At 43.5% G+C, this 60948-nt stretch overlaps 1 protein-coding gene and 1 non-coding gene across 2 annotated transcripts; both read right to left on the bottom strand.

Annotated features, from left to right (window-relative positions):
• Positions 1-1763: 1763 nt before the first annotated feature.
• LOC140583145 (uncharacterized) lies at positions 1764-16751 on the bottom strand. Its single transcript, XM_072707783.1, has 14 exons — positions 14956-16751; positions 14377-14531; positions 6920-6993; positions 5012-5233; positions 4728-4913; positions 4473-4620; positions 4222-4334; positions 3932-4075; positions 3598-3811; positions 3395-3514; positions 3130-3290; positions 2846-3022; positions 2506-2753; positions 1764-2392 (listed from the first exon to the last, which is right to left on the bottom strand). The coding sequence occupies exons 3-14, from the start codon at positions 6931-6933 to the stop codon at positions 1764-1766; spliced, it is 2376 nt and encodes a 791-aa protein (XP_072563884.1). The 5' UTR covers positions 6934-6993; positions 14377-14531; positions 14956-16751.
• Positions 16752-57788: 41037 nt separating this feature from the next.
• Positions 57789-57871, bottom strand: trnal-uaa (transfer RNA leucine (anticodon UAA)). Its single transcript has one exon. It is a non-coding gene; the product is annotated as a tRNA-Leu (tRNA).
• Between the last annotated feature and the right edge of the window lie 3077 nt (positions 57872-60948).

The raw sequence follows: 60948 nt of genomic DNA, 5'->3' as shown, positions 1-60948 counted from the left end.
TATTTTCTCTGATGGCGTTGCTTTGACCTCTGTGATACGGCTATGTTTTATTTTTTTTGCTAATTTCAATAAAATGAAAGCACACTTCCTTGAGCAGACAGGTTTTGTGATTAAGCTAAAATAAAGGGAACAGCATATGTGACCTGTGTGGCCTGTTGTAGTGGTCCAAACTCAATGCTTACAGACTGTAAGAGCCTTCCCAAGTGTAGGTGCTTTCAGCACACATGGAGATCTTCTCAGCTTAAGGAAGTGACCTGAGTATCTGAGCTGTAATACTTCAGACTAGTTTTCTTATATGTTTGTGTTCTTATATGTGTAGGCACGTGTGTAGGCATGTGTTGACACAGACAGAGACATATGAATTTAACAGTACGACTTAGAAGGGTGTAACTTTGAGAAGACAGGAATCTCACTGGTAAAAAAAAAAGTATAGGCACATTTTATAGCAAAAATGCAATAAAGACCTTTATTACATTTATCTGACTCACTCTATTTGTTTATGCGACCTGCAGGTCAGCCATGGCTGTGTTCCCAGTGTGTTGGGGGACGGGTACCTCTGTGTGTGCATCAGAGAGAGGTGTGAAACAGCCATCAAGGAAACAAAAGCCCTAGCAGCAGCAGGAGGACAGACTCTTTCTACAATGTGCCTAACATTTTGATGTGTTGCTCTAAAACTAGTTGGATGAAGAACAACTACATGTTAAGAAGCATTAACATTAAGAGTCTTTGCTGTATGTGAGCATATATTATACAGGTCTACAAAAAAAAATCAGGTGCCATGGTTTTTTGAATGGATTTAGGGTATTTTGAGGGTGCTGAAATAAAAAAAATTGCTGAATTGGTTCTAGTTTTTGAGATAATGGAAATCCACGAAAATAATGCATTCCCCCAATGTGACATGTGTGTGATAACAAATGCAATAGCTTTTGGTCTGTCTTTTGACTCGTTAACAGTGTCTTAGGTAATGAAATGAATGATTAGATATTTTGTGTGATGTTAGACTGTTTACTTACTAGTTGTAACTAAAATAAAAACATTCTTGCAATTCTGAATGCTTTTCAAACATGTTGCGTTAATTAAATAACTATTAAATGTCTCATGGGGTGGCATGGTGGTGCAGTGGCTAGCACTGTTGCCTCATACCTCTGGGACCCAGGTTTGAGTCTCCCCCTGGGTTACATGCGTGTGGAGTTTGTATGTTCGCCCCATGTCGTTGTGGGGTTTCCTCTAGGTACTCTGGTTTCCCCCCACAGAACAAAGACATGCTGAGGCTAATTGGAGTTACTGAATTGCCCATAGGTTTGCATGTGAGTGTCAGTGTGCCCTGCGATGGGTTGGCCCCCCATCCTGGGTTGTTTCTCACCTCGTGCCTGTAGCTTCTGGGATAAGCTCCAGACACTGAAGCTTACCTTTCATATGAGAAAATGCTTTTTACATATTGATTCTCTACAACATAAAAGTCTCACCCATAGGATTCGGACTCTGCTGTAGGACTGATAGCGGTTTTATTCTCTCCATCATGGTTGGTTTCAGTTGGCATTGGTGTCAGCGGTATGTAAACTGTGTAACATGAATAACTGCAGCATCTTTAACGTACCCTATTAGAGCTGGACTCACTTGGCTTCACAATCTCTAGTTTAATGTGGAAGATCATATTTTTACATTATGTCACACAAATTCATACATTATCTAACTATATATTGAGGTCAGTGGAGAACTTCTTGTACATGAACCCACACATGTACAGAGCCCCATGCAGGTTTTCACAACCAGCATAGGTCTAAACCCTGTCCTCTGAATGACTTTCGCTCTACACCAAAATCAAAACGAAGTTCTTCACCAAGATCAATTTTCCCCTGAGCTAAGAAAAGGATGACGTCCTGCTCTTTCCCGTCCATCTCCATGGTGTAGAGCCTGGGCCGAATGTTGGCTTTCTTCCTGGAATGATTAATTAGCCGTCCAAAAGTTTGCTTCTTGGGGTGGCACTCACATTGAGGTGCGTGTGCATCAATGCACATGTGATTATTTTTACTGTTCTTGAAGAAAAACATATACCCAGTCTGCTCCTCAGTTGTAGCCTGGTGGATCTGCCAGCCCTCTGTGGCTGTGACTACCCGCCCATGATAGTCACAGACCACCTCACCAGCCTGGAAATGCCGGGTCGTGCAGACGCTCTTGCCCTTCCCCACAATGTCCACCACCACCAGTCCCTTCCACTTTTGTGTGGTGATGAGCTTCTGGATGCGCCTCGAGTCCATCGCTGTCTTGACAGATCCGGTGGGCTTCCAGTCTTTTAGGATCCTGGCAGCGCTGGGGACGTTGCTCTTCCAACCTTGCTTCTTTATCCAAGCGCTGACCCTCGACTCTGTGGGTTCCCGTCTGCCAAAGTGTGCTGTCAAAAGCAAATGAAATTGGTTGGTTAGTCAAGAAGACCATGTGAATCGTGTACATAGGATAGTTTCTCAGTAAAAAGGTCATTAATTAGTGTCAATAACAATACTCAACAGAGGACATGCTTCACGCGCAGTTTCATCTGGGCCTTCAGCCAGCGCTCGTAAAGCTGCCTCTGGAACTGGCCTGACGTCTGTGAACGAACGGTCCTGTCTGGCACGTCTCCATCCAGGGTCACCGGATGAGTCTGCAGAAGCCGGTCATATGCTGCCTGGACGTCGGTCCGTTGATTTGATCCGGGGGCAGCACTCCGCACAGCGCCACGGGTAGCACGGATGGTTCCCTCTTCTGCAGAGGAGGCACTGAAATACAAACAGTTTAAGATTAGTGTTCAGTTATGAGGGCTTTGATTGTGTGTGTTGAAAGTCCGACAGCAAACATAAATCATGCTTACCTTAAGTCACCTGCCAGCTTGCTCAGCAGCTTACTGGCTGCCACCACATCTTGAGCCGTCGCAGCAGAATGACTGAGATAATCAGCCACCAAAGTCTTTTCAGAGTCGGTCATGTTCTTGCTGGCTGTCCCAAACACTTGCCGGGCAGTCTGGCTGGTCACTGGGTCCAGCTGGTATCTAAAGTTCAAAATTAACATGGCCTTTATTAAAACTTCTCACATGACGCCTGATAACTAGTATTCAGCACATATTGTGGGGGAAATGCATCACGATGGTTAGCTTACCTTTGGTGCAGCCGGTGGAGGTCGTTTGATGCATTGTATATCGGCCTCCCTGAGGTGGAGACAAAGAACCTCTCATCTCCCCCCTGCTGATTGGTGGTTCTTTTGGTCCAATTGGAGGCCAGGAGCTGCGGACGCACGTGACTGAAGTAGGTCTCAAACCACTGTCGACGGAGGAAAAACATGAACAAGGATTTAATTTTGAAAAGGTGCTGTTTGGTTCGGGCAGGAAATATGAAATAAATCTGGACCAGTTTGAATAACTTACCTTCTCCTCCTCAGAGGATAGGGCAAACGCAGCCACTCGTCGTGTGGACGATCTGTGCTCCTTTACCCCAATGACCGTGTAGCCCGACTCCTCTCTGGTCCTCTTCATCCACTCTTGGACCTGAACAAAACAAGGACGTCACACGATTAATAAAGGTAACGGCAAAAGTGTCAGTGACAGACAAAAAAGAGTACAATACTTACAGTCATGTGCTCCACCACGCCTCGTTGCTGGAGATGCTTCAGGATGACAATGGCCTCCAGGTAGTAGAGCAGGAGGCAGCACTCTTTCAGCTCCAGGGGTGTTTCTTCTGGATAAACCTTACCGACGATCACCAAGAAGTCGTGCTTGGCAGCCCTCAGCACGGCCCAGCAATCTTCTGGATTCAGAAGGTTCTTCTCTGTCAGAATGGCATGCCTATAGAAAAATCAATTATTCTCAATCCTGATTTATACAGTCCACACGGAGGGGACTATGGGCAGAATTTATAAGCAAATCACGATGTCAAATGAAATAGGTTATAACAATTGAACTTACCTCCTTTGGCTGATCTCCTTAGTCACCAGCTTAGCACAGCTCAGCTGTAGTGAGTTCAGTTCCTCCATGAAGAACTTGGCGTTGTTCCACAGTCCTCTGCTGTCGTGCCGGAGGTCGGTGATGACAGTGTGGTACTTCAGGAATCTGTCAGAGGAAGTACGGGTATCTAAGTATTCATATGTACGATATACACACATGTTCATATGCACATATATACATATACACCTAAACACATATATAAAATACGCATTAAAATACTATAAAAAAAATATACAAAACATGCTACCAACCTCTTCAAGCTCTTCAGGTAGTTCACCTGGGTCTGCCCGGACAGCCCGGCCTCACTCAGCTCCCGGAAGAAGAGCCTGGCCTTCTCCCTCTCCCTGACAAATTCCAGGGAAGGCTTCAGAGGGTTCATATAAAACATGAACCTGCTGACATTTTCCACCTAAAAAGAAAAAAACAGAATGAGAATGAATGAATATATGAATATATTACTTATTAAAGCTAAAAGAAGAGTGCATTCTAAGGGAATCCTCACCTCCTGCTTAAAATTTTCATTCAGGAGATCCTTCTCCAAGTATGTGGCGAAGCCCTTCAGGAGGGGATGGTCCAGAGAATGTTTCCTGTACAGTCCCTTCTCCTGCATCATGCGCCTGGAGGTCTGTGGCCACTGCACCTCCCGGGTACTGCCATGTGGAAAATATATTTTGTCATAAAATTGCACATTAAACTGGCTAACAAACAAAAGCATAGAGTATCAATGGAGCTGTAAAGCCGAGATACTCATACTCACACTTGAATGGTCTCGCCACTGCTGACACCGACAATGTCTTCCAACTGCTCACTCTCAGTGCTCTCCGGTCGCTGCCCGGCTGTGACTGTACCAGCCACCAAAGGAACACTGCTGGTCTGCGCCACCACTGCTGGGGAGGGGGTGTCTGTCACCACCATGTGGCGACGCTCCAGCTCCTGGATCAGCCTTTCAGATAAATAAGTAAATAAAAAACTGTTAGTAAATGTCATACAGAAGAAACGACGTGAGATGTGTAAAAAAGACTGAAGGGTTTTCCCACCAACCTGCTCATAGGATTAGCATCATCCAAAATGTCTTGCAGGTGCCTGTAGCTGAACACCCTGCCCCATTGCAGAACTTCAAGCGAATCCTGCTTCGCCTTCTCCACTACTTCACGGATGTCCTTCTTTGAAGACCTTTTCATGCACACCCTAGTCAGATGCACTGGAAGGCGTGTCTGTGTCTTCTTGCACATGGGGCAGAGCAGGAAATGCCTGTTGGAAGCACTTGGGATAAAAAAAAAACAAACATTTATTTATTTACAGTTAGCTCATGGAAGTGTTACTTAAGATTAGATTAGATTGATGATTTTTAGTTGAATAAGTAAACATTCCAGTCATACTCTCCATTGTTCATTCCTCTCTGGTTTGGTTAAATAACATTTGCATATTTATTCTCATCCTGATGAGTCCCAGTCTGGGAAAAGTAATTAGTTAACTACATCTATCACAACTACTGAAACAAGTACAGGTAGACCGCAGTCAGTTCGGATTGGGGGCCGCTCCTCTGCTGTACAAATTCTCAACACAGGGACTCCTCAAGGTTGCGTGTTTAGTCCCCTGCTTTATACCCTCTTTACTTCTGACTGTACTGCATCACAGAACAACACCAGTACCATCAAATATGCTGATGATACAATGGTCACTGGAGTGATTACTGGTAGTGATGAGACAGCATATAGGAGAGAGGTGGTGAGTTTAGTGGAGTGGTGTCAGGACAATAATCTCCCCCTAAATGCTGACAAAACCAAGGAGATGATTGTAGACCCACGGAAGAAAGAAAAACAACACACACCACTGCATATTGAAGAGAAGGAGGTGGAGAGAGTGAAATATCTTGGTGTTCACTTGAGTGATGACCTCACTTGGTCTCACAACATCAATCAGCTGGTCTCAACAGCGTTTGTATTTCCTAAGAAGGCTGAGGAAATTTGGAATGGCAACCAGAATTTTTAAAAACTTCTACAGAAGTACTATTGAGAGTATTCTCACCAGCAACATCACAGTTTGGTTTGGGAACTCAACTGCAAAGGACCGGAAAGCCTTGGAACGGGTGGTGAGAATTGCCCAAACCATTATTGGAGCCGCTCTACCATCACTGGAGGACAACTATCACCCCAGAGTCATCAGGAAAGCCCGTAACATCATTAGAGACAATAGCCACCCTCAGCATAGACTGTTCACACTTCTGCCTTCAGGCAGATGCTACAGAAGTGTGAAATCAAGAACCACCAGATTAAAGAACAGTTTTTATTCACAGGCCATCAGGCTGGTGAATGATTCACACCCACTATCCCTTCCCCCCATAACACTGACTTAATTGTCAGGACAATTACCCTGTGAACAAGGAGAACCATAACCACTCTCCACCCATGCACACACATACATACACACACACAGAACAATTTCTGCAGACTATGTACAACACATGGACCAGTCAGTGAACTTTATATTCACTTCAGGTCTCATTTAATTGCTCTTTTGCACAATATTGTAAATTATTTCTGAATGTTTATGTGTTTGCACAATAGCCTTTGTCTAAATATTATTTATTTTTGTAATGCACATTGTATTGTCACTCTGTGTTTACTGTTCTATGTTTAGGGCGATGCGACGGAACATGTGGGAGTAAGATTTTCATTGTACGGTGTAACTGACTGTTTTTACCATGCATTTGACAATAAATTTCTTAATCATAATCATGTTGACTATTTAGTCAAATGAAAAAATAGTATTCTACCCTTAAATTGCTTCGAAAAATTGTTTTAGTTTTGTAATGGATGCAGTTTAAGTTTTAACAATCAATAAATAGTCAGACTTTTACACAGTGTCAGTAAAGTACATACAAGGAAGAACAAATTTATCCACAGTTTTTACAGATTCAAATGCAATAATAAATTGATCATAACTTACAATTTGGAAGCCATTCTTGATAAATTCTTCAACAATAGATGAAATCTTCTACAGAGTCTTTAGCTCTTGTCTCGCTGGAAGCAGAGGTAGAGTAACAGTACATGTGGAGGTCTCCTCTTAATATACCATTCTGACCGCCCCCCCCCCCCCCCACGTAGCCCCGCCCACCCCACCCCCAGTGGCATTGTGAGGGACACTTTGAAAGACGATTTCAAATGTGAAACAAAGTAACTTTTAAGAAGGATAAGAAACGAATTTATATTTCTAAATAGAGTAAAGTTCTAAAACTTCTGCACGAATTCGCCACCACACCACATATGTATATAGTATACTATAATATAATTTACCCAAACAACAGATCCCTTATGTTGCTGCTCATATACATTTGATTTGTGTCTGTCTTTGCCATTTCAAAACCATGTTGTGGGGTGATTTTAATATAAGCTATCGGAGTTGTAATTATGTCAGTTTTACCTCTTGATTAATGTGGAAGATCGCAATTTAACATAAATAGAATGTAATAATGAATGTTTGTTTTCTTATGTGTCGGTCACTGCAACGCCCCGCATACCATCGGAAAGCTACAGCGATTCTGAGCAACATTGCCAGTATGATCCAATTTCGATTTCCCCGTTTTTACCCTGAAATTTCTGCCTGAAATTGCCACCCCGCCCCCGTCTTGCTCTAACGCACACTCGCACTCGCTCACTATTTGAAGCGAGCCAGCCTTAAAGGGCCCAGATCGCATTACAGATGGTACCACAGATTGTTCTAATCCGTACTGTTCTGACACAGACAAATTGACATACAGTGACTACTAGTATTAGCAGGAGGATAGGCTCAGTCTAAAATGTTCCTAAAATTTTGGTGTATTGCTCTTCATCCAATGGGGCTATCGGCATTACTGGTTAAAAGAAAAAAACCTTCCAAAATATGTCATTAACGCTAGAAGTACTAAACCTGCACAAATCTGCGTAAATTTTCTAGCACTACTAGGCCTGCCACAGATTCTCGCTGAGCCATTAGCTTCATTGCCCTCCTGCTTTTGTTGTGCAAACACACCAATTACCTGTGAAACCTGAAACATTTGCATTTACTCAGACTGGTAGCCCAAACCTTTGTGTGTGACATGGAAACCTTCACAAAAGCTTGCCATATCTATACAAAATATCCCACACACTGACTGACCTGCAAATATGAAAGACACATATTCACAAAATATATGGAAACACAAGTCTGTTTTATTTATAAAAAATAGAGTGAAAATGAAATGAAAAGTTGCTAATAGAATGAAACGAATAGAGTGAAAACATACTTACCCATAAGTCTCCAATGTATGTTTGTACACAAAAGTCATAAGAACATAAGAAATTTACAAACGAGAGGTGGCCATTCGGCCCATCAAGCTCGTTTGAGGAGAACTTAACTAATAGCTCAGAGTTGTTAAAATCTTATCTAGCTCTGATTTAAAGGAACCCAGGGTTTTAGCTTCCGCTAGACTAGCAGGAAGACTATTCCATACTCTAACTACACGCTGTGTAAATAAGTGCTTCCTCAAATTTGTTTTAAAATGTTCTCCAGCTAATTTCCACTTATGGCCACGAGTTCTAGTTTTTAAACTAATATTGAAATAGCCATTTGGCTGAACAGCATCCAGACCCGTTAAAATCTTATAGACCTGGATTATGTCCCCCCTTAGTTTCCTTTGCTCAAAGCTAAACAGATTCAGCTCAGCTAACCTCTCCTCATAAGACATTCCACTAAGACCAGGAATCATTCTCGTAGCCCTCCGTTGCACCTTTTCTAAGGCAGCAATGTCCTTCTTAAGGTATGGTGACCAAACCTGCACACAATATTCTAGGTGGGGTCTTACCAAGGAATTATATAAATGTAACATCACCTCCCTTGACTTAAACTCCACACACTCCAAATGTCATAAGCTGAGTGAAGTCATGCTCCATGGTTGATAACATGCTCATTCTGTCTTTTGTCTCAGTGGTTACTCTCCCTCACAGTCTGTCTGTCTGTCTGTTTCAAAGTCTGAGCTGATGGCTCTGTGGAAATCTGTGCTGCCTTAGTAGTTCTAGGTATTTTTCACCAGAAAATAAAAAGCTCAATAGTTCTAGTGTTAATACATTTATTTGACTCACTCTGCTTTATTACGTGACCTGCTGTTTACGTGATCTCAGCCTAATTGTTGTGTTCCCAGACTGTTGGGGGATGGATAGCCCTGCATGTGCATCGCAGAGAGGTGCAAAACAGCCATCAATGAAACAATCGCCCTAGGCTGGCAAGCCCATCCCAGGTATGTGTCCCCTCATCCCAGATGTTAATGTGAACGATTGTCCTGTGGGTCACACTGGTAATTCTTGAGGCTTCCTTAAATGGTCCCATTATTCATCATGTTTTTATGCTCCACAAATACTGTAGGTTTTCAGCTTTATTTGCCTGAGTACATTTTATATTGTCTGTGATGCTGCTGCAGATCAGGCCTGATCAATTAGGCTATTTTCACTGATTGCATTGTTTTGACCTCTGTGATTTTGCTATGGTTATCTTGCTAATTCCTTTGCAAACTGTAAAATAAAAGCATGATTCCTTGAGCAGACGGGGTGTGTGTTTGAGTATGTAATGTGCGTTGGTGTATTTCCAATCTATTACAGGTCAGTGTGCCATGCATCAGATTGGTAGTGGCCCAGTGTATAATGCTCCTAATATTTTGAAGGGTTACTCTAAAACTACTGGGGCTATAAGCATGTGTCTGGGCTCTTTGTGGACTACAAATGCTTTACTTTAATCCGTCTCCACCAGGTGAAGAGATTCACAGCTGACACGTGGAGAGGTTGCAGGTCACCAGTTTATTCCTAAATAAAGTAAATATTGGTAATCAAAAAATTCATTCAAAGTAGGTCTAATAGGATTTTTTTAATTTCACGTAATGCTGTCAGTGAAAATTTATTTTATAGAGACGCAGCAGCAGCATCAACAGAAAAAAATGAGGAATTTAAAACGTGGATGCTTAGCCTGTTTATTCTTTATGCTATTAAGCCCACTGATTTATGTTGTCCCCCACAAGAGGCTCTTACTTAAACTCAAAGTGACAGGTATTTTAGGAACTGTAGCGACCTGGATTGATAACTGGTTAACAGATAGGACGCAGCGAGTAGTTATAAGAGGCACAATGTCACAGTGGGCCTGCGTTCATAGTGGGGTGCCGCAGGGTTCAATTTTAGCACCACTATTGTTCCTAATTTACATAAATGATATAGACACCAATATATACAGTAAACTGGTGAAATTTGCAGATGACACCAAGGTGGGTGGTGTAGCAGATACTGAACTAGCGACTCAGCAGCTACAGCGAGATCTTGATTTAATTAGTGACTGGGCCAATACCTGGCAGATGAAATTTAACATAGACAAATGTAAGGTACTCCATGTAGGGAGCAGAAATATAAAGTACAGGTATTTTATGGGACCTACTGAAATAAAGGTAACTGATTATGAGAAAGACCTTGGTATATATGTTGATGCTTCCATGTCTCATTCTCGCCAGTGCGAGGAAGCAATAGAAAAGGCCAATAGGATGTTGGGGTATATCTCCAGGTGTGTGGAGTTTAAGTCAAGGGAGGTAATGCTAAGATTATACAATTCCTTGGTGAGACCTCACCTAGAATATTGTGTGCAGGTTTGGTCACCATATCTTAAAAAGGACATTGCGGCCTTAGAAAAGGTGCAGCGTAGGGCCACAAGAATGATTCCTGGTCTTAGAGGAATGTCATACGAGGAAAGGTTAGTTGAGCTAAATCTGTTCAGCCTCAAGCAAAGGAGACTGAGGGGGGACACGATCCAGGTATATAAGATTCTAACAGGTTTGGATGCTGTTCAACCAAATAATCACTTCAGCATTAGTTCAAATACAAGAACTCGTGGCCATAGGTGGAAATTAGCGGGAGAACATTTCAAACTGGATTTAAGGAAGCACTTCTTTACACAGCGTGTAGTCAGAGTATGGAATAGTCTTCCTGATAATGTAGTGCAAGCTGAATCCTTGGGTTCCTTTAAATCAGAGCTAGATAAGATTTTAACAACTCTGAGCTATTAGTTAAGTTCTCCCCAAGCGAGCTTGATGGGCCGAATGGCCTCCTCTCGTTTGTATAGTTCTTATGTTCTTATGATTCCTTTATTTTTAAGCCTATTTTTGTGTGGAATGCCATTGGCAAACCTGTCCGTTGTTGCTTATGTTGGAAACTTTTTCCTTTGTCGAAGCAGAGACCAGGAGACCTTGGGATATCTTTCAAGCAGAAGTTACTCTTTATTGAGAACTTGCCGTGTGTCGCTGTAGTCATCCAAGTCTGACTAAAACTCAGCTCGGGAGAGTTTATATGTTTGAAGGGCGGAGGGATACACAGAGGTGGAGACAATCTAAACAAAGCATAGTACAACAACAACGACAACAACAAATTTATTTTTGTATAGCGCATTATCACAACATTACATTCTCTCAAAGTATAGTCCAGGCATCAGCCTGGAAGTTCCCCAGCCCTGATCTCATCAGCATAGCAGTGCCTTTCAAATGCATAGGTGCTAATCTAATCAGCCTGACAGTATCACCCAGACCTTCACATTATCATAGCGACAAAGATTAGCATTCACATTTACTTTGTGACCCTACCCAGTGGTCAGGAAGTCCATAAAGACAAAAGGTTAATGTCTCAGACACCTGGGGGGTATTCCAGAAAGCTTGGTTAACTTACCATTTGGTAAATCTTAACCTCTGGGTTGATATACCCCAAACCCGCATACCATGAGTATGTCGGTTCCAAAACACCTGAGAAGAGTAAGTTCAATCAACCTCCTATTGGTTACCCAGAGTTAATGCGCGTGCACCGTGCATACATAAAGACGTTTTCAATTGATCGCCGATTTCACGAGTCAGAATGAAAAATCAAAGTGAAAAAAAGAGAGCGGCATACTTCACAGAGGCGGAGTTGGAAGTTTTAATGCACGCATATGAGGAATTCAAGCCAATAATAATGAAAAAAAGCAATACGGCTGCATCGGCTAAAGAAAGAGTTGGCTTGGCAAAAAATAACGGACAGAGTAAATGCGTGTGTATTAAATTGCAAATTTGACATCGCCTCCCCTTTTATTATAATGCAAAATAATTAAACACCGCTTCCGCATCCTTTTGACTGTTAAATCACTATGAAAGCATTTACTTGTCCTGCCATTCATTTCTTTAGGTTAAAATAACAATGTGTATCGACTAGGAATATATGGTTTCTTATTTAATAAGGTGTAATCCTTCTGGAGCCAGAAGAACTTTGAGCCAAGTCAAAATGAAACACAAAAACATTCTGCAAAAAGGTAATATTTGATTACACGATCACTGAACTATTTATTAAACACGATTTAGTATATTCTTTCTGTCATGTAGCTAATAGAAAAAAGGCTGAAGCCCGTCTAACTGGCGGGGGCCCACCACCACCTCCCCTCACCCCTTCTGAGGGCAACCAGTGGTAACCAGCATTGTACTGTCCTGTAATGATTACCTATAGTTAGTGGAAAAAAGTAATGAGTTTGATGATTGTAACAAGGCAAAAAATTAAGGATACAAAATCAAGTTACCTGCACATTGATACTATGAATAGATTTCCTATTAACATAGTCTCCCTCATTTATTGAAGGAGCTTTAATAGCCTAATAGGAATGTAGGTGTCATCAATGCACCCAATTATGAATGAATGAATGCCTTTTATTGTCACTATACATGTATTACATGTATTCCAAATTACATTTGGAAACCCTGAAACAGAAAGTCATATATGGAAGTATCAAGTGTGTGTGTGTGCAGGATGAATACATGTATAGATATAAATAGTATGACTACATATTAAATATGCATCATAGATTTTACTACAAAGGACAAACCTACCACTCTGTGGAATTCCTCTTTAATAACACGCAGAGCTTTATGGACAGGGAACTGTACAAACGTGTGTAAGAAGCGTTAAGTACCAGACATACTGTGCGAACGGCTCTACACACAGTTGCCTTTCCCACATGCTCTGCGTCGCCCATATTGTACAAAAAATGCCCTGACGCAAAAAACCGAAGTGCTATGTACAGAATGTTTTCTGTGCTAAGCGCAGACAGGCGGTTTGGGTTTGTGACATTTGCAATATGCGGTTTCAAGAGATGTTAAGTAAATTAATGATTCTTTTGAAAACCGATAACGCTTTTTCAAATAATCATTAGGAAATGAAAAGACATCAATACGTGGTCTTATAACTCTCTCCCGGCGAAAAAAACCTTGTATAATTTGTGCCTCCATGTCCACAGGATCGTCATCAAAAGGGCACGCCATGCTCAGTAACCTTCTGCAACAAACCGACCCTGGAACATAACCTGCTCAGTAGCAGGTTATCTTCAGAGAGTAAGCTGCTATGGTTAAGTACAGTACATACCCAGAAAGTTAACCTCCGTTTTTGGAACTGAAAGATGAGGTTATCCACCAACTTACCCTTAAACTTACCCGGGTATGTCACATAACCTGCTTTCTGGAATACCCCCCTGGGCTCCCAGACTTGATATTCTTAAAATGTCACCATCTTTACCTCAAAATGCAAACCCAATGTACCTATCTCTTTCAGTCCCATTTTCTTTTTGGAGGTTAGCAGCTATTGCTCAGAAAATACGATTCCACATACTTACTATGTTGTGAACACGAGTCAAGCCTCAGACTAACCAAGACAACCCAAGTCACATTTTTAAAATTGAACCAAGTGCAAAAATCTTCAAAGCTAAAAAACACACACAGCCATAATGCTTCTTCCTTCTAAATTTGACCTCAGTTGAAGCCTCTTTGGCTCTTGCACGTTCTTTCCGGCCACCTCCAGTCAGATGCCCGGTTAAACCAATGGACGGCGTAAGAATCTCTCTCAGTATCTGCTACACTGTATTTTGAAAGCTTTGGTGTAATGCAGATCAGCTAAGGAAAAAACAGCTATGTCAGTGATTAAAATATTAATTTTAATTGATCAAAATTGGTCACGTGAGGCATAACTTGAGGAATTACTACACATGATGAATTACTACATGCTGTGCCTTTCTGTTTGCAGGGACGGAGTTAGAGGTGTATGGACTTTTTGCATTATATTTTACCTGTTGTGTATAATCTAAATAGAAACTCTCAACCATCAGTCAACTCAAAGACATGCGTGACCTAATGCTGAAATAAAACATAGCTGCCCAAGAAACATTCATAGCCAATTGTCCAATTATTCCTGAGTTCTTGCAATGTTGAAATGTTTAAAAGAAACACAAACTCACATAGTTAAAAAAAAAAAAAACTGATTAAAAAAAAGTAGTATCTTTGCCCTATGTACCATAAAATAAACAGCCCTGCAGGAAAGGTGTCTAATACCCAGCTTCTGTGTATATACCATACTTACTGATCAACAAACTTCTTGTATGCATTTCTTTAAAGCACTTCTTCCCATTAACTCCTTTCCAGTTTATTTTTTTGGCTACTGCATCTGAGAAAAACCTTGAAAGTATGTTCCATGTGACTTAGTGTTTGTCCTTCTGTAGTACCCAGAGCAGAAATCTGAGAAGAGAAAAATATTTCATATAAAAAGGCAAAGATAAGTATACAGTCGAACTTCGTTACAACGTACCTCGGGGGACATTAAGAATTTGTACGTTATAACCATAATACGTTGTAACCAAGTCCCTCAAAATGAATGATAGAACACAAAATGTATATAAAAAAAACTTTTAGAAAACGCCCCTCAAGTTGACACTATGACATACAGCTTGTGTAGTTTGAAGAATATAATAGGAACTATATTCTTCAAACTAGGTTAATATCAGTTACTCATAGACAGCCGACATATGTCACGGCTACGTCACGCGGCCCAAATGCCACACTTAAGGAAATGGGGCAGTTATAAAGCAACCCTGCTTCAACCCAATGGGTAACCTAATCACAAAGCTCCCCCAATAACCCTTGAAAGCCTCGACTACGCCACCTGATGTTGCAATAGGGCACCAGGACCCTCCAATTTGGTTCAGACTGGTTGTGCTGGTATGAGTCGCTCCACACACCCCAACACCTGGCAGTTTGTGTTTTACCACTTTATTTTTACAGGGAGAAAAACACACACTTAAAAAGGATGCCAAGGCTAGCCAATGGCATACAAATACATAATAAAAACTTCATAAAAATCCGTTCAGGATCCACTATCGAATCAGCGGGGCCAGGCGATGTCCGTGCAATAAATGGTCCCCACTAGCCGGGTCCCGTCCGCCCGAGCCTAAAAGGGGCGACACACAAACAGGGCGAGCAAAAGCAGATTCCGCCAAGGCACAACCCACAATACCTTATAGGGATACCGAGTCTCACAGCAAAAAGCACGCTACCACACACTCATAACCCCCACAGGGCACCGCAATAATAATCGTACACGCGAATCGAAACACCCGTACACACCCACTACAAAACACCATATCGCGGTATCCACTACAGGGAGAATTGATATCCTAATCTCTAACACCCCTTAACTACTTAGCCCTAAGACGGAGCCCGGACCAGGCGCCGACCCGATATATGGATCTATCCAGGCAAACAAGGTTTCGGCTTAACTCACTGCGGGGGGAGTGCCCAATGACTCTCCCCCGCTCCGACGTCCAGGCGGCTCCCTCTCCGAAAAGCGCCTTGAGACACGATCGCTGCGTCCCTTCAGTCCCAGCGTTATCTTTCTCACCGGCACCCCTCTCCCCTGTGTCTCCTGGGTGTCTCTTCCGGGTTCTCTCGCTCCCAGTCCTCGGAGTCCGCGATCTCCTTCCGGGGTGCTCCGCTATCCGCCCTCCGATATATGCTGATCCTGGTCTCCCGTCCCGTGTCTCTCTTCCTTTGTTGTCGTCTCCCTTTTTTCTGTCATGCGGTCGTCCTCCTTCACTTTTCAACCAATCCCAATTTCCCACCCATTGTCCAGCGCCGCAATTGCCAAGGCAATTAATTAGTCCAGCGATCCCGGCTCACACACCAAAGGCACGAGGGTAAAAACAAAACCCCACATGCCCATAACGCCCATGTAACACATAAGCTGGCAGTGGATTTTGCGTTATCGTTCAAATCGCCTTACTGTAACCTAATGTCAAACCGAAATTATGCACCTGTAAATGATTCAATTGGCTGAAATAAATTTCGATACATGTGTTAGACATCTGTCTTTTGTTAATTTCTTTCACTATATGTCACACAACTACCCCAATAACCACACAGTTTCAGAACTTAGTTCGCATCGGCAGTATAAGTCTGCCATGTATAATTCTGAATTATTTCCACCTTGTCGGTCAGCGAAATCCGTTTCCTTTTAGCAGGCATCTTGCTTGATATGCGGCAGCATGACACCATGCAAAACCATGAAAAAACGGGGGCTGCATGCAAGGAGTCCGGCTGGCGTGGAATGCTTCGTGAGGATAGGTTCATACAGTTAGGCGTTGCTAAGTGATGTAGATGGCCGGCAACAGCCGATTCTGAATTGTGCGCACGCTCGGAAGATGAGGCTGTACGTTGTAACGAAGGTCAGTTTGCCTATTTTCCTCTGAAAATCATACGTTATATCGAAGTTTACGCTGTAAAGGTATACGTTCTAAGCGATACCGGCAAATGGAATAATGCATTACGCGAATTCGGGACATAGAAATTTGAACGTCGTATTGGTGTAAACGTTATAAACGGGGTACGTTGTAACGAGGTTCGACTGTACATACAAACTGTGAAAACCAACTGTAGGAGCTCCTGATTGTGCATCAAATCATGTCATACAAACAATTCAGGGTTTATCTGAACGTTAAACCTAATTTATTATTCGGTTTTGCTGTTTTCATGAACTATGTTAATGGTAAACGATGAAAGTAGTCAATATTCAGAGATCTGATACAATATAAGCAGTATATTGGCACAGTAATGATGCAGTTTTATTTACATTTTAAATTATTTAAATTAAAAAAGGTTACAATACCATGGTTTGCTTAGCATGCGAGTTTCTTGAATCTTTAAGCCACTCCTCCAACTCCTCAACTTCAGACATGGTGTCTGTCGCCATACGTGCAGCGAGATTACTAATGGCAGCAGCAAGCTGCATCTGCTGTACCTTGATATGTTCCAACAGTGTTAGGATGTGCAGTTGAGCGGCTACAAAGAGTTGGGAAAGTATTTAATTAAAATTGTTGATTTAGGTTTATTACATATATATTCATAATGTGGTCAGAAGGACAATATTATCTACCAAGTTCTTTTAAACATCGTTTAGTCACAGACTCAGTTTTCAAATTGAAAGAATTTTACCAGAGCAAGGAATAGGTCCAGTGCCTGTCCTCCCCAGTCTAAACCTGGGGTTAAATGAATGGTCCTGATGTTCATCAGAAAGAGGTATAGCAGAGACCTGGCTCATAGAGCTTGAGGGCATGTGAGAGATGGGGGTGACAACTGCAGGCACTGGAGCTGGAGAGAGGCAAGTAGAATGCATGCAAGTGATCGCTTTGATGAGCAAAGCTTTATAAAGTAATCATAAAAGTATAGTACCTGTGTAACGACCGTGTTCAGAATGTCTAATGGAGAAGTGGTGCAGAGGACTGGAAGGCATGCCAAATGTCGTAATGGGGGCAGGTGGTGCAGCTGTGAAAAATGACAATGATTAGAAATAAACACAGCCATATAAAAGAATTCACTATCATAGCAGTAAATTAAACAACTTTCAATGACTCATCTGGCTGAGTTCTGCTAAGCACATGTAGTTACAGTAACTGTCAGTCCTTCGGAACTAAGCTGACTGAATAGTTATATTAATGTTTAATAGGTGGATATTAGCATAACCGGTGCTTACAGAATGATTCAACGAAAACAAAGGAACATACTCGTAAAACAAGGATATTCAGTATGCCTCAGGTTTAGCAGAGGTCCAGTAGAGGTCTGGCAAGCTGAATCAGACGGTATGTCAGGAGTAGGTGGAGGAATAGGTGGTGCTGGTGCAGAGGAGATATTGCTGCATCTCCTCTTTTTACCCACTTCTAGTTCATTGTCCGAGTCTGTATCACCAAAAACTTGCCTAACAAACAAAACAAATCACAGTCAAGCGTAGTCAATATTTTGGCATAAGTGTAGTCAATATTTTGTCAAAACCGACAGAGACTCCTTGTATCAGACTTGTTCAGTTTGTTTAAACTACATCAATAAACTGCATTAAAATGAGTAAGAATTGCTTAAATTCAACCAGACACTAAACATTCAATTAGTCTACACTATAGATCTTATCAATGAATCCCTGTGTCATTTGACCTTTGAAGTTGTGCAGGACTAATAGCCACACTACAAACTACCTTTTACTTAATTATTTGATAATTATGGAGTATTACCATAGCAGCACAACACCTAGTATGTGCTCTCTCTTGCCTTTCCATAATCACCTGATCAGAATTCACAAAATATCAATAAATGCAAACTCACACGTAAGAAATGCTTAAATGTATCACTTTACACAAAGTACACAAGCAGTTCCATTTTGTGGCATAATCTGATCCTTTAAGTAACGCTGTTTTCATGCATGCAAACTCCAACAGGAAGGCTACAACCTTACCTGCTGTTGTGTCTTACAAAGCACATTGTTTACACACTGAGCTCTAGTTGAACTATTATTTCCTTTTGGTCACTATACTAGGTAAGTAGTTTATTAAGCAGAGTACATTTTTAAGATTCCATTTCAGCAATAATTTACACTGCTGTCCTTTTCTTTGAAAAGAAACTAATTCCAAATGTAAAAAAAAAATAGTACAAGTGTTCCAACTCAACCAAGTACTGACTTAAATTTATGTAAATTAAGGAATACATTATTGACACAGTAACAGGCATTTGTATACATCAAGTAAGCAAATCTTGGTAAATCAAATTGATAATTAAGAATTTTAATTATGTTCATTATGCAGTCTGTATATTTCAGAACACAGTTGAGTTGAATTTTGTCTCTACAAGAGACAAGCCAGTCCCTGGTTCCTCACATTTTTGTACAGCTCTGTTTACAGTATGCATTCATCACTAGTATAATTTGGCCACCAAGTGACACCATCCTCAAACCATGACTCAGCAATAACATTAACAGTCTTGGTTTCCAGAAATTCAACGACTATAAAAACATCTTAAAGAAATTGTTATACATTTAAATACATAATCCATAAAATATTGCTACTTTTTTGACACTTTTGAATCCTTTAATAGTCATTTCATGTCTTTACATTCTGTGATGAATTCTATTACAAGCAGTCTGCCTTTTGTTGCAGGGGTGTACAAGATTGAAATACAAGAGCGCAAATCTCTGCGCGGGTGCACAAAGCTAAGTGCACAAATCAATTTCACACCACCACAGAATTCTGTCATAATAATCAATGCATATAGCCTACCATAACAGTAAGGTATATAAGCAAATAAACTTACTGCAATGAACTCCTCCGTGCACTGAGATTCTGACTTACTCATTAACGTTTAAACGTTTTTCCCCCAATTTGTATTGTATAATTGTCAGACAACAGTTTTACACGATGGTATTTCTACTCTTTCCAGATAGCTAGAATTATACAATAAGAATAAAAAAACAACACTTACCCTTGGATATGTGGCCGAACCTAAAATGGAAACAGTGTGCTATTGAATGTCAAATGTTTCTGCACATTTTAAATCTACTAAACTCACCTGAAGAATACAATTAATTGAAATAAAAACATATTTCACAGTATGATAACTCTCAGTTGTCTTTTATTAACCGACCCACGCTTATTTTAGTAAGATCGCTATAGCTAACACAGTCTCAGATGCCGATAGTGATAAGTCCAAACATTTTAAGATTAACTTAACAATTAACGACCCACCGTAATCAAAAAGGTACTAATTGATTTCTAGCATATTTTGACTGCACTATGTGACTTGTACGTACCTCAATGTAGCGGTTTCCTCGAACTTTTCCTGCGCCTTGACCGTACACTGTGGTGATCCTGTCAGATTCCAGAAAATGAAGCTTCGCGCGCTCGTCCTGCGGATCCGTCCCGTAGCTGCTTTGATTCTGCTGACATTATTGCTTTCCCGCCACTGAAGCCCGGGCCTGGGCTTCAGTAAAATTACAGAAATTATCCCTGAATTAATAAATCAACCTTTATATTTTACGCATAACGCCAGTAATGAAAAATTACACGTATTTCACATTTTTAAAAGGAAAAATACTGTTTAATTTACACTGTATGTTTCCCATTTTCTCAAATTACGTACAAATTTATGTAAAATCACAACATTTAATTGTAATTTAAAAAGTAATTCATAATTTAAAGATTTATGACCATACTAGAAATTTAGCTTTTTTCTTTGTAATTTTGAGGTAAGTCCTATTAGTTTTACATTACTTTGACATTTAACTTCTAAGTCCAATGTTTTTTTAAATTACTTTTAAAAAGATTATCCAGAATGGAATTGCACAGGTGAGGCAGCAGCAGCCCCTCACGTTTATGTAGATCATCAGCTCCATGTCTTCCAAAAGCATGAATTAGTAAATATAGAGGACTGATATTATGTACTCAGCATCCATGCATGTGTTAGTTCACCCCCCCACAATCTAAAAAAATGAGACCACATCATCACTTTTTTTCTTTTAATATCTTTTGCATATTGTGGGCGTGTCTATGTAAAATGTATAGGTTGCTATTACATAATATTGGCATAAAAAACCTTAGTTGAAACCGGCAAAGCGCTCACTTAAAATGGTGAAGTATGAACGTGAGTTTATTATTTTTTTCTGGATGAACTGAACTTTTAATTAGTTAGCATGAAGTGTGAACTTGCACTGATTATTGCTTAAAACACTATCAGGCTATCATAGCTCTGGGTCAGTGCTTCGAAATCTAAGCCAACCGTCTGCACGCATGTGCACAGCAGCCCAACCGCTTCCAGCTCAGTGCACAGGCCGCAGCCTTGACGCACTAGTGGTGTGCGATACTACAAGATTTGGTATCGATGCGATACCAAGTAAATACAGGGAAAGTATCGCCGATATGATACCGATATCGATACTTCTTAATAATTAAGGTGGATGCATCATCAAATTGCTAAAACTGAATTAATTTTCATTACCTTTAAGTGTTTTTGTGATTTTTTTTTATTAATTTAGGTATGTGAAGTGCGTGACCAACATGGCCGCCTTTTTTGTTCCAGATTCCTGTTCCACCATCGGGTCATCTGAGCGCTGGGTATACGCCGGAAAATATGCATTCTTATTGTATCGCATTGCGGAATTCCGCGGTATTCCCACTGATAACATAGATGAGGAACCCCTCTTCGTCCTCCGTTTTGAATTTTTAAATTCTGTGTACATTTAGACCTTTTCCGGAAACATTGAAAAATACACTCGATTTCAACATACAAAAACCACTTCAAAGGATTAAGTGACGCTTTTCAAAGCTAAATTGACATATTGTTTATCATTTCATCTTTCTAATCCTGCAGTTTCATAGCTTTCTATGGATCAGAAAAAAAGTTTACTGACCAGGACCGGCAGCATACAGGATCGTCACGGGACAAAAATCCTGAAATCTGCTGTATGTTCATCAGTGATTTGTTGCATCAATATGCCATGATATTAGGGAAATAACAACTTGAAGTTGCTTTTTAACATCTTAAGATGTGAAAAAGATGATTATATCCACTGAGTCGCATTTAATTAAGCAGAAGATTAGAGATATTCACTAGCAGGTAACATCGGAAATCTGAAGCGATCATGGTCACGTGACCTCAGTCAGCTTCCTGATTGGTCAGTTTGTGGTGTTTACAAAACAAATACCATGTGGTCATTGTTGATATCGCTTTTTTTTCCTGTTTTCAGCCTCTTTCCTTCTTCTTTTTCAGCATTTCCACCTTTGGATATTGAGGTTAATGCCTCTAGTAATTATCATTTTTTGGTATTCACATGTATTTGTTGTGACTAATACACTTAATACATTGTTTGCACTTAATTGTCAGTTGTGATGCATCCCAAGAAGAAACGGTGTCCTCCCCCCCAAAAAAAACCTGGAATTGGAAAGCAGCACCTACAGGACAACTTCTCCCAGCTACCCTCAGATGGTGATGTCCGAAATGGTCATGTTTTGTACCTTAACATATGTCGGTGTAACTCAATCCGAGCAAGGACTATAGAGGAGTTACTGCTACTTACACCGACAGGTTCTTCAACCGATTCACGCCTGTATAAGTTCTTGGATGCTGGGGTAAAGAGGATTGTGGCAGGAAAACTACAAAAATTTCAAAAGCTTTCCGAGGAGACAGAGTTTCAGACATTTGCCAATATTTGCCAAGACAAATTTCCCTGTCAGCCTCCAGATGATGTGCATGTGAAAGTGCCTAGCCAGAAGCCATTGGTCAAGGACATGGTGTCAAAGTCACCACTGAAGACAAGGCAGCTTGCTAAGTGTAAAAACTGTAAATTGCTGAAGCAAAGTCTGCGTGATATGAGGAAGAGTCAGTTAGAAATGCAGAGGGATAGAATGATTGCCATCAGGAACTTAAGAATGAAACAAAAGAATAAAGGAGCAATTAAAACTTTGAATCAGAAAATTAAAAGAAAAAATAAGCAAATTGAACATTACAAAGCCAAAGCAGGTGAATTTTTGAATGCCCAAAACACAATTTCTTCACTAACCAAAAAAAATACTCAACTGAAAAAGTACTATAAGCAGTCTAGGAAGTCTTTGAAATTTGAAAAGATGGCTCGGAAGGATGACGAAACTGATGAGAAAATTGTGAAGTTGGAGAGAAAGCTGGCTGAAAGGGAAGATGAAATAGTTCAGTTGCATAATAATGGGGTCATTCTACAGGAGAAAGTTCATGAATTGCAAAGTGAGTTGAAAGCTACTAAGTCAAGAGGGAATTCATACAATTCAGAAATGAGGATGATGGTTTTTGATGCTATAGAAAACCAAGTTCCGACAAACAATATTCCAAAACTAATTGAGAACTTTTCCATTCGCAACGGTCTGACACTGCAGCAAATTACTCACAGATCAAGTGTAGAAAATATGGTTCGAGAGCTGGGTGCCATAGCAGAACTCCAAACTGCTGAGGCAATTCTTCAAAATGCCAACACTACTTTGGGTTTCGATGCCACTACCCAAGAGGGCACACACATAAACAGTATTCATTTTACAACAGTGAAGGATTGCTTCGCAGCTGCCATAGATGAGCTACATGGGGGCACGGCTGATGACTACAGTGACCATATCTGCGAGACTATAAACAATCTTGCCTCGACCCACTCCTATTTCCTTGATGGGGATTATAATGAAACAAGAGAGAAAATCATTGCCAATATTGCGAACATACTTACCGATAGATGTGCCGCAAACCATGCAGCAATACAGTTGGTGAATCAAGCCTGGAACAAGGACCTAAACGAACTTAACTGCCACTTGCACTCCCTAGATTCTATCGCCACCAAGACTCGTTCTGCCCTGAAGGGATGTGAGGATGCAACAGGGAAACAGCTGTTTGGCAGAGATTGCACCGTTGGAAATCTTGTGTTGGGATTTAATAAGACGCGCTATAAAGACGGCAAAGGGGACCCCAAAGGTTTCATTCTATTCCTGGAGAGAGAAAATTTGCCACGTGGCTTACTGCCCCGATATCGGGGCAACCGCCTGCATGTGTTGTTTCATATATGTGGAACCCTGCACCTATATCGTTCAAAGTTCAGAGACTTTCTTCAGAAGGGTACAGCATGTGGTGGTCTGAGGTCAGCCATTCTGAAAGACTTCAATTCTATGATAGGACAAGTTCAAATCCACGTATTGGGGCTCATTGGCAAATTTTTAACGGGGCCATGGATGAAGAAGTTTTACAGAGGAACTGATGACCATACAGATCACGTAGAAGGTATCTCTTTGGTGAAAGGTGTGATCTCTCGTCTCAAGAGCCTTCATGAACCATTGGACCTCTTCACGATGGATAAAGACTTCTTCGGAGAGAAACTGGATGCCTCTGATGCCACACTGCAAGCACTGAAGCAACCTCCAGAAGATACCAATATGTTTTCCACAATGATGCAAGCCTGCTTTGCTGCTGTCATTGAAGTCCTTGATCGTCAGTATCAGAAATACTTCACAATTGATGTGACTGAAGTATTGTTGGAGGAGACCAAATCTGCCAGGACACACAACATGGATGCTGAGGAAATCATGGGGATGTTTAGTGCAGCACAGAAGAAAGCACCAAATGCCACCCTGTGTTTCCTCTCATCTAAGTTGAGGGCCCAGAAGAATAAAACAGTTGCTTATCTTGATGCAATGCCCAAGGACACCATATTGAAGAAGGCTGTAAAACTGGGGCAACTACAAAGGAAGACAAAGAGACTAAAGCAGAAGGACCTAATGAAGGAAATGGCAAAAAGGCAGGCAGACAAACAGCAAATGAAGGAGACAACAGATAGAAACAAATTGGAACGAAGACTGAAAAACACTCCTGCTGAGGAATTAGCTACAAATTTTCCAGATCTTGAGAATGACAAATTGGAGCAGGTCACAAACCTTGTCACAGGAAAATGTGTTTGTGACCACATTTGCCATCTCTGGTACGAGGAGAATCAGCAGATCATGTACAATGGAAAAATAGAACGCTTGAAATCCAAGAAAAAGAAATATGTCGTGGCATATTGGTCACAGGATGAGACATATGATGATGCCATTCACTATGACATGTCCCCCTATGCCTTGGCAGCAGACTTAATTGCCAATGACTTAATGATGTATTAGGTAAGGCACATTCTGTTTTGTCAATGACAGTCTTCATTATTCTTTGTTTATGACTTTTCTGTGCCCAGGAATAAACCAACAGCGGCGCCTGTTGATACACCATTCCAGTCTTCACCTTGTATCAATTTTATTTCAGACTAAGGACATACTTGGAATATATATTATTCTTTCAGATTGAAGAATATAAAGAGATACACCTTCCCTGAAAGTTTCATTGAGATATCTTGTTTATTAAGGAAACTACAAGCGTTTTTATATAAAAAGTTAGGTATTTGGTCACAGTTTTCTACACACATTCCATTTTAAAAATTGGGCTAATTAGCGAACTTCTTTTGCCAATAATTTCCTTATTTGTTAAGATATCTGAGTGAATTTGGTGTCATTGTCTTTGTTTATTCAAGCTCTTTCCAATGGTACCATTGGCATTTAATTTGGTTGAGTTTGAAATTTTTCTTCACATACCTAATTAATTAGGTAAAACCCAGGACAGAATTTGGGCAAAGTTTATATGTAAATAAATACTGCAGCACGGAGGTACCGGCCGGTAGCGCGGCATGTTGGACTGATGCCAGCTTGTAAATAGTTCTCAGTAATCCCTTGTGTGATTATAAATGTGCTGTGTGTTATGTCATGTATAGCGGTTAATGTTTATTGTTGTATGTAGTGTGTGTGTGTGTGTGTGTATGTGTATGTATGTGTGCGTGCGCCAACCATGTGTATGAGTAGTAAACGGGGCGACGTGCACGGTGAGCAGTGCCGGTGTGTGCGTTGTAGTAGTGCGGGTGTAATAAACGCCATCTGATGATTAAACCCCGAACTATCCCTGCTGTTTAATTATTGCGAGCATGACTCAGCCACCCACTGTTATAATACTTTATTATAAATATTATAGTGTGTGTCCGCCCGCCTGCGCCTGTTTGCTAGCCTGGCCCGCTGAGTCACGTGACAGCCGGGAGTGGCAATTGAGAGCAGCAGCGCGAACACAGACAGCCGCAGTGCATTCGGGAGAGAGATTGAAACTGAAGTATCGATCTCATTGAACTGGTATCGATCAATATCAATACCAACATTATTATCGATATTATCGATACTTGGATCGATCCGCCCACCACTAATTTTAATTCATGTTTACTGTTTAAAGTTATCTGCAGATATCTGCAGTTATCAACGGTTTCTTGTTAAAATCCTGCCTAGATATTTATTAACCACTTTTAAAATTTAGTTATGGCATTCTCAATAGTATGATGTTTTGGGAACATCTACTGCATTTTCTATTTGAGTAATTCATTCTGGATATATCAAATACATTTTCATCAGGATTGAAATAGGATTTAAGTAGTATTGTTGCATGACGATCATTTATAGTCTTTGTATATGCAAGAGTTTCAACATCGATTCAAAAGGGCACAACCACAAAGAAAACTAGTAAAAAATGTCTCCCATAGACTTACATTGGGCCATTGTGACATCATAATCAGAAAATTAAGGTGACTGGCACCTGTACTTCACTGTCACCTGCGCCAATATGAAGACTCCCTTTCTCTGTTTCTATCAATACTGCAATACAACTCTGCAACTAGGAGTGCCAATAAAAGGCGTTCTGTACTCTATTCATTTTCTTTTCTCTTCACCGTCTGTATGTACGTGTATATATACACTCACCTAAAGGATTATTAGGAACACCTGTTCAATTTCTCATTAATGCAATTATCTAATCAACTGTAGGATCACACATGCACATATCACAGGGCCTAAATTCCAGGTGGCCTGAGACAAGGCCGAGCCTGGTACGAGAGGCACCAAAGGGGGGTTACACACACGAACACATACACACAGATAACAAGGGAGGCCAGTACTCCAACTTTTATTGCCCTTGACTTGGCACACAACCCCCCTCCACATACACTCTGCCTTACATCTCACTCACCCAACAGACGAACACCCTAAAGGAAATTTCATTTAAGTTTGGCTTTTGTATACCCTGTATATTGATTTACTCATGACTACTAGTCTCAATCTACAGATACGATATGTTTGTATGTGTCCTTAGACAATCTTAGTGTTTTGTGTGCCACCCTTACAACCATGTTCACGGAGTATCACCTATTTCACCCCTTTGCACTTGAACACATATAAATTTAAATAAATAGATAGGTATAGCTACCATTGTATATATGTTCTCATGGTATACCAGAAGAATCTGGAAAATTAGTGTAACCAATGTGTCCTAACTTTGTTAAAAACCCCCCCTTCTCTTCCAACATTCCTTTGTGGTCCTTATCTGATCTTCGTGGACAGTCACCAAGTTTCTTTGTTTCTACCATGCTATCTTAAAAGAACTGAATTAAGGTGTATCTTATCCATTCTGGAGAAGATGAATTGGCATAAGCCACACCAAACAAAATATGTTGTTTCCAGATGTGCAACTTATATTGATATTACCACAAACTAACGGCCACGCCTATCTATGGATAAGATGTGCTGTTTGTAATATGAATATTTGATGTAATATCTGCACAAAGTGTAACATCTGTTGAGGTGCAACCCAAAACCCCTGTATCCTATACTGATGTGAATGAGTCACATAGATAAAATAATTAATTGTTTAATCAATTAATGCAGATGGTATGAGGTATGTACCTGTGAAGCTGGTATGGCATGTTTGGTGTCAAACTGATTGTTAATCACCCCTGATTCCAAATCTGGTCAGTGATTACCATAAAAGTGGATGTATCAAAAGTTATAACAGCTTAATGAAAATCATCAGTAAAGGGAGAATCAGTCGGGCCATAAATCTCAAAAGGACTGATACAGACCCCCTTCCGAAAGCCCGCCAAATGGATGGCCAGCCATTGGGCCAGGAGTCGAATTCCTGGTCATCCCTATTCATGAACTTTACAGCATAAAATCCTGGCACCTCAAAACAAAGGCGAGCAGAACAACCGCCAGCCAGCGCAGAGAATAACCTCCAGCCCGAAGGAGAACATCAACCCGGGAGGAGAGAAGCCCACAAGAAGCCCTCCGGTGAAGGCCCAGCTGAACAGAGAACAGCACCCAAGACAAAGCTTCACCAGGAGAGAGAATCTAAAGGGACTCCACTCCACTGCTCCAAACGCCGCGCCTTCCTGAGTGCCATCAGCTCAGCAGCTCTGCCATCAACTGCCAAGACCCCCCCCCCCACTCTTCAACCAAGTAAACCAACTTCCTTTCATTCTAACAACTTAAGCTGCTCTGTTAACCTGCTATAAGACTCTAGGGTCGTGTTTCCACAAACTGTGCTTGCTTTGCAGAACAGTATTTCCCATTTAAGGTTCCTCATTTAAATCCGGTCATTGCATTTTCATAATTACATTGTTTGTTTTATTCTGTTATTTCGTGTTTGTTGTTGTGTTAGGTGTAATGTCTGTCTTATGTTAGTTGTAGTGTTAGCTAGGAATAAATGCATGTCTCTTACACAACTTTAGCCTCCGTCATTGAGTGTTCCACAATAAGTTCCTGCCTCTGTGCGATCTTGCTACACGCTCTGAGTCTGAACCTCAAACTCGCCTGAAACATCGCGAGACTCTCTCATCGGCCGTGAGGGGAGCTTCGCTACCAATCGTTTACATTACCTGGTGATGCAGCTCGCTGGACGAGCCTTCTAACCCAGGTTACTAAGCGATACTGGTAATTAGTGAATCCCATTTAAGTCTTACATTAACAGACTCACAGGGATACCGCAATTGAGTTTGGAGGAGCCGACCATTCGGCATAACAATTGATTAATAATCAGCATTAAATAATAATTAATTAAACTTTAATTAATTCAAACATATTGGTGGAGAACATTAAAATTTATTTGAGCTAATAATTCCTACATTAATTGGTGGAAGAACGCGGGCACAAGGTTCAAACTTTTTGTGAGCACACAATTTAAACTTTTTATGACCGAACGTGCAGTTGAATAAGCGCTACTGTGAACAGGTTGCAAAGTTGAGGATTAATTGCACTCACGGCAGTCCGAAGGCATTTAAACGGGATTATACGGCCTTATTATGTTTTATTTCTATTATTAGTAGTTATTTTCTTTTGTTTTAATTTTCGGTTATTTTATTTTAGGTTTCATTCGTTTTAAACTGCAGTAAACTTAAACCCTATATCTGACGAGATTCTCAGGTATAGCCCGTTGTTTCCAGGATAGATTCGGACGAGTTTCTCCGTTTCTATATCCTGGCAGAGATCTCTCTCTCTCTATTAGCGAACAGAAATTCTTGTTACGAGTTCTAACCTGAATTTTGTTGCGCTTGTACTCCCTGAGATAAGACCGATAGCTTAGCTACCTATCAGGATCTTTCTCGTATGTGTGTGCCTGCTTTAGACAAAGCAAGTTTAACACCGCTTTGCGCTGTGAGCCAAGTGTGTGTGTTATTTAGAATTTGGGAGTCTCCAGTGCTTGAGACCCGCCGTGGTTAAGCACCATTTGCGACGAGATATAGTGCACTCGCTATTTAGATCTGTCGCCGTAACGCGAGCGCTGTCTCGCTTCAGCAATTGTTTTAAGCGGTTTTAAACTGCGCAAGACGCAAGCGGCGTGTGCATACTTTAAAAGTGTATGTCACTCATCTAGCGTCGGCAATCGCCTAGCAACCGTCTTGGTTACGAGGGCAGCCAGCGAACGCCACTCTAACCACTTAAAGGTCAGAGCCCTGAAGGCCTGCCAGACGCCATTTGTTTTTTTTTTCCTGGGTCACCAGTGACCCCACCCCTTTGGCTCACGTACCTGGGACCCTCCCCTCCCACAAAGGGAGCAACGTCCCATTGAGCCTCTAGTGGTCAGGCATTGGACTACCACTCCATTTCGAAATTGCGCCTCTAGTGGTCAGGCATTGGACTACCACTCCATTTCGAAATTGCGCCTCTAGTGGTCAGGCACAGAACTACCACTCCATTTCAAAAGTGCGCCTCTAGTGGTCAGGCATAGAACTACCACTCCATTTCGAAATTGCGTCTCTAGTGGTCAGCCATAGTAGTGTAACAACATCTGAGTTGGGTCTCTGGTGGTCAACACCGGTAATACCAACACACATAATTGGACACACAGGTTCTTGCCTGAAAGCAGGAATCAACTTCACAGACCAATTCGATTAGATCACAACACATTAACATTTAATTAGGTTATTGCTGCATAACTAATTGATGTTTACAATTAAACAATAAGAAACAATTAATTTGGTTTGATTTCTGTTTTACCTTTTTGATTTATTTTAGGTTTTACTTCATTTTATGCGTTCATCCACTCCCTCTCCCCCAACAAGGAGACTTGCATAGAAGTTCAACCATTATTAATAACAGAAAACCAGTTACATATACAATCACATCAGGGAGTCATTGAGGTTTTGGACGTGACCGGTTGAGCTTTTCCTGTGCTGGGTGCTTACCATTCGCTCTCTGTTGGTTGAGCTTGCCTGTGGCTCTGCTGTCACTGCTTACGATCGTACAGTTTGTCAGAACCGAAGGGGAGTTCTCAGCAATTGGATGCCCAAAAGCGCGCCAGCCCGGCTGCACCCGCTGACTCATTAAGGGCAAGGCTGACAGGTACCTCAGGCAGTCATTACAACTTTTGAGGAGGACCTCGTCTAGGGTGAGTTCTGAGAACGGCCCTAGCTTGGACTCTTACTAGGGTGGGTGACACCTGAAGGCTATTTTGCCAGCCTTGGTCGAGTCAGGTCTCAGGCAGTGCAGCCGATAAGCTGAGCCCCACCTGGGTTGTTTCAGTTGTGCGTATAGAACACCCCCTTCCAAGTTGACATTGCTGGGGATCAGGGGAGTGGGAGCCAGACCTGGGCCTGCTTGGCTGGGATTGAGCTTGTGGGACGTGCCCTACTCAGGAGGGACACCTGACAGCGTTCAAACCTCTCTAACTGCATGACTAGCTTAACACCGCAACACCTCATATAGGGACAAATAAAGCAGAACCTGCTAGTGGTCCCCCTTCTGGTCAAAGCGGAGTTGTACAACAGAGCCCAACCCAGGTGTAATCTGATCTGCAACAGCAAGCTACGTTTGAATGCAGTCCCATTGGTTTGAAGCTGTTATTTCTCATTTCCTGTTCCCAACTTCTCCTGTGGTCTTCTGACACTGTCAATAGCCACAGATCTGCAATTTCCAGGATAAGGCTTTATCCTTTCCCCCTCACTAGGGCATCTCTCAGGCCCTAGAGTAACTCACACTGTTCTAACTTGCAACAACTTCTCCCAGGGAACAATTTTTGTTTGTTTATTTTGTCGTGGGTAACTATTCCCGTGGTTCACTACACCCTTCCAGTTACCCATTGACAGGCCCCAGTTCTACTTTATTTTATTTTGTTGGTTTAATTTGTTCGCCCAGATTTAGGTGTTAGGCCTCCCACCTAGGCAACACCCAGCCTGAGTAACAGATTTCTGCGGCCACCCTCCTGTTGACCGAGTCACAATGACCCACATGAAAAGCCCACTGGACCAGTGGAAAGATTTTGGTATCTGGTCTGAAGATGTGACTCCCAACTTTTTGCCTGGTCATGTCGATCTCACATGGTCCAAAGAAGCTGACCAAATTGAGGACGACATTGCCGAACTTATGGACATGCCACCCACTCAGAAAGGCGGGAGTAAAGAGCTAACCAAAATCGTCTCAAACAAAGGGTGCAATCACTCAAGCAGCAGGAGGAAAACACCCAACGACTACTGGCAGAGGCACAGAGAAATGCCGTCCAGGCCCAACATCACATTGGGAACCTGAAGCAAGAACTCCAAAAGAGAAGCTTTCCACCCCATGAGGAGGAGGAGACAGAAGAAGGTGAAATGCCTCGCACCAGCAAAAAGCTTCAACATGCCCTGGAAGAGCTCAGAGCTGAAGCTGACCAGCAAAAACAGCAAGCCAGAGCCACCAGAGGGAACCTCGAAGCCAGACTGGACCAGGCCGACACCCTGCTGGACAGAGCCCACGCGGAGCTCAAGAAAAAGGATGGTCGGATCCAGGCCCTGGAAAACCATCTGGACGAGGCACAGAGACGTCTGCACAAGATGAATCACCAACTGATCAGCTCCCAGGAACAGCTCACTGATGCCAGAATGAAACATCGGGCGGACGCAGAAGAGATTGACCGGGTGAGACAGGAATTGAAGCAAGCATATGAGATGAAGTTGGAATTCGAGGCACCCTACAAATCAGCGAGGGGACCAACGTCATCTCCAACAGTGCGGTTGCTCCCAAGGCACACGGGGACCTCTCATCGGGACGAGGTAACTCCCTGCCCCTCACCAGACCTTGAGGAACCAAGAACCCAGAAGGTCTCTCTCAGAGAAGACACCACAGATGGAACAGGCCTACCAAAGCGAACGTTACTCCAGCACCGGGTTACCACAAAGGAGCTTGATAAAGCAGCTCGGAATATCAACACGTTTACCCCGAATCCCAGAGGAGGCCACGACATTCATGCCTACCTCCAAGACATTGACTTCCACCTCCAAAGACTGGACAATGTGACCAATGAGGACAGAGTCTACCTTATCAGGATCACATCTAGCCTGGAAGTCCGCAGCTTCTTGGATCGACAACCTAGTCGAATCAAAGCCAACGCCATGCTGCTACACGAAGCACTGACTCGGGAGTTTGCTGATCCTGAGTCAGAACAAGGTATCGTCGTCGCCTTCGATGTTAAACAGAGCAGACAAGAAGCTCCCCAAGCCTACTACAATCGCCTTCGTCGGGCATATTTTGGGTCCAGAAATGAGCCAGACATGGAAGAAGATGCGAACTTCAAGGCTCTCTTCCTTCGGAACCTCCACCCAACCATTAACCACTACCTGGGGCTCATGGCTTGTCCCCGCACAATGACAAGTCAACAACTGCGAGACCTGGCGATCAAGGCGTACCACAAACAAAGAGCAGCAGCTGAGAAGGCAACCAAGGCTCCGGCAGTGCTGAACCTTAGCACTACAGATCCCAACCTAGCGTTGGAAGGTGGCCACCCTCCTCATCAAACACCAATCCACGACCGAAGTTGGAGAGCAGCAAGCCACAGTGAGCGGTACCCTGGTGCACCCCCACAGCAGTCAAAGACTCAGCCAGTCTGGTGGGAGACACTGTGCTATCCTAACAAGGGTAAGCTAAGACCAATGGAGCGATGGAACAAGCGGAGAGACCGACAGGGAAACCAGTTTCCTAAGCCGAGCTCTCCCCCAAGTTCCCGACGGAATCCACCACGGAACTGGCAAGACAGAAGGAGAGGTTACGATCCAGACTCGAGGCCTGGACGAACCAAGGAAGAAGAGGAGTCTAATCTACTACAGTTGCTGCATGATTTCTTTACTCAGCATCCCCTCAAGAGTCAAGAGGACTTTCGGAAGAAAGATCCAAAATGACTAGGACGGAAGCACAAATCACGCAGGACCCCACAACCCTCACCTGAACCCACACCAGACAATGCCTACAAACTCCCTCAGAGGTCAGCCCCAAATGACACTCAACAGTCATCGGCCTTCCCTACCAGAGATATTGGAACAACTGAAGAAGTCCCACCTCAACCAGAAAGAGCGGCTGACTCAGGCCTGGTAGGAGCACCTGATGTCGCCGTCACCAACACAGAGCTTGATCAAGGGGATGAGCCCCCACCAGTGCCTCACAGCGCTGTCCTGGTTGTAGGCTGTGACTCAGAAGAGCACCAACCCTACTGGGGTGATGCCTCACCAATTCCTGACCAGGCCCTTGTGCCACAGTTACTGGGTGACCTGATGGAAAGGGGGGTAGCCAAGAAATTCTACCTCTCCATCACCCTGGAAGATGTTCTCACCCTCGAGGCCCTCATCGACACTGCAGCAGACATCACCCTCATGTCAGCCAGTCTCTTCTACCAGGTGCAGCACCTAGCCGCCCAGAAGAACAAAACCCTCCAGCCGAGGAAATGCTCTTTGGACGTGCAGGCATATTCACCAGTGGGCACCAGGATGGATCACATGATCCCCCTCGATTTGTCCATCGGCCCCATGAATGTAATGCACCCTGTATACATTTCCCAACTTGAGTCCATTCCATTCCTCATTGGGAAAGATTTGCTGAACCGGTTCGAGCCATTGTTAGACTTCCAACATCAGAAAATTTGGGCTCAAGTTAGAGAACCGCTGCCACTGTGGACACCTGACACAGCCACATGGGAATGTCAAACCCTGGCTGTCTCCTCGGACCTCACTCCACACCATGGAGAGAACGCAGCAGGAGATCAGTGTCTTGACACAAGAGACCCATACCAGCATCATGACTCCTTCCTGTGCAGGCAGGACCCTACCCTGGGATCCTTCTGCCCCAAGATCAGGAAAGGCATGTGGTCCCAAGGCATGGAAGTCACAGATGTGGTAATGACCATGGAGGTAGAAGAGTCACCAGTGACAAAAGAGACTGTATGTCACGTGGAGCTTGCTGACGACCAACACCTGACAATCCATGCCATAACTGCCCAGCCTGACGCAGTATGGTCACCCAGCTGCTACAGCTATTCTCAGGAGGGACCAGCAGCACCCAACATTGTGGACACGCCCACACCAATGGAACCGTCGCAACACCACTACTTTGATGAAAATGTCTGTCAAGACATGATCACCATTTATGTAGATGGGTACGCATTCAAACATCAGGGGACCCTGAAAGCGGGAGCTGGCATTCTGTGGCTCAATGACGACCCTGTTCCACCACAACAGCTCAAGTACGCAGTCGCAGTACTTGCGTCACACATCGCAGTACACAGAGCTGGCAGCAATCTTAATCACCCTGGAGATGGCCTCCAAACGTGAAGTAAAGGACCTGCTGATCTGCAAAGACTTCAGCAATGCACGTCTCAGCTTCATGTGCCATCTCCCTCACTGGACACGGAATGGCTTCAAGACATCAGGGAACAAGCCAGTCAAACACCAAGACCTCCTGCACACGTGCGATGCTCTGATTACCGCACGAAACACGCAGATTTACTGGAAGAAGGTTTGTGGTCATTCCAGACTCCTAGAACTGGACAAGACGTGCAATGACCACACGAATGCACTCGCCAAAGCAGGACCACTGCACGGTGACTTGTGGGAGTTTTGCTCCCTCCCACCCACCCATGCTGTCCAGGTCGTCACCTGCAGCCACAGCCGAGCACCTGCCTCGCCGCCAGCGACCTCACTGCTGGAAGTTTCCCTTCAGGTCTCCAACTCTCTCCAGCCCACTGATGCTGTGTTCAATAAGGTCTGCGATCACCTCCGCGACCTCTCGGCTAACTCGATCTCCACAACTGATCAGGCATCCCTTCCTGACCTCCATCACCTGATGATGGCTTTACTCTTTCTTCATCTCGTCGAGGGCGTACCTCTTCATGTCCCTGATGCCCACACTTCACCACAGCTCGTGGTCCCTCAGGCACAAAGGGGGGTCATGCTACTGTACGCCCACGACGCGCACCCTGTGCAGGACACCGCAATGCCAAAACAACCTACGAGGCACTTAGTCAAGTAGCCTACTGGCCTAACATGCGACAGGATGTAACAGAATATGTGAAAGGATGTCTGGTCTGCTGCCAATTTCAACCAGCAAACCCAAACCACAAGGCACCTCTGCAGCGACGGGGTATCAATTTCCCATGGTCAGATCTACAGATTGACTGGGTAGGACCCCTGACGAGATCAGCTCGCGGAAACAAATACTTCCTCACAGTCACCTGTCAGTTCACTAAGTGGGTAGAATGTCTCCCGGCACCCAACGACACAGCCCAGACAACGGCATATCTGCTCACGAACCATGTGTTCTCCAGGTTTAGCCTCCCACTGAAAGTCAACTCAGACCGAGGCACCCACTTCACAGCGAAGTGATGCAGGACATCTGGAAACTGTTGGGGATCAAAGCCCAGTTCCACATCAGCCACCATCCTATGGCATCCGGCCAAGTAGAACGGACCAACCGAACCGTCGTCGGTATGCTCAAGAAATATGTGGCATCCAATCAGAAAGATTGGGATGTGAAATTGCCTCTGGTGCTCATGGCAATCAGAGCCACACCCCACAAGTCCACAGGAGTGTCCCCCTTCGAACTGATGACAGGACGACAAATGACACTCCCTCTCCACCTACTCTACCAACCTGGTGACAACAATCTCATCACAGCCTACACCACACAACAATATCTGGACAGCCTGCACCAGCATTTGAGAGCTTCCTTTGCATTCACCCAACAAAACCTGCAAAGAACCGCAGAGGGCAGGAAAGCCTACTATGACCAGAAAACCTCACAAGATGAACTCCAAGTGGGAGACAAAATCTGGTACTATAGGTTTGTGCAACCAAACTCAGCACAAAGACTTTCCAGGAAGCTTCTACCACGCTGGTCAGGACCACATGAGATCGTGGACAAACTGTCACCTGTGGCCTACCGAATCCGAACCAACAAAGGCACCCAAGAAACATGCCTCAAGTGGGTTCATCGGAATCAAATCAAGAAATACCAAGCCCAGAGAAAGCCTGAAACACCCACCAACGAGCCTTCTCAAGACGAAGCCAGCAGCTTGGAATAAACCACATTCCAACCAAAAGAAAGACATCTTGTCAGTCTGAAATCTCCTCAAACTCCCAACAAGAAAGACCAAAGAGAAAGGGGAGGAAAGATGGTCACAGATAGGGTAGACCAAGGTGGTGGACTTGACTACTGATATCTGGGTGACCTTGACGTTTTTGTTTAATTGTTTGTTTGTTTTGACAACTTTTCATTTTATTTGGTTGTTGTTTTTGGTAAGGACCTGGGGTGGCTCACGCGTGCCCGGGAAATTACTGAAGAGGATCCAGTTTTGCAATTTTCTTTGTCCTGTTTGTTTCTTTGCAATTGTTCTCTGACCGAGAATTGTTGCCCACTATTTCTTTCTCCTTTTCCCTTTGCACCGGTGTGCACAACATTCAGAGTCTCGACTCACCACCTCACTCCTAATCTGGTCTTTATTTTCTACCCCCTATTACTAGGATGATGCTGCCCCCGCTATTAGCATTACTCTGCCTAGGAGGCTGAGGCTCCAGTCTGACACGGCGTTCTCTGGACCTCCGCCTGGCACCGTCTTCCGGGGACAGCCCGGTCTCGTGATTACCAACTGTTGTACCCACACAGTGAGAGTATGTCAACTGAGCCATTACCTGCACGAGAGACCCCAAACTAGTGGGACAGGTGTCAGATGGACTCAGGAGGCCCTGCATCATGCTGCCGCTGACACTACCCACAGGTTGGAGCAGTAACCCAACGACCGAGACCCAAGCTGAGTCCAATCGACGGCCCAAGAGGCTCCTGAGCACCCTGCTGGGAGCTGCAGCAGCCATTGGCACCCTGTTCGACATTCACCACTCCTCGCGGTCCCAGAAGCTAGGCGCCAGCCCCTGCGCGTCCTCCCTGTCCATCCTGTCACTGTGCCACCCAGAGTGCCAAACAATGGGATGTCAACAATGCCTCGTTGCATGGTGGTGATCCTGTTTCAACTTCCGTCGCCTGAATGATGGCAATGCCATCATCAGCCGAAAGGGGGGATATGTAGGATCACACATGCACATATCACAGGGCCTAAATTCCAGGTGGCCTGAGACAAGGCCGAGCCTGGTACGAGAGGCACCAAAGGGGGGTTACACACACGAACACATACACACAGATAACAAGGGAGGCCAGTACTCCAACTTTTATTGCCCTTGACTTGGCACACAACCCCCCTCCACATACACTCTTGCCTTACATCTCACTCACCCAACAGACGAACACCCTAAAGGAAATTTCATTTAAGTTTGGCTTTTGTATACCCTGTATATTGATTTACTCACGACTACTAGTCTCAATCTACAGATACGTTATGTTTGTATGTGTTGTAGGATCACACATGCACATATCACAGGGCCTAAATTCCAGGTGGCCTGAGACAAGGCCGAGCCTGGTACGAGAGGCACCAAAGGGGGGTTACACACACAAACACACACACACAGATAACCAGGGAGGCTAGCACTCCAACTTTTATTGCCCAAAGATTTAGGGACCTACAGACAAGCAGAGTGGACTTCACGGACAGGGGTCCCTCGACTTGGCACACAACCCCCTCCCCATGCACTCTGCCTTACATATCACTCACCCAACAGACGAACACCCTAAAGGAAATTTCATTTAAGTTTGGCTTTTGTACACCCTGTATATTGATTTACTCAGGACTACTAGTCTCAATCTACAGATACGATATGTTTGTATGTGTCCTTAGACAATCTTAGTGTTTTGTGTGCCACCCTTACAACCATGTTCACGGAGTATCACCTATTTCACCCCTTTGCACTTGAACACATATAAATTTAAATAAATAGATAGGTATAGCTACCATTGTATATATGTTCTCATGGTATACCAGAAGAATCTGGAAAGTCCTAACTTTTAGAGAGTCTGCTTTGTTAAACCCCCCCCCCCCCTTCTCTTCCAACATTCCTTTGTGGTCCTTATCTGATGTTGGTGGACGGTTACCAAGTTTCATTGTTTCTACCATGCTATGTTAAAAGAACTGAATTTAGGTGTATCTTATCCATTCTGGAGAAGATGAATTGGCATAAGCCACACCAGACAAAATATGTTGGTTCCAGATGTGCAACTTATATTGTTATTACCACAAACTAACGGCCACGCCTATCTATGGATAAGATGTGCTGTTTGTAATATGAATATTTGATGTAATATCTGCACAAAGTGTAACATCTGTTGAGGTGCAACCCAAAACACCTGTATCCCATACTGATGTGAATGAATCACATAGATAAAATAATTAATTGTTTAATCAATTAATGCAGATGGTATGAGGTCTGTACCTGTGAAGCTGGTATGGCATGTTTGGTATCAAACTGATTGTTAATCACCCCTGATTCCGAATCTGGTCAGTGATTACCATAAAAGTGGATGTATCAAAAGTTATAACAGCTTAATGAAAACCATCAGTAAAGGTAGAATCAGGCGGGCCATAAATCCCAAAAGGACTGATACAGACCCCCTTCCGAAAGCCCGCCAAATGGATGGCCAGCCATTGGGCCAGGATTCGAATTCCTGGTCATCCCTATTCATGAACTTTAGACCATAAAAACCTGGACCTCAGAACAAAGCAGCGCAGAGAACAACCAGCAGCAGCGCAGAGAACACCCAGCAGCCGTACAGAAAAGACCATCATCCCGGGAGACGAGAAGCCCACCAGAAACCCTCCGGTGAAGGCCCAGCTGAACAGAGAACAGCACCCAAGACAAAGCTTCACCAGGAGAGAGAATCCAAAGGGGCTCCACTCCACTGCTTCAAACGCCGCGCCTTCCTGAGTGCCATCGGCTCAGCAGCTCTGCCATCAACTGCCAAGACCCCCCCCCCCCTCACTCTTCAACCAAGTAAACCAACTTCCTTTCATTCTAACAACTTAAGCTGTTCTGTTAACCTGCTATAAGACTTTAGGGTCGTGTTTCCACAAACTGTGCTTGCTTTGCAGAACAGTATTTCCCATTTCAGGTTACTCATTTAAATCCGGTCATTGCATTTTCATAATTACATTGTTTGTTTTATTCTGTTATTTCGTGTTTGTTGTTTGTGTTAGGTGTAATGTCTGTCTTATATCAGTTGTAGTGTTAGCTAGGAATAAATGCATGTCTTTTACACAACTTTAGCCTCCGTCATTGAGTGTCTCATAATAAGTTCCTGCCTTTGTGCGATCTTGCTACACGCTCTGAACCTCAAACTCGCCTGAAACATCGCGAGACTCTCTCTCATCGGCCGTGAGGGGAGCTTCGCTACTAATCGTTTACATTACCTGGTGATGCAGCTCGCTGGGCGAGCCTTCTAACCCAGGTTACTAAGCGATACTGGTAATTAGTGAATCCCATTTAAGTCTTACATTAACAGACTCACAGGGATACCGCAATTGAGTTTGGAGGAGCCGACCATTCGGCATAACAATTGATTAATAATCAGCATTAAATAATAATTAATTAAACTTTAATTAATTCAAACATATTGGTGGAGAATATTAAAATTTATTTGAGCTAATAATTCCTACACAACCAATCACATGGCAGTTGCTTCAATGCATTTAGAGGTGTGGTCCTGGTCAAGACAATCTCCTGAACTCCAAACTAAGCAATTTTAAGCAATTTAAGCAATTTTGAGCGTGGCATGGTTGTTGGTGCCAGACGGGCCGGTCTGAGTATTTCACAATCTGCTCAGTTACTGGGATTTTCACGCACAACCATTTCTAGGGTTTACAAAGAGTGGTGTGCAAAGGGAAAAACATCCAGTATGCAGCAGTCCTGTGGGCGAAAATGCCTTGTTGATGCTAGAGGTCAGAGGAGAATGGGCCGACTGATTCAAGCTGATAGAAGAGCAACTTTGACTGAAATAACCACTCGTTACAACCGAAGTATGCAGCAAAGCATTTGTGAAGCCACAACACGCACAACCTTGAGGCGGATGGGCTACAACAGCAGAAGACCCCACCGGGTACCACTCATCTCCACTACAAATAGGAAAAAGAGGCTACAATTTGCACGAGCTCACCAAAATTGGACAGTTGAAGACTGGAAAAATGTTGCCTGGTCTGATGAGTCTCGATTTCTGTTGAGACATTCAAATGGTAGAGTCAGAATTTGGCGTAAACAGAATGAGAACATGGATCCATCATGCCTTGTTACCACTGTGCAGGCTGGTGGTGGTGGTGTAATGGTGTGGGGGATGTTTTCTTGGCACACTTTAGGCCCCTTAGTGCCAATTGGGCATCGTTTAAATGCCACGGCCTACCTGAGCATTGTTTCTGACCATGTCCATCCCTTTATGACCACCATGTACCCATCCTCTGATGGCTACTTCCAGCAGGATAATGCACCATGTCAGAAAGCTCGAATCATTTCAAATTGGTTTCTTGAACATGACAATGAGTTCACTGTACTACAATGGTCCCCACAGTCACCAGATCTCAACCCAATAGAGCATCTTTGGGATGTGGTGGAACGGGAGCTTCGTGCCCTGGATGTGCATCCCACAAATCTCCATCAACTGCAAGATGCTATCCTATCAATATGGGCCAACATTTCTAAAGAATGCTTTCAGCACCTTGTTGAATCAATGCCACGTAGAATTAAGGCAGTTCTGAAGGCGAAAGGGGGTCAAACACCGTATTAGTATGGTGTTCCTAATAATCCTTTAGGTGAGTGTATGTTCTCATGGTTATTCCAGAAGAAAAATTAAATAGTGTAACCAGTGTGTCCTAACTTTCAGAGCCTTCTTTCTTTAACAACCCTAAAAAAAGGTTAGGTGGCAGTTTGGGCGGATCTTAAAGCTCTCCCCCATCTATGACGTCATAAGCGGATGTGGGCGTATCCTTTGATCTGATTGGTCGGGGGGAGGGGGTTTTGGCCAAATGGTATCATACATGCTTATGCCACGTGTTGCCGATAGGGGGCCGTATGGTTTGGGGAGATAAGGGTTGTCGTTAAACTTTAATAGAATAAAAATACATTACATGTATTTTATTAATGTGTTATGTTTAATTACGTTGTAAGGAATAATAAAACATATAGCAGGATGAACGTAAGCTAGGGCATATACATCCTGCGGTGTTCCGTCCGTCTGCAGTAGACGAGCGCCCCGGCGTATTTTAAAAGAAGAAAGCCCCAAAATGTTTTAAGAAAGAAAAACTTTAGTGTTACTTTAAAAAGAAAGAAAGAAAAGCAGGTGGAATTTAAACAAGTACAGACATGCCCGAGCGAAACATCGTATTTTAAACAAATGACACAAAGCCACGTAGAATTAAGGCAGTTCTGAAGGCGAAAGGGGGTCAAACACCGTATTAGTATGGTGTTCCTAATAATCCTTTGTATTTTTTAAATTCAGTTCAATCAGTAAAGTGTTTCAGGTTTTTATTGAGATCCATCAAAGTTTTGACCACTTGTATTTGTCCCTAATTTAAATATTAAGCTTATTTCAATAATACCTTTAATCGTGAATACTAGCTGGCTAACTAGCCCCAGGTAGCTTATCTGCCCTCCCTCCGTGCTTTTTGCCTCGGGATGCTCTGTTTGGTGGCAGAACTAACGTCTGCAACTGCACTATAAAGCGCAGAGTGATGAGCGCATAGATTACTACGACTTTACTAGCCTTTACCCCTCAGTCAACAAGTTTAAGGAGTACCCGGTAGGCCACCCTGTAATCATTTACAGTGATTTTGACAGCATTGAAAACTATTTTGGGCTGATCAAAGCCAAAGTTCACCCACCGAGAGGCCTTTACCTACCGGTTCTGCCTTACAGGTGCGGTGGTAAACTCATGTTCACACTTTTCAGAACATGCTGTGAAACCAAGACGCGGGGGTCTGTAATCATACAGATGAGCAGAGAGCTCTGATCGGCACGTGGTGCAGTGTCGAAATCAACAAGGCTGTCGAAAAGGGCTACAAAGTCGTAAAGATTTACGAGGTCTGGCATTTCCCCGACCGGACAGACACACTTTTTGCTGGCTATATTAATAATCATTTAAAGGGAAAACAGGAGGCTTCCGGCTACCCCTCTTGGGCAAAGAGTGCTGAGGATAAAGAGAGATACATTCAGACTTACTTTGAGAAGGAGGGCATCCGTTTGAACCCCGAGAACTTCGGTGTTAACAAAGTGAAACGCCAAATTTCCAAATTGTTTCTAAACAGTCTTTGGGGAAAGTTTGGTCAGAGAATAAATCAGGCGAGCACGACGCTCATCAAAGACCCCGATGAGTTTCTCACCTTCATTTTTTCAAAGCTGGTCAATGTGTCTCACTTTTCCTTCCTGAATGGCAATGTGGCCATGGTCCAATGGCGTCACATAAAGGTGTCCCCTAGCATGCCGCGGCACGTCAATGTTTTTATTGCCGCTTTCACTACAGCTTATGCCAGGCTTGAGCTGTACAATCTCATGGACCGCTTGGGACGGCGCACGCTGTATCATGATACAGACTCTGTCATTTTTGTCAGCAAACCGGGTGATTGGTTCAGGACTATGTGAGTAACCCACGTGATCCCCCTAGAGAGATCAGGACATCCACGCAGCATATTGTGCCGGATAAAAGGGGTTTCCATTTAAAAAATAAGACAGTCAGCAAGTGTTTCAAGGTCGTGTACACTAAGCGGCAGCTTCAGTCTGACTACACGACCTTACCTTATGGCTACTAGTGAAGGGTTCGACAATAGACTTCAGCATCCGTTCTCTTGTATTATATCGGGACCGAGTAACTCTGGCAAGTCATATTTCATTAAAAGACTGTTGGAAAATGTGGATTGTACATTATCCAGAGTTCCTGAAAATGTTGTATGGTGCTATTCTTGCTGGCAACCGCTGTATGATGAATTGCTGTGCAAAATAAAGAACATTAAATTTGTGGAAGGAATTCCGGAGTCACTGTGTGACGATGAACTTTTGCCTCCAAATAAAATCAACCTAATCATCATTGATGATCTAATGGAAAAGGCATGTGTCAATAACGAAGTCGAAAAAGCTTTCACCAAGTACACGCATCACAGAAATCTGAGTGTTATTTATCTGGTGCAGAATCTCTTCTTCCAAGGTAAGAAAAGTCGGACCATCAATCTGAATGCCAATTACATCGTATTATTTAAAACCCCCAGAGATAAATTACAGACGTGTGTACTTGCACGTCAGATGTGTAGTGTATGGACTAACTTTTGTGCGGAGTTGTCTCTTCTGTGTTCCCTGTGGTTCAAGCCTGAAAGGTGTTCGTCAGTTTTATGTGCATTGATATGCCTGTTCACAGTTGGCTGTGAGGCTCTCCGAAGCTGACAGTAAAGTCACTAACTCCCAGCCCGTGTCTGTTCTAATTAATCCATTCCGGTGTTCAAAAACACCACAAACTGGCGACGAGTCCGAACCTGCACGCAAACGAGAGTCCCCGGCTGCACTGACAGTTTTCGCGGAGACGGTGGAGCGAGGAAAACCAAGGTAAAAAGACGCCCGCGAGTACAAGGTAAGCTAACGGCTAAACGCGGAGGAACAAATGGCACACATAGGGAAAATAGAAGAGTTTGACGGCACAAATGAAGACTGGGAAGTATATATTGAGAGAGTTGAACTGTATTTCACAGCAAATGACGTGGAGGAGGAAAAAAAAGTCCCCACACTTCTTAGCCTCATAGGCGCTAAGACGTATAACCTGCTCAGAAACTTGCTTACCCCCGAAAAGCCTGCCACGAAGACGTTCCAAAGCATTGTAAACACGTTAAAAAACCACCTGAACCCAAAACCCCTAGTGATTGCGGAGAGATTCCGTTTTCACAACAGGAACCAGTACAAACACGAAAGCATCACTGAGTATATTGCTGAGCTGCGCAAACTGACTCAGTTCTGTGAATTTGGAACAGGACTTTCTGATGCATTGCGTGACAGACTGGTTTGTGGCATGCATTGTGGAAGCACACAAAAAAGACTCTTGTCAGAAAAGGATCTTACTCTAGAAAGAGCATTAGCTACTGCAGTGTCTATGGAGACCGCTGCCAAAGATGCCTTGGAGCTACAAAAAAGGGCTGTGGATAATGGGCTACATAAAATATCAATGAATGATGCCAAAGGACATAAACAGAAGTGCTACAGGTGTGGCAAAACATCACACAATGCTAATGATTGCTGGTTTAAGGACAAAAACTGCAGAAGGTGTAATAGACCTGGACATATTGAGCGGGTGTGCAAACAGAAATCCACCAGTAAGCAAACACATGAAAAAGATAAAAGAACAAAACGCAGGGACAAACATATACATAATGTGACTGAAGATGAAGGTGAATCAACTTCAGAGTCTGATACTAATGGACTGGGCTGTTTAAGGTTGCATAGTGTAACTGAGTGAAGATAGAAAAACTATCTGGGTTACACCAGATGTGTCTGGTGTGAGATTAAAGATGGAGCTAGATACCGGGTCAGCTTTATCAGTGATTTCATATGCTGACTACAAGAGGCTGCTCCCCAACCTACCATTGTTAAAAACATCTGTGCACCTAAAAACCTACACTGGTCAAAAGGTGTGCCCAAAGGGTAAACTTAAGGTGACAGTGACATACGAAGGGAAAACACTGCAGTTGATGCTGTATGTGCTAGGGAAGGGTGGACCACCACTGCTCGGACGTGAGTGGCTAAGAAAGATTAAACTGGACTGGTACACCATTAAGGCCTTAAAATGGTCGCAAACAGAAAACGACAGTCCCCATAGAACCACACAAAAACTGTCACAGCTACTTAATGCCCATGAGAAGGTGTTTGCAGAGGGCATAGGCAGGCTAAAAGGAATAAAAGCAAAAATCGAGCTGAATGGAAATGCATTGCCTAAATTCCACAAAGCTCGTCCCCTCCCATACGCACTGAGTCCAAAGGTGGAGGCCGAACTTCAAAGCTTGGTAGCATCTGGTATCCTATCAAACGTGGAACATAGTGATTGGGCAACGCCTATTGTCCCTGTGCTTAAGAAGGGAAAGGCTGAATCGGTTCGTATATGCGGAGATTTCAAAGTGAGCATCAATCCTATGCTGCGTACTGTGCAGTACCCACTGCCACGTATTGAGGACATTTTTGCTACATTGGCAGGTGGTGAGAAATTCTCAAAGGTTGACTTAGCACAAGCTTACCTGCAAATGGAGGTGGAGGAGTCAAGCCGAAAACTTCTCACCATCAACACCCATAAAGGCCTTTTCCAATACAATAGACTTGTATTTGGCATTGCATCAGCCCCCGCACTCTGGCAGAGAGCGATGGATCAAGTGCTGCAAGATATTCCGGGTACACAGTGTTACCTCGATGATATCATTGTGACCGGCAAAAATGACGACGAACATCTAACTAACCTCAATAAGGTACTTACCAGGCTGAGTGAGTATGGCCTGCGTGCTAAGAGAAGCAAGTGTGAATTTTTCAAGAGTGAAATCTCATACTGTGGACATGTTATTGATAAGCTGGACTTACACAAATCTCAAGAAAAGGTCGAAGCAGTGCTCCAGGCACCTAAACCGGAGAACGTGTCACAGCTCAGGTCCTATTTAGGCCTTGTGAATTACTACCATAAGTTTCTCCCAGACCTAGCCACTGTGTTGTACCCACTTAACACACTGCTGCGAACTGGAGTACAATGGAAGTGGTCAAAGGAATGTGACAGGGCATTCCTAGAAACAAAGAGACTAATGACTTCAGATAAACTACTCACTCACTACGACCCATCAAGACCCATCAGACTGGCTTGTGACGCTAGCCCATATGGGATTGGCTGTGTCTTGTCACACATTATGGAAGATGGATCGGAACAACCAGTGGCGTTTGCCTCAAGGTCACTGACGAGCGCTGAACGCAATTATGCTCAAATTGACCGTGAGGCCCTCAGCATGGTATGGGGTGTCAAAAAGTTTCACCATTACCTATATGGACAAACATTTACGATTGTGACTGACCATGAACCCCTGGTGTCGATTTTTAATCCCCAGAAGGGAATCTCAGTGATGACAGCTGCACGGTTGCAGCGATGGGCACTTTTTTTAGGAGCTCACTCATACAAGATTGACTTCAAGGGAACCAGTCAACATAGCAACGCTGATGGCTTGTCCCGCCTGCCACTGCCTTTGAGAGAGAGTGAAAAGACGACTTCTCCAGACCCCGTGGAGATGTTTCATATAACAGTAGTGGACAAGCTGCCTGTAACAAAAATACACCAGAAGTGATCCGATATTATCAAAGGTATATGAAATTACAATGCGAGGATGGCCAGTGCATGGTGACCCCATGTTTCCAGAGTATTCAGCGAGACGAGACCAACTCTCCATTTGTCATGGAACGGTGCTGTGCGGCTTCCGAGTTGTAGTTCCCCCAAAACTACAAGCCAGGGTGTTAGAGACCCTACATGAAGGGCACCTTGGCACAGTCAAGATGAAAAGCCTTGCCCGGAGCTATGTTTGGTGGCCGGGTATAGACAAGCAGATCGAGGATCTTGCCAAAGGCTGCTCGGGTTGCCACAGTGTTCGAAACACACCACCTCCAGCACCCCTCCACCCCTGGGAATGGCCATCTGCACCATGGCAAAGGGTACATATTGACTTTGCTGGACCATTTTTGAAATCCATGTTTCTGATTGCTGTTGACGCCCATTCAAAGTGGCCAGAAGTGATTCGGATGAAGTCAACAACATCAGAAAAGACTGTGAGTATTCTCAGATCCATCTTTGCCAGAAATGGCTTACCTGAACAAATTGTGAGTGACAACGGTCCCCAGTTCACTTCAGAGGTGTTCTCTGTATTTATGAAGAAAAATGGCATCAAACATTTCAAGTCAGCACCTTACCATCCAGCGACGAATGGATTAGCTGAACGGTTTGTCCAGACCTTCAAAAAGTCCATGAAGGCGATGGAAAGGGAGGACATCCCTCTCCAGCACAAAGTGGACAACTTCCTCTTTGCCTACAGAAACTCTGTGCATGCAACAACAAGTCAAACACCTGCAATGCTATTGCTTGGCAGAAACCTTAGGTCCCGCATGGATCTCCTGAAACCAAATCTACGGAGGGACGTGCAGAATAAACAATTTAGCCACATGTCAAACAGGGCTGCAAGGGATTTTGAGGTTGGACAGGAAGTCCTGGCACGTGACTACCAGGGAGGCAAGTGGACACCTGGTACAATAGCCACAAGAGCAGGTTCACTATCATACACAGTTGATGTTGGTGAACAAACATGGAGACGTCATGTGGATCAGATTCTGGATGTACAGCCCAAAAATGACACTCAGCCAGCTCCAGACCCACCTTTCGATGACAATCAGACCGCAACCACCAGTGGGTTGCCTGCGACCGTGACCTTTGCCCCAGACAAAAGCCCTGTTACCCCACAGGTCCAAAGGCGTTACCCAGAAAGGAACAGAATGCCCCCAAAGAGACTGAACTTGTAGTGTTCCAATGTTCACCTATGGACTGTTGGAAAAAAAAATAAAAAATCTGTATTGCATATTGGGGAAGAATGTTTTGTTATAAGGGTAATATGAAGTGTTTATCTAAAAGGGGAGGAAGTGTAGTGTATGGACTAACTTTTGTGCGGAGTTGTCTCTTCTGTGTTCCCTGTGGTTCAAGCCTGAAAGGTGTTCGTCAGTTTTATGTGCATTGATATGCCTGTTCACAGTTGGCTGTGAGGCTCTCCGAAGCTGACAGTAAAGTCACTAACTCCCAGCCCGTGTCTGTTCTAATTAATCCATTCCGGTGTTCAAAAACACCACAAGATGTACCCGCGGCATTCAAAATTTTTTCTAGAAACTTTCGAAGGTGCCACAAAAGTCCCTTATGGGTACCTGCTTGTGGATTTAAAAGCCGTGACACCCGAGGACTGCAGACTCAGATCTGGTTTGCTTCGACCGGAGCTGCCTGTTGCTTACGTTCTCAAGAAAAAATATTAACGATGTCGGCTCGTATAAAAAGAAACTGGAGTGCCCTGAAAGCTTTATTTGACAGTAACGCCAGACAGAGAAAGAAAATTTTAAAGACGGCCTCGCCGGGTTTCCTGAACACTCTTTGTGAAATAGCTTTGAATGTACTGTGCGGTAACATCCCGCTAACCAAATCGCAGATCGCGAGACTTAAAAAGCAAAAAAGCGGTATTAAACTACTTGCGAGCAAACGGGCATCGTTAAAAAGAAAGAAGAAGGCTATTAACCAGACCGGTGGGGGGTTCATTCTACCCCTTTTAAGCATCGCCATACCATTTCTCACCAGTCTTTTTCATCGGGGTTAAGTAAAATGGATTACGCTAGGAAAATGTATCTGGTCCCGAAGAAACAACTTAAAAAACTGCATGATGCCACAGCTCCTAAAGATACGATAAGGCAGACTGCTGAAAGCGAGCTGGACATTGCAATACGCAACATTTTATCAAGAACAGATGTTGCTGATCAGGAGAAAGTCCGCTTGTATACAGAGGTGCTACAGAGATATTTGAATCTGGCCAGGCAAGGTGATAATGAGACCTTATCTTTGACACTTCCCACTGAAGAGATGGCACGCGCCCCTGTTGCTGATGCTACTGTTGATGGTGACACAATCATGGGATGATGTTATAAAAAATGCAGCACCGCGTAACAAGAAAAAGGTTGAATATATGATGGGTAAAATGCTTGAAAACTCTGCAGTCACTGCGTGGAACCCGCGTGGGGAGTTGACTATCGCGGGGTCGCATATGCTCGATTTGCTTAAAAACATTACCAACCCGCGTAATGTGGGCGATGCCAGAAGACCTGTGGGATGGGGCGAGTTTCTACAAGGACTGGCAAGGCTCAACATGCCTTGCTCCCTCATACCTAACCAAGATGTCTGCCGTCTCATAGAAGCGATCAAGAATCCCATCGATGTGTCGCGTGACACTACACCCAAAAGTATTTGTCGGTCTCCACGATCCCGTAGCACTCCGCGGAAATTCTTAAAACCAGACTGGCTTATGTTTTAAAGTGTTTTTGTACTTACTTAATAAAACACTAAAACGTGATATTTTGTCTTTGTGGTTTTTATTTAACATACAGTCTTTTTCAAAGCCTTACAACATCTCACATTTTTCACACGATTGGTATATTTAAATTTAGAAACAAAATGAGAAACCATGATATCGTTCTTTTTAAAATCATTGCTATAAAACGATAGAATTTTAGAAAAAGAAAAGCCTCTACAGTGGTTAATTACGTCATGCTGAGATCGTCTTGAACCTGCTTTGCGTTGTAAACAAGCCGGTCACAGTTGCTCGTCATGAATGTCTTTATGATTCTCGGAAAGCTGGAGTGATCAGGTGGATTCCCGTATGAGTCGAAAAACTCTGCGGAGCTGTCATGGTTGATAAAAAGCGCCAGCCAGTGTTCTCCGGGGGCAGAACTAGGATGTGTATTGACGATGAAGATTGCGGGTAATTTATCAAGCTTTACTTCCTCCAGCTCATCACAAGCTAAAACCCCATAAAAATGTCTTGCGGTCCATCGGTTTCTACTAAGGATATTCGATAGCTCCAGGGTATTCATGACTAGTAGTAATCATACAAAATGTTTCTCCTTTGGTTAATCTCGATTATATTGTCGAAGGTCGCGTAAACTATCAGTGTGACAGTTCTGGTCAGAGGTTGACGGAATCTCATCTCCAGGCGCATGTTTCCGCTTTTAACCATAGAGAGATGCTGATTGCATCCTTCGTCCGGTGACAAGTTAAAGGCGTACAAAGTATAGCCGCTTATGTACTCGTTTCTGTCGACAGCGACAGGATCGTTTTTCAAATGTCTCCCCGTGGCCAGAACCAAGCTGTAACATTTCACTGTTAAAATCAGGCTGAAACGGTTTTGCAGGGAATTGCTGACCGTCGACATAAAGCGCTACAAATTCAGCATTGTAATGTTGAAAATTGAAAGGGTTTCGATCGTACGCACCCATAAACCCCATGTTATCTACAAGGCCGATGACAACGGTTTTAGACAACTGGCCTAGAAACAGATTTTCTTGCGCGCAGACCCGGCTGCCTGCAGCAACGCTGAATGTTTTCATGCAGACTCTCTCGATCGGGTATTTCGCATTGGCTGACAGCAAGGCGCTGGCGTGCCCCAGTTTGACAGCCGTCGACACAGAAACGTTTTTAACAAACAGGGAAGCCGATACGATTTTGAGCGAGTACTGTTCAGCATCTCCACTCATGAGGCAAAACTCATCTTTGTTTCGAACCATTTTAATTTTGGCATCGACCCCATTTAGCATTAACCTCTCTTGAAAAAATATGTCAGAGTGTATGGGGCCAATCAAATCGAAAGCACCGCTTCTTGCTGAAAATGCTGCTCTTTTCTCTAAGCCCTTGTTATCGCCGTCAGGGGCAGTCTCGTCCATAGCACCGGAACTGTCTTTATAAAACAGCCCGCAGGTAAACTGCCTGGATAGCGTTCCGACGCTGTAATTAAGCAGGCACTCTATCATGGCTCTGTAAGGGTACGTATTGCTAGACTGGCTTACTAGCCTGTCACCCAAGGATACGTCCACCTGTGAGAAAATTGAGGCGATAGGGTAATTTATGACCCCCACCTTCGCGGCTGGGTCAGTGTTTGTCCCATTAGCTTTTGTGATTTTGTGCAGTAGCGTGTTTTGAGGTCTAGGTAATCTTCCCCATTACCGCTGATGAAAAACTCCAGGGGGCCATTATCTGTTAAAGCTGAGAGTGGCGGCACTTCCACATATATATTTTTATCGATGCTTGCTTGTGTGTATGGCACTGCAAAAATATCCAATTCTGATTTCATGCACTCCTCTGACAGGCTGTGTATGAGGGCCATAGTTTTAGAAAATGTATCTCCTTCTCTGTACTTTTTTGGACGCCTTCTTCTTCTCTCGCTTCTTTTTGACTACTGAGCAGGGGTGGACTGGCCATCGGGAGCACCGGGACATTTCCCGGTGGCCTGACGGTCGTTCTGGCCTGCCGGCTGCCGCTGTGCAGACGATCAACCTGGCATATGATAGGCTGGTGTGCAACTACGAATTAATTGACAGATCTCTCAATCTACGAATCAGGCAATGGCGGAGGGAAAATTACACTCCCACATGACCCAACGTCAGCGACGCACTGCCTAATATCTGGCTATATCCAGAGACAGGGTATATCTGACTAAATCGTTCAAAAAATGGAGCGTAAACGCAAAGGAGGAGCAGAGAGGGAGCGTATAAAAAGGGAAAAAGCCCTGGCCGCAGACGCAGCAAGCTGCTGCAAAATCCCAGCCATGTTCGCCAGTAAGGGAGCAGGTCGGTCAAGATTACATTTACATTATATTTATAATAATTTGGCAGACGAACACTTTCATCCAAATCACTTAGATAATCACAATAGATAAAATTAAACCAACAAACGAGCAACAATATGTAAGTGCTGCTGTGCTGTGTCAAGTCTCGTTTCGTCTACATGTAGCATATTTTTTATATAATAAATAAAAATGAATAAAAAGTAGACAGTGTTAGTGTTAGTGGGTCAAATTGTTTTAAATAATAAATAAATCAAGTAGATGGAAAAGAATACAGTATTAGTTATTTTGATTTTTCATTTCTAGTCTACAATATGTAGCCTAGAATGTTTGTTTGTTTATTTATTTATTTTGAAAAGGTGACGAAGGAAGCAGCAGTAGCACTAGTGCTGCAAATGCTCCTGATGTTGAGCTAGAGGTGGTGGACAGTTCAGCGTTTCAGTCAGAGCAGGAACCTTCAGGTAAAGTTTAAGATAAGCAAAACTTAACATGCAGACAGCAGGCTATAAACAACATGTGCTTTTTATGATTTATAAGATCAGTAGTAGGACTGTGATTTTGGGGACATACAACTGATGGCTGCACAATTATAAATACAGATTATTGAACACGCTTATTTCATATTGCAGAGCAACTAGATGTGCAGAGTGAGAGAGAGAAGGATTCAGGGAAAGATGAAGGAGACAGTGAAAGCCTTGATATCTCTTTTGATTATTTTGCCCGTCCACAGTCTAAGGATTTAGATTTTTTTTTTAAGTATCACCCAATTCAAACATCTGAAAGAGCCATTCCTGATGTATTCCATTCAAAAGATGGCACAAACAGAAAATGGCTGACATACAATGAAAGTAATCACTCCCTATTCTGCTCAGTATGTCTTGCATTTGCAAAACCTTTAGGCAGTGACAGTGCATTTGTCAAAGGAGGTATGCAGGCCTGGAAACATGCCCATCAGAGAGTACAGGAACATGAGAGAAGCAGTATCCATAGAGAAAGTGCTGAAGCCTTTTTTCTTAGAGTCAACAAAGCAGATATCCATACCCTTCTGACTGATAAGCAAATGACCGTCCATCGAGACCAGGTTAGAAAGAGAAGGCAGGTCTTGGAACGTGTGATTGATGCAGTGAAAGTTATTGGTAAATGTGGGCTAAGCTACAGAGGGCACAGTCATGAAGCTACAAATGACCTTGAAAACACGGCTATCAATCATGGTAACTTTCTTGAGCTCATACTTTTGCTGAGCAAGTATGATGTCTGCCTACAGGAACATGTTAGTGATTGTATTGAGAAGAAAAAGAAGCAGGTGAGAACTAAAGGAAGAGGGTCCATGGTAACTTTGATGTCCAAAACAACAGTAAATAAAGTAGTTGAATTAATAAGAAATATGATTCAACAAACAATTGCTGTTGAAGTGAGAAAGGCAGGGATGTTCTCAATACAAATTGACACAACACAGGATTTAACATCCAAAGACCAGTGTGCAGTAGTTCTGCGATATGTTACTGATGTTGTCCACGAGAAACTCATTGCAGTCATTGACTGTGAGTCATCAACTGGACAGTACTTTGTGGAGCTTGTGAAACAGACCCTAGAGAAGATGGACATAGACATCAAAAAGTGCATTGGTAATGCAACAGACGGAGCTGCAAACATGCAGGGACAATACAAAGGTTTCTCTGCATTGCTCACAGGAGCATCACCTAACCAAGTACACATATGGTGTTACTCACATGTCCTCAACCTTGTTCTAGCTGACACTACAGGGGTTGTTGTGGCAAGTGAGCCCCTTTTCTCACTACTGAATGACATTGCAGTGTTCATTCGTGATTCGTACAAGCGCATGAAACTATGGGAGGAAAACAGTGAGGACAAGAGACACAGACGGCTTGGTGTAATTGGTGAAACGTGCTGGTGGGCCAAAGATGAGGCCTTGAGGAAAGTATTTGGAAGGTTTGCAAAGCCTGACAATGCACTTTACACAGATCTGGTCATCACTATGGAAAAAATTGAAAAGGATGTGACCATGAAACCTGTCATCCGAATCAAGGCCCAAGGGTACAAGGCTGCTCTCCTAAAGTATGAAACCATACTGACAGCTGAGATTTTCCTCAGGATTTTTGAGCAGACAACCCCTCTCTCTAAATATTTACAAACAAGTGGCATGGATATTGCTTCAGCACAGCACTTGGTGACAGGAACAGAGGAGAGCTTGAGAAAGTGTGCCCGGGACTTTCAGGGTGAAATGAGGGCAGCAGATGACTTTGTTGAATGGGCCAATGGCATTCTGGAGAAGCTTGAGGACAGTGAGGCTGAAGTTCAGACTTCTCTCCCAGAGAAGAGAATTAGAAAACACAAGAGGCAACCAGGTGAGCTGGCACAAGATGAGCATATTGCTAATGCAGACACTGACTACAAAATCAACATCCACAATGTGATTTTGGACACTGTTATTGAAAGCTTTCATAGCCGTTATGCAGAAAATGCAGTGCTGTGTTCAGATGTCTCCTGCATGGATCCTAGGAACTTCCCTGAAATCAGAGAAAAAGGCCTTCCAGGGACAGCCATGAAGGAGCTCAGCAAATGCCTACTGCAATTTGATGAACGTGCCAGTCTTGAGACATTGCAGGCTGAACTGATCAGCCTTGCACAGCACTGGGAAAGATTGAAACAATCACTAATGGAGAACTACAACATTAGGGGTGCTGCCTCTAATGATGAAGCAGGGGAAGGCTCTGAGGTTCCTAATGAAATTGTGGAGTTTGTAAGCAGAAGTTGTTCCACATGCAAAAACTGTCCAATATGCTGCTATCTCCTCCTGTCTCAGTACAATCTGCTTACTGATGCTTATCACATCATTGGTTTGGGCTACAAGTTCCTCCTCACACTATCTATTACTCAAGTTGCCTGTGAGAGGACCTTCTCCACCCTGAAGTTAGTGAAGAGCCGTCTGAGAACCTCCCTGAGTCAAGATAACCTTGAAGCATTCCTTTTGATGGCAACTGAGAAGGAGATTCTTATGGAACTTGATAAAGATGACATAATTGACAAGATGGCAGAGAGCAGTGAGCTACTGCGCCGCCTACTGGTGTAGTAGTAGTGCTAATTACTTACTGTTTACTCTTACTGGTCTGTTCCACATAATGCCATTATTGAGTAAACATTGTTATCTGTTACTTACGCTGTCATAGGTTTTGTTAAGTTTATTTGTGTTTGTGTTTCTGATACATTTGATATACTTGAGTTGAGCACTGAAAATACATAAAATGTAAATATTTCAACATGTGAATCTGTCTCTTATTATCTGTTTTAAAAAGCCAAATTTGTATTTGTCATTGGTTTGGTAGTATAAATGGTGTATTCCTTGTGAGTTGTTAAGGGTTATTTTTTTTATTCGTTTATATTGCATCTGGTAGTCTACCTGTTACAATAATAGGGTTAGCCTACAAGTTTATCAGTCCAGTAGATTACATGAATAGGGTGGTGGTGACTGCAGCAGCAGAGGTGGCCTGGGAGTGGAGTCAAATTCCCGGCCTGAATTATTGTCCCAGTCCGCCACTGCTACTGAGCTTCTCTTGGTCGACACCTTGCGTTTTTTAGCAACGGTAATTCGAGCCCCGGGGGGTCTTTGACGCTTACCACGTGCCAACACCATGAGCCCGGAGCCCTCTTGCTGTCGTGTTGTTAATTGCCCCGTAATCGCTACGGAAAATACATCCTTTGCAATATTTTGCGCTGCCGATTTTAGATGTGGCTTCGCCATACTGAAAGTCCTTTTCAAAAATGGTACTGCCATTCTGAGGAGCCCTCGAAAAAGGCCCCCCAGACCCCCTCCGTACATGACGGGTGCTCCGTTGTAGCCGGGGAGTCCGTTACCAGCTTGGTTTCTGTAGTATTCCACATATCTATGTGGATCTGAAAAACCGTCGGCGCTGTACATTATTATTATTGGGGGTAGTGCCTAGCCGGCCTGATATGCAGCTTCACGATCGTTTTTCCATACCGGAAGGGTATCGCCTTGTTCTGGTCAGATTTTAACTGGATTAGCATATTATCAATGTGATTCTTGCAGAGCGACACACGTAATGGACCCTGTCGTAAGATATTGTGACCATCGAGTTGTGAGTCCCCGTAATATGTACACCCCGTAACAGAGGTACGAAACTGTCACCCACTCTTTGGTGCTCGACAATGTCTTAATACATGTTAATTATGTAAAATCCGGCGCATATGTCTGCTGGATTCGGAGCAGATGATCTATCACCAATCTTTTGAAATACCCCAGCATTCTTGCATGGTTACCTTTCGCTTTAAAAGCCATGTGTGGTGGACCAACCATATACACTTTGTTTTTTATCGCTCCATAGTCAAGTTTTAGTTTTGACATTCCTAGAGCATAGTTCATTTCACTGATTAGGTTTTCAATATCTCTGTAATGCCCCGCTTTTAGCTTGTATTGCAGGATTGGCGGTATTGACAGCCCTCCGGTCACGTAAAATAATGTGTCTTCTTCCACCAGCGTATCCCACGTTCGCGGGTAGTGGATTTCTGTTAATCCTACTTCCCATTTACCGTTCAGATCAATCGGCTTGGCTAGTTTTGTCGTGTAGCTTGATATGGTATTGTGCGGGAAAACATCCATAGATGCGTTACTAGGAAGCGTAACATAAAAACCGCTTTCCTCCTCCATGGCTGCTTTTGATGTGAATGCATGCCACAGGCACGTACCACCCCAGTTATATGTCGACTGCTTGGCTAGCGGGGACCCAGCTGTTAAATTTGTCGGGCCACCCCAGCCATTTCACTAAAAACATTTTTTTGCCCCTCTGCGTTTTTTCCGCGACGATTTTCTCAACTTTGAAGTTTTTGTCTTTCTCTATTCTGATCTTTTGTAGCTCTTCTGCATAAAATGTGCCATCTATGATCTCCCCATCATAATCTTTAATCCTGTACACCGGTGGTGATCTAGGCAGACTTTCGGTGACTTTAAAATACTCGTCCGTAAAAGTTTGCTCATATCCTTTGGTAAACTTCCCCCGTGCTTTCGATACCCTGACCACATCATCGATATTAAACTTAAAAAGACGCTTTTCAGCTGCACCAGGCGTCACGCCATATATGTTGTTGAAAACCTGTCTGGCATTCTCCGTATTCACCTCAACCGGCTTCATTTTAATGGTACTGTGGCAGGTGTTATTGTAAGCACTAGCCAGATCGTGTACAATGTCCACATACCTTCTTGTATTATAAGCCGTAAAATAGCGCCACATTCGTGTCTTTAAAGTGCGGTTAAATCTTTCTACTATGGATGCCTTAACATCATTACCGGTTGCGAAATGTATTATCCCATGTTTCTCCGTAAGCTTATGAAATGATGTGTTAAAAAACTCTGTCCCTCGATCGGTTTGTAGCTTTTTGGGTATCCTGCCTTCAGAGAGAATGTTTTCAAACACTTTCTTTACCTCTAAACCAGTCTTGCTTTTAAGGCAGCGCACCCATGCATATTTTGATAGAATATCTATGCACGTCAACATGTATTTAAAAATCATCATTCTGGTCCGCGTAAGCCGACATATCCATCTACTATACAGCTTTTTGATCAGCTTTTCAAAATTGTTAATGAAGTAAAACGGTTCAGGTTCGTAGAGACACGTGTGCCTCCGCTGGCTCGGGTGTTTCACAGAGCACCCGACACAAGTCTCCTGCATGTCATCTTCGATGATCCGATCCAGAATACAGGCCAGTGCCCCTTTGATTATCTTCATGGCAGAGTCGGTGATGCTCCCATCCACAGCATCTTCAGATAATGACAACCCCGCAAAACGATCGCACATAGCCCAGGTCGGGCTAGAAGGGGTTGGTGGTGGCAGGAACGGTGCCCCATACGGTCCCCATAGTGCGGGGCGCCGCGGGATGAGTTGAGGATGCGCTAGCGGTTTGTCCAGTGGCCGAACAAAAATAAATGGGGCTTGCTGAGGGCTGAGTTGAGGAGAAGACTTGTTGCGCAGGTTCAGCCCAAAAGTAAATTCAGACGGGTCCCGCAAATCGGCCTGTTGATGGAGGCATTCAGGAGATGTCGGGCTGGGTGATGTCTGTTTGCTCGCCATTGCTTGCTGGTAGATGTGCCTCGTTCTGGTGATGGCTCACAGGATGGCTGGGTTTTAATATGTTTTCAAGATGGTTAAGCACGGTCTTCTCTCATCTCATTGGTTGTCATCAAAAAGGGTTTACCTGGGGTGGGGTTCGAACCCACGTGGACATATGTCCATTGGATCTTAAGTCCAACGCCTTAACCACTCGGCCACCCTGGTGAACATGGTACATTATGCGTCAATGCATATACGCAAGCTTCGAACACCCACTGCTTCTGGGGTAATGCCGTATGCTCATTTTAACAAGGATTACCAGCGTTATTGGTTGATTCTTTCGTGTAAACATCCGCGACTGTTTATGACCGCACCATATGTCCAAAGTGGCCTGGGACCAGATGATTCTACCCCATGTTTAATGGCTTGTGAACAGATGATCAGTCTATCTCAAAGTCAGTGGCCTGTTTGATTCTACCCCCATGTTTCCTCCGCAGGTGCGAACTCCCGTGCAAGGCGTGCATTGGTGCTGTGATATGCTTGACAGACACGTTTGATGTTTTAGCCCTTAAAAATAATATACCCATTGCATTATTCTAACATGGTATGTTGCTAAATACCGCTCACCAGTTCCTACAGCTATTAAATGTATTTAAATAAAATCGGGGCATCTTGTTTAAAATAAAACTAACAAAATACAAGTAAATGCATCTAGGTCGCCGTTTGATCGTGTGTCTGCGTGAGTGCGCCTGCGTCACACGTGCTGCCCCCACGGGGCAATCATTTGACGCGCAAGTGTTGAACAGGCCGGCAGCACACGGTCGAGCTGCGGGGCTAAAATGTTTGCTGGTTAAATGTTTTCTTCAACCTAACACTGGTAAATATCGCTAAAAGTTTTTCTTCTTCTTCTTTAAACACGTTGGTTAAATGTAATGGGTTTAAGCGCTTTCTTCTTTTAAAAACATGGTTAAAATATTTGTGCTTGTTTAAAACTCAGCATTTGCTCTTGTTTTGTTTGTTTAAAAGTTAAAAGTTTGGGACGTGGCATTGATTCAACAAGGTGCTGAAAGCATTCTTTAGAAATGTTGGCCCATATTGATAGGATAGCATCTTGCAGTTGATGGACATTTGTGGGATGCACATCCAGGGCACGAAGCTCCCGTTCCACCACATCCCAAAGATGCTCTATTGGGTTGAGATCTGGTGACTGTGGGGGCCATTGTAGTACAGTGAACTCATTGTCATGTTCAAGAAACCAATTTGAAATGATTCGAGCTTTCTGACATGGTGCATTATCCTGCTGGAAGTAGCCATCAGAGGATGGGTACATGGTGGTCATAAAGGGATGGACATGGTCAGAAACAATGCTCAGGTAGGCCGTGGCATTTAAACGATGCCCAATTGGCACTAAGGGGCCTAAAGTGTGCCAAGAAAACATCCCCCACACCATTACACCACCACCACCAGCCTGCACAGTGGTAACAAGGCATGATGGATCCATGTTCTCTTTCTGTTTACGCCTAATTCTGACTCTACCATTTGAATGTCTCAACAGAAATCAAGACTCATCAGACCAGGCAACATTTTTCCAGCCTTCAACTGTCCAATTTTGGTGAGCTTGTGCAAATTGTAGCCTCTTTTTCCTATTTGTAGTGGAGATGAGTGGTACCCGGTGGGGTCTTCTGCTGTTGTAGCCCATCCGCCTCAAGGTTGTGCGTGTTGTGGTTTCACAAATGCTTTGCTGCATACCTCGGTTGTAACGAGTGGTTATTTCAGTCAAAGTTGCTCTTCTATCAGCTTGAATCAGTCGGCCCATTCTCCTCTGACCTCTAGCATCAACAAGGCATTTTCGCCCACAGGACTGCCGCATACTGGATGTTTTTCCCTTTGCACACCATTCTTTGTAAACCCTAGAAATGGTTGTGCGTGAAAATCCCAGTAACTGAGAAGATTGTGAAATACTCAGACCGGCCCGTCTGGCACCAACAACCATGCCACGCTCAAAATTGCTTAAATCACCTTTCTTTCCCATTTTGACATTCAGTTTGGACTTCAGGAGATTGTCTTGACCAGGACCACACCCCTAAATGCATTGAAGCAACTGCCATGTGATTGGTTGATTAGATAAAATTTAAATAACGCGCAGTAGCCTACAAGGAAGAGAGTAACCATGTCAAAAAACTGATATGCTCTTTCACTACTCAGGGATTCATCTTGGGAGAGATGGCCACAGTGTCACAATTCCCACCTTGAAGTGAAAGTGGATGTCAAAGAAACAGAGAGAGAGAGAGAGAGAGAGAAGCAGGAATGTTAATTTCACTAGTGTTATTTCTCTGGTTACCTATCAATGATAAATCATCCATTTCAGCAAAGTTTTACTAATATTATTACATGATAATAATAACTGTAAGCTGCAACACCTGCAAACTGTAACATTATGGCAAGTTAAAATACCACTAAGTTGGACACCAAATGTACTCATAGCATTATTTAAAAATGAAGGCTATAAAGGCAATTCTCTCATACACACACAGTTTGTGCACAAAACTGTAGTTTTGTACACAAATGACACATATCTCTATACAAGGGTTCTTCAAATCTGGACCTCGATTCCAAATCCAGGCCTTGTTTTCAGTTTTGTTCTCTCAACAAACAACAACAAACAAATTTATTTTTGTATAGCACATTATCACAACATTACATCGTCTCAAAGCGCTTTACAGCATCCCCACCCAAAGCCCGCAGTGAGTAAGCCATAGGCGACAGTGGCAAGGAAAAACTCCCTAGAAGGAAGAAAACTTGGGAGGGACCAGACTCAAAGGGGGAGCCCATCCTCCAGGGGGCGGTAGCGTAACAGACAGACGTAATGTGATAATGCGCTATACAAAAATAACTTTGTTTGTTGTAGTTCTCCCAGGTAGTTAGTTTAATAATTACTGACTCTTATTGGTCAGAGGCTTCACACCTGGTTCATAGGTAAAGGAAGGCTAGAAAACCAGCAGTGCTCAGATCTCGAGGAGTTTGCATGTTCTCCCCGTGTTGTCGTGGGGTTTCCCCCCACAGTCCAAAGACATGCTGAGGCTAATTGGAATTACTGAATTGCCCATAGGTGTGCATGTGTGAGTGAATGGTTCGTGAGTGTGCCCTGTGATGGTCTGGGTTGGAAAATGGATGGATGTTTTAATTCACCATTATTATTACACAAATCCCAAAACATTGTCATTGTTAACTCTGACTGTGTGCAAGCTTACGTGTAGGCAACCCCCCCCCCCACTTGCGCTCTCTCTCTCTCTCTCTCACAC

Source organism: Paramormyrops kingsleyae, chromosome 25, assembly GCF_048594095.1.
Source record: "Paramormyrops kingsleyae isolate MSU_618 chromosome 25, PKINGS_0.4, whole genome shotgun sequence".
NCBI lineage: Eukaryota > Metazoa > Chordata > Actinopteri > Osteoglossiformes > Mormyridae > Paramormyrops > Paramormyrops kingsleyae.
The sequence above is the reverse complement of the archived record's forward strand: the minus strand, read 5'-3'. Positions and strand labels throughout refer to the sequence as shown.

Coding starts and splice junctions, on each gene's coding strand:
- LOC140583145 (XM_072707783.1), bottom strand. Junction 4,914..5,011: donor GATGCTAATCCTATGAGCAG/GTTGGTGGGAAA, acceptor TTTATCTGAAAG/GCTGATCCAGGAGCTGGAGC. Junction 3,291..3,394: donor TATCCTCTGAGGAGGAGAAG/GTAAGTTATTCA, acceptor CTCCGTCGACAG/TGGTTTGAGACCTACTTCAG.